Genomic DNA, 60,948 nt, shown 5'->3' on the forward strand with positions numbered 1-60,948 from the left:
GTACCTCGATCCGCTAAGACTCATGAGTCAGAAATAGTGGTATGGGACACCGTGGTTGAGCTGTCGGCCTACACTGGGGCGACGAGCCTCCCCGTAGTGTCTAGTGAGCAACACAGCCTCGTGAGCCGAATACGGTGGTATGGTATACTGTATTCGAGCTGTCGGCCTACACTGATTAGGTAACGAGCCCTTTGTAGTGACCTCGAGCATACTCTGAGACTACGTAGAGGCGACGAGCCTTTCCGTAGTAACTAGAGTACAAACTAGGCCTACACTGATCAGGTGATGAGCCCTTTGTAGCGACCTAGAACCGTAACATCGTATGAGATTTACTAGGACTGATGACCCTAGAATGGATCACTATTTGGGAAATGATATAAAGGAGGTACCTTAGTTTTCCCAATCATGCTGTATGAAAAGGACTAATAAGAACTTGGTAAGCACGCTCATGCACTGCATTACGTGTGCTTTTAGCGTAGCAGGTCAAGCACTGAGGAAGTGTTTCATGCCGCGATCGTGAGATAAAGTCGCTGAGGGAGCACAAGCGAGGGCATGCATCATTATTTCATATCATTCTTGCATTAACAAGAGTACTTAGGACCTGATTGTTGTATTACGTTATCATTACTGCTTGACTGAATTGATAACATGTTAACCTTTGCTTTATTGTTCCACTGAGTTGATCACTCACTCCCACATTACGGGACGGTGTTTTAAACACCAACCAGACCCTGTTGTAGTTTCAGATGATGGCACAGCCTGCGAGGCGGAGCCGGACTTTGAGGATGATGAGGAGGCATTCTCATATATGCAGTATTCAGGCGGGTTTCTATAGACCGTTCTGATCATCGAGGCTTCAAGGCTTATACTTGTAGTGGAACATCACTTTTGATATTTCGTATTTTTAAACAATACTTGTAACTATTTAACCTGGCAATGCGTTCATACTTTGGGGACTTACAATGGTTTATACGTTTTATACACTTATCACAGCCTTCCACTTGCATAAATTCAACTGTCCCTGGAGTATGATTTGCTGATTTAGCTTAATCTCATTCATGTTTTATGCACTAACATGGACAACATCAAATCATCATTATCTATGTCGCATAAGTGATGTGTTGGAACTCGGGAGTTGTGTACCTACTTGACCCCCGATTTTCAGGGCGTTACAGTTGATGACCATTTGATTGATCCATGGCGTGTCTCCCTCCCAAAAACTTTTACGAGACCAAGGATCCAATTCATCCGTCTCCTCTTACTCATCAATCCATCTGATCCTTCTAGATGTTTTGTCCTCCTCTCCTTGCATCACAGCTTCCTCCAGTGGCTTGGCTTCTCTCCTGAGGCAAGAGAGGCTTCTGGTTGGGTCTCTGCAGCTCCACCAGTCTCAGGAACAAGTGAGGGGGAGAGTTCAACCCTTTAGAAACGAGAACAAACTACCTTGGTGATGCTGATGGATTAAAGACAATGGAGATGGAGAGCTATTTGAATTTATAAAATTACCCTCCCCACATACCTCAGGAGACACAAGGGCTGAGCTCTACACAAACCTCCACTAGCTTCCATTCCTAGATAGTATGTGGTTTGACTTACCCTTCGCATTAATAATCCTGACGCCATCAGTTGGTGTGTCTTCTGACAGTAAACACACCTATCGATCTCAACATGAATCTCTGGTGATGAACTGCCATCCCATGACGGTTCACCTCTGCCTCATTATATGCCTTAGATCTACACCCAGGGCTATCCTTAGCATCTCTCCCCTTGCCTCCTCTCCTCCAGGTGACTCGAGGCAAGTTGGCTCCTCTACACCAAGGAGTTCCTCTTCCCCTTCCAGGACCTACTGACAAGGACTTCCGCCAGTGATCACTGTGCAGATCTGAGAGGTTTAGTTTAGCTGCAACCTCCACATCAAAGAAATTATCTGCAAGCTAGATTTGTATAGATTTCATATCTTCCCATTCACTAGCATCTCGAACCTGAACCCTTGCAAATTCCAGATGGTCCGAATCAAGGGATGCCCTATCCACTCTAATACCTGCCAAAGCACTAGCCCAGTGCTTTAATTGTATCCTCTGTACAGTTAGTTAGAGGGATGTGGAAGATGGGGAACCACTGAGATCTATCTTTGAGATTTTCTTCTGACCACCATGGATCAGTCAAATGGATCGGATTCTTTCCCCTTCTTCTGACCACCCTCCATTCTCCCATGTTTAAGCCATAGTTTAGATTGTGTAGGGAAAATATCAGCAGCACAATGCTTAGATAGCAAGTTGGAAGAAGTTGATCGGTGCAACGAGCAAAAAACCATGGGGTTGATGATCTCCGGAGATGTTGTATATATGGCTACTTCATTGGTGGCTGTGTTAGCCGAGTCAAATGGAGTGCAAATTTTGTAAAATAGTTCATCTTTTGCTATTTTCTTGTCTCTCCCCACTTGGTATGTTTATCAGATGGTTTACGATTTAGTGCGCATCCATTACTATTTAATAAATGGCATCACTTAGGGCCTATTTGGATAATGGGAAAAGAAAAAGAAAAAAAAAATGTAATTATTGTCCAATGATGATTTCCCAAGATTTTTATGAGTGGGTCTTATTTGGATAGCAATTGGAAATATCATAAAGCTCTCACAATGGTTACCTTGTATGTTGTAAGTGAGATTTTAACCATGGTGTTTAGATAATGCTCTAAACATTTGATTTTTGAAATCCAATATTTTCTTTTCTATCCTCTAATGTAGTAAAATGTCCCATCATGGAAAAATTATCCATTTTCATTTCATTTCTTTTTCCAATATCCAAATAGGGCCCCATAGATGATGATGATAATAATAATAATAATAAAGAAAGGAAAGTTATGTTATCCAATTAGTCAATAATTCGGGTGGCTGAACCAAAAAGGCCCATTTCAGTACTTTCTTGGAGGGTGTAGACTTTCCCCTCTGTCTTTAGCTTCATCACTTGGGAGGTCCTAGAATTTCACAATACGTTCTCAAAACCCATCATATGTATTTACATTTCGAGGTAGCAGTGAAAACCTTTGAGAAGTAATATTTTCAAATTGCTATGCTTGTGGTCCGTCGTTCTGAAATGGCTTAACCCTTAAGTAGGTGGCTAGCAAATAGATAATTAAGAAAGAAAATTCATACACCCAAAACAAATGAAGAAGAATAAGAAGTCAAATAATATTCTGTAGTTTGGATCACTGAACCATGGGCTCAATTGTAAAAGCTGAAAGACTTCTTTAATAAAATATCATTAATTTAAAAAAAAAAAAAGAGTAAAAACTAAAAGCTGTGACATACCCTACAAACCCTTGATCCAAGCATTATATAATGCCTTAGGGGGCGTTTGGCGCGGGTTATTAGATGGGATTAGGTGGGATAGAACTGCATTTGGTCCCGGGGAATTCCATCTAACAATTGGAGAGGATGAGAAAGGTTGGGATTAGGTGGGATGGAATTGCATTTAGTCCCATGGAATTGCATTTGGTCCATGTAGGATTTCTGTGGATTTTGAAATACACTACACGTGGGCCCCACATTGATGCATGCGTTATCCATGCCGTCCATTTACACTGTTTACACATGACATTCTGGTTATATATGTGTACAAGTGAACAAGAACTATTTTGAATTTGGTCCGTTGATTACAATTCCATGTCCACCAAATATGATTTTGCTTAACCCGGTGTTTTCGCGCGGCAAATTTTTCATCCCAAACATGAGATTGGATTACTACAATACCATGGTATTTCTAGGCATGCAATCATTGTGCAATGATGATGTTAATCCCATCTAATACAATTCAATACCATTCAATTCCATGGACCAAACACGTCGATGCTACCAAACAACTATGGGATTTGAAACCCCCTCAAAGCCTCCCAAATCCATGGTGCCAAACGATCCCTTATTGGTTATGGTAAAGACAGCCAGTTAGTTGCTATGGCCATCATTTCTATGTTACCACTTGTTGATTTGTAAGAGTATCTCAAATAATAATAATAATAATAATAAGCATAAAATAATGGCAAAAAAAGGTGGAGAAGGATTCATATAGCTGACCCCAAGTAGTCGGGATAAGGCTTAGGTGATGATGAGGAAACATAAAATAATGATGCCACTTATTTGTTAGTGTTATGTGTAAGAGAGATGAGAAATTAGTCAATCATCTCCATAGTAGGTTGTTAGATCCATTTGGAATCATTCTCTGAAGCACTTTGGTACTTCAGAGTCAGATGGGTGTTGGAGAGTGCCTCTTTGACGTTATTCAGGATCGACTGCAGGCCCTTTTTTGTTGTGGGGTAGGTACAGGGGAATTGTTCTCATATGCCATTCTCTAGGGGATTTGGAGAGAGAGAGAGAGAGAGAGAGAGAGAGAGAGAGAGAGGAATGCACAGAGGATCACACGAAGGTAGGCAAGTTTTTGTTATCTTTCAGTCCATGGGAGTCGCGGATCCCTGATCATAACATCTGTAATGCATGGATTGTTGTGAATGGGAGATGAGGCTGCATACATAAATCTATATTTACATACAATTCTTTTTAAGTGAGATTTGGATCACCAAGTCATGGCCTTCTGTTTGTAAACCAACAGAACTTGTTTGTCGTGTTTAGCATCCTACCTTATTAACATGGTGTGTATGCACATTCCCACCATCCATTTTCATAGAAGTGGTGGGAAGTTCCATCTATGAGCATTTTCCAGATGAATTGGTATGGATTAGACACTAAAGGGTCTGATAGGTGCATATTCTAGATGCTAACTTCTCTTCTTTTTATATGATTTCCTTCTCAGTTCCCTTTTCCCTCGGGCCTATTTGGCCTCAGGGAAATGAGAATATGAATTTGGTGAATCCATGAACGTGATCAAAGCCAGAAATTGATGGGTTTGGGAAGCATTCATAGTAGCAGGAGCATTATTGCATGCAAACAACTTTTATAGCTTCCGAGCAAGTTTCTCATTTTGAGCAAATCACTTTGGTTTCTTGCCAAGGAAGTCTTAACACGGAAGCTATTTTCCTACTTGGACAACCGACAACTGATAGAGAAATCTAAGGGGAGGAGGATCTCCGCATGGTCTTTATTAATTGAGAGAAGGCTTATGATAAGGTCCCGAGAGAATTAATCCGGTTTGAGAAAGGAATTTTCAGAAGATTTATTGACATGATCAAGTGATCAAGCATGAATAGCAATAATAAATGTGAAGGCTACTAATGGAGAAAGGAGCTCAATCACTCTAGGCTTGCACTAGAAGCTGGCGGTGAGTCCGTGTCTTTTTACATTGGTTATGAATGAGTTGCCGAGGAATTTGCATGAAGAGATCCCATAATGTGTGTTTATTATTATTATTATTTTGCAAATGTTATAGTTTTAATTGACAAGGGAGGGAATAAACACAAAGCTATATTTATGGACCGGTACTTAAGAATTTAAAGGATTTAAAATTAGTCAAACTAGAGTATGTGGAGTGAAATTTTAGTAACAATAAGAGTTGAAACAAGGAAGTTGGTTAGGATTGCTGACCAAGAAGTTTCCCGAAATAACTGCTTTCAATATATTGGGTCAATAATTCATGATAGTGTAGAGATTGAAAAGGATGTTGCCTATAGAATTCAGTGCGTTAGAAGAAATGGAGACATGCCTTAGGAATTCTATATGATTGTTGTGTACCACTCAAATTCAAAGGCAAAGTTTATAGGATAGCTATAAGACTCAAAATGTAGAGTAGTTAAGGAACAACATGTTCATAGGAAGAGTGTAACATCTAAGAAAAATCCGTACAAAGATTCGAGTAACACCTTAGGCAGAAATCATTAAGGATCGAATCCTTTAGAAATTAGGCGAAAATTAATTAAGTACTGAACTGAATTAATTAGTAGATTAGCTTGAACTTCTTTCTATATGAACTGCAAGACCCAAAACTAATAGAATCGCTAACTCTACATTACCTAAAAACCTAGGATCAATCTCAAAACCTAGTTACTCTCGGGAGCGCACTGAAACTCCGTATCGAACCTGGACCGCGCGTCGAAAGTCCGATTACCGTGAAACTATACGGTTATGACTGCCTTACCGGTCTTGACAATCATCACGGGAATCCAGTCCAAATAGTATCCAGAAACGCACAACTAGAGCCCTGAGTAAAGTGTGTGAGAAATACGAATATCTTTAGAAAATGAACTCAAACTTAAGTGATTTGGGTCATTCACTTGCAGGTCAAATTTAAGGTTTCAGACCGTCAGATTCTGACCCAACTATACCCTTGGATCAGGGAAATTTTCCTACACAAATCAGTGTACGCGTGGCCCTGACGAGTAACGATGACCGTTGAACGGATACAGGTTTGCCGCGGTCGATCCACAAATCCGATCGGACCGAAATCTTAACCTGACATAAATCCATTGTCAGGGAACTTTCCCTAGACCGTATATAGGCAATGGGCCTCCAGATGAGCTCCGTTGGCCTGAAACAGACGTCTTTTAGCTATAACCTAAGTATACCATGGCCTTGGGGCCATTGACTTCACTTCTGAGCCTATATGAAACCCTAAACCCACCCCTCTCTCATTCTATATGCATTTCCTAAACCCTAGGAGAGAGAAGAGAGAAAAGAGAAGGACAAAGTGAGGACAAGTAAGAGAGTTGTGGTTTGTCGATGGGATTCATTCTCGCCACTCCACATGCTAAATCACATCTCCCGTGTCACTATACCGATGAATCCGAATCCATTTTTGGGTAAGAAATCCTAACCCTAATCTGTTTTAGGTATCCAAGTAGAAGAATCAACGAAATAGCTATCCTATTTCATGATTCAAGTAGCTGTTGTGTCGTAGACAAAGACGTAGGATTCAAACTGAGTTCGATATGAGTATACCGACGAAATGTGCGGACTATAAATTTTTAGGTTATGGTTTTAAAAACTTTCAATGTCAGTTAATGATTTATAACTGACTTGATTGTTGTCACATGTATTTAGGTGCGACGTTTTTCGTGTATTACACATATATATGAACTATGTTGAATATAATGCATTCCATGTGCTTGTTGAAATGTTTGAATGAATATGGAATCATGATTTGTGCTTGCCATGATTATTGATTAAGAATACATGATTGTTGTATGTGTGGCAATCCCTTGTGAATGGATTTGCTATAATATATGTTCTAACAAATTTATTACATGAATGCTGATATGTGTAGTCTAAGTGTTTGATAAAATGCCTGAATGAAAAAATACTTTTTGAAATGTATTTAATGAGGTTGTTGAGATAGGATTCTCAATTACCTTATCTATAATGATAGTTACCTTCATGTAACCTATCTTACTATTACAGGATTTATGGATGAAATGCCTATGTATGACAACATGTGTACTATGTGTTCGTTAAAATGCTCAAATGAGATTTTTGGTTGAATTGGTTGTCACATGCTGTTTGACTATCACATATGAATGCCTATGATGTTTGAGTATGATTGAGACTAATACGTAGTCTAGGCAATCGTTAACGGTTTACGATCAGTGGCCGAACTAGTTCGCCACCACGAATACGTTCAATGAATCTGAGTCGTACGGTGATTACCGACAGTGGTTAGGCCATGGGGAGTGCGTATGCACTCCATGTCGGTTTATTCAACATGCACTCATAGCAGTCAAGCTTGTTAAGTAACCCAATTGGCCTAATGTATGTTCACCATATATGAACGTTACTGCTTGAATCTAAGGTACCACTTACTAGTGAGAAGCCCGTTTAACCTTGGTACCACGATTCGCTAAGACTCATGAGCTGGGCATAGTGGAATGGGATACCGTGGTTGAGATGTCGGCCTATGCTAGGGTGACGACCCCCCTAGTGACTAGTGAGTAACTCAAACTTGTGAGCCGAATGCGGTGGTATGGGACACCGTATTCGAGCTGTCGGCTTACGTTAAGGTGACGAGCCTTTCCCGTAGTGACCTCGAGTATAAACTATGCCTACACCGAGGTGACGAGCCTCCCGTAGCGACCTGAACTTACCTGTCCAGTGCTTTTAAATCAAGGGTGACGTTGCCCTAGAACTTGCCTATCGTATGTGATTAACTAGGATAGACGACCTATGTGGATCATCGTTTGGGTAAATGATAAAAAGGGAGGTACCTTAGCTTCCTGAACCTGCTGTATGAATAAACCTAATAAAGTATTGGCTAACATGATCATGCACCGCATTGCATGTGCTTTGGGGAGGAAGCGCACGTGTCCGGAGTGGTGCATGCTGCGATCGTGAGATGATGTCGCTGAGGGAGTGCAGGTGAGGGCATGCATCATTATAGCATATCATTCTTGCATTAACAATAGTACTTAGGATATGAGTGTTGTACTGCTTTATCATTACTGCTTGATTGAATTGATAACATGTTAACCTTTGCCTTATAGTACTACTGAGTTGATCACTCACTCCTACTCTGGGACGGCGTTTTAAAACACCAACAAGACTCTGTTGTAGCTACAGATGATGACGATGCTTACGAAGCGGAGCCTGACTTTTATGATGACGAGGAGTTCTCCTACTTACAATTCTCTGTCGGGTCTATGTAGACTAAGAGTTGCATCGCCGGGATTACAGGGATATGGATTAGAAGACCATTACTTTTTACCATTTTGTAAATTTTGAAACTATACATGTATATATTTAGCCTGGTGACATGATCATACTTTGGGAATTTGTAACCATTTATATGCTTTATACATCTATCATAGTCTACCGCTTACCAAATTTAATCATCTCTAGAGTATGATATGCTGATTTAGTATAATCTCATTCATGTTTAATGTGCTAATACAGACAACATTTAATCATCATTATCTATATTGCATAAGTGATGCGACGGATCTCGGGAGTTGGGCCTTTGCTCGACCCTCGAAATTTGGGGCGTTACAAGTTGGTATCAAAGCATGATTTAGATTAAACTGGACCTGAGTTATGGTAACACGATGCACACTGACGTACTTTGACTTAGGTGGGGGTGAGAAAATGTAGAAATGAACGTAGGATTCCCAGTTTCACCGACGGGCGAAACTTACCTCTAAATTTCACCCCGTATGCGTATAAGATCATGTAAAAATGATCCTAATCCCTTTCTAAACTGTCAATCGACGGATTTGGGTGATAATTCAGCGAATCCCATGCTCAAAACATGGCAAAGGCACGATACGTACGAGTTGAAGTCCGAAAGTGCCTCAAATGAATGTGGGGGGCCACACCGTAATTTACAGAGGGACCCAGGGGGGTCTCACATATTTTCAGCACTCCGGGGAGGGGTGGACACTGCCCCCAGGCGGAGCCACCGCCAGATGTCCAGAGTCCGGGCGGTGGCACCGCCCATATCCATAGCTCCCGATCGGCGGCGCGCCGCCCACCGCCTGGTCAGGTGGGCCCGTGCACACATGTGAGACCACCCCACTACCCCTTTAAACCCTTTTTGGGGTTGTTTTGACCCATTGCAAGCCCCCTCCACTCCATGTTCACTCCCCAAAACCCCCAAACCTTCCTTTTTCTCTCAAATCCTTGCATCCATACATTTCAAACCTTAAAATCTTCTTCCTTGTTCATCCTTACCTTCCCATTCCTCAATTTCATCCCTCCACCTTCACTATTTCCACCCCTTTTAGTACAAAAGCCCTCTTTTGTGTCTCACAACCTTTCAAATCTACATACCCATCATGCCTTACAAGTTTTTCCTATGGCTCTTTTTGAGTTTGTCGCCGCCATCTTCTCAATCTCTACCCTCCTTTCTCTCATGGGAAAGAAGAGAGTAGCCCCGGATGAGGCCGGGCCGAGCTGACCACGTCGTACTACGAAGAGGGCAGACGTTGAAGCCAGTACGAGTGTCGAGTGTGAATGAAGGTCCAAGTGGGACCTCGATCCTCAAGTTCCGTTGGAAAGATCGCTACCTCCGAACGTCAATCTTGGTAAGTTCCACAACCGCAAGGTCGTATTTAAGGCACATGTCGATGAGAAGTTGTTTAGGATGTATCCAGTTATCGACTTTCTCCTGGAGAATGGGTGAGGTCCATGTTTGAGGGGAACACTCATGCGAGCGAAGGCACTGTGCGCGCCTTCTACGCCCTCATTCGGAATCCACTTCTGAAGCCTCTCCAGTTTACTATCCCTTCGGGAAGGCAGGAGGTTATAGTTGGTGTGGACGAGATTGCCTGCATTATGGGAGTCGAAAGAGGTGTGGTACACGCCAATGAGAAGAACCTCACTAGTGAGCGAGAGAAGAGACTCCGCACACATTTCCTATGTGGCCAACTCGAGAGTTGGAGACGGGAAAATAGCCTTGCTTCATCCAAGATGACGAACGACTTCCGCCTGCTCCACCACATATGCACGTATAACGTGTACCCTAGGTGGAGTAACCGCACCGAATACACAAGATTCATGGTGGATTTCTTGTTTAGAGTTGGGTAAGGAGAGAGTGTGCCTGCCTACTCTTGTCCTATCTCAGATAATCCGCACTGCGTGGTCTGATAGGGAAAGCTCTTCACTACCTTTTGGTCGATTGATTTGCAAAATTGCCCACCACTACTGTTTTCGACTTCATATGGATAATGTCGCCCCAATCCACATTATCAGTGAAAACACGCTCAACAACATGGGCATTGGCCTTAGGCGACGCCGAGCCCCACTTGATGAGCAGAGCGATGATATGGAAGAAGAGAGTGAAGATGTCGAGGGAAGTAGAGAAGAAGAAGGAAGTGGTGAGGAAGGCAGTGAAGATGAGGGTAGTGATGAAGAGGGGGATCAGGAAGATGAAGAGGAGGCCTAAGAGTCAGATGAGGGACCTCCTCCTGCTACACATGAGCACCGCCGTGAACAGGCCACCATAGAGGCCCGCTTGGCTCAGATTAAGGAGAGCCAAGTCACCCTGAGACAAGAAGTCAAAGAGACCCGGGCCAAGCTTGAAGAGAGTCATGCCTACATGAAATAGAAATTCAAGAAGGTGTCTGGCACCCTGAAGGCTCTCCTGTGTTGCATGCAGGATAATGGTGCCCCTCCTCTATCACTAGATTCGGACGACTAGTCTTATGTCTAGTTGTCTTTTAGTTGCCTTGTTGTTAGTTTTCTTTGTACTAACCTTTGTGGGCTTGGTTGTTATTATGTTTTAGTGTTTAAAGCTTGTTTAGAATAGCTCACATGCATCTTCTATCATGATTTATGTAAGACTATATCTCATTGATTGTGACAATTTTGGTAAATGAAATGCATGAAGTTTCTTTTGGTTTGAAATGTGAATGATCTTTGGATGAGTGTATATTCTTATGCTAAATCTTACACGGGTTATACCCTATGTTGTATATAGGGAATGCCACTTAAGAACACTCGGAGCACGGCACATCTTACACTTGGCGAATCGAGTGACGGGGCACTTTCCCTCAGCGATATCCATACAGACCCTAGTTTGGGCCCGAATCAAGAGATTATGCTGGATTCATAGCCGGCCACTGGCCCTACTAATGGGCCAACATCTTCTGCACCACCGGTTCCAGAGTAGAATCGTGCGTCTACCTCAACGCCTCACATGCCTCAGGCGGCTTTTCCCTTGATAGGCTGGAACAGATGATGCTCCTTATGCAGCAGCAGCAGCAGATCTAGACCACCATCTTGGGGGCCCTTGCCCAGAATATGAGCGTGGCCCCATCTGCACCATCTGTGCACCCTGTTGGGAACATGAGTGCTAGCGGCTTATTTGAGCGATTCTAGCTCTTCCAACCTCCTACTTTTATGGGTACTCACATACTCGAGGAGGCCGAGTACTGGCTTGACTGCATCTCTAAGATGCTAAAGTCGTTGCACTGCACTGAGGCAGAGCAGGTTGAGTTGGTCACCTACATGTTCGAGAAGGAGGCCAGTCTGTGGTGGGATAGCATCCTGCGGACAATTCCCGTAGGACATGTATGGACGTGGGATGCTTTTGAGACCCGCTTCCATGAGAAGTACTTCCCCCTCACGTACTGCAATGAAAAGGAGAGAGTTCCTTCGCCTTCGATAGGGAGGGATAACCGTGGCAGAGTACGAGAATAGATTCATGGAGCTGGCTAGATACGCTCCCTTAATATTAGCAGACAAGCCGATGCGAATGTGACAATTTTCTGAGGGTCTGCGGCCTGAGATAAGCACGAAGATGTGTTGCGCTAGCATTCTCAACTATGTTGAGCTAGTGAACATGTCTCTGCGAGCTGAGCAAGATGGGGACAGACTATCCCGTACATGCGTATCTATGGGTCAAAGGCCTCGGCCAGATTTGCCGAGCAGACTGTTCCCTCGCAAGAGGCCATGAGCAGATTCGCCTCCTAGGCTCATGGCACCATCGACACAGCTGAGATGATCTGATTTGTGGTGCGCCTACTGCAAGAGATCGGGTCATACTGACACTTACTGCTTCACCAGGATGAGGGACAACGGCTTTGCGCCGCCTCAGAAGATTAACCGTCAGTTACCTTAAGCTATCTCGGCTCCACCTCTATGATCAGTACCACCTGCACAGCCATCTTACAGGCCACCAGCACCTCGATTTAGGCAGCCTCAACGGCCCATGGTACCGCAGCCGAATCATCCTCAACAAGCTCGTGTACACTCACTTACAGCTGAGGCATCCGAGACAGCAGTTGCAGCACCACTGGCCTTTGAAGTTATGGCGCATATCCAAGGTATACTAGTCTTCTTATTAGTGCACACCGGGTCCACTATTTCAATCATATCATGTGCAACAGTTAAGCGACTAATGTTGGAGACTACTCCTATGGTTGGGGTGAGACTCCTTATAGCTACAGGGACCTTCTCAGACTCCATCAAGACTTGTAGAGGTTGTTCGATAGACCTAGGGAGTAAAACAGTGCTTGTTGACCCGAAAGTCGCCCCGTAATGTCATTATGATGTCATTCTCGGTATGGATTGGCTCACTGAGATAAAGGCAGAGATTGATTGCGATACTAGAGTGGTGACAACCCATGGACCTGAGGGTATGACCTTTACCAGTTCAGGTCAGTTGGTATTACCGTGTTAGTTGTTATGCCACCTTACTAGAGCATGTTGATAGACCGACACTTGGGAGCACACCTGTAGTCCGAGAGTTCACGGATGTGTTCAAGACGATACCTGGACTACCACCTCGGCGCGAGATCGATTTTACCATCGACCTAGCGCCAGGTGTGACACCCATATCTCTACCGACGTATCACATGCCTTCGTATGAGATGGAGGAATTGAGGAGATAGATTGATGATCTGTTAGATTCAAGTTTCATATGGCCTAACGTGTCTCCTTGGGGAGTACCTATGCTGTTTGTGAAAAAGAAAGATGGATCGCTGCGATTGCGTATTGATTATCCCAGGTTGAACCAAGTGACGGTGAAGAACAAGTATACTTTGCCCAGGATAGATGATCTGTTCGATCAGTTGAAAGGGGTACAGTACTTTTTAAAGATTGACTTACAATCAGGGTATCACCAGTTACGTGTCAGGGATGAAGACATGCAGAAGACAGCATTCAGAACCAGCTTTGGGCGCTACGAGTTCCTTATGATGTCATTTGGACTCACAAATGCACCGGCTGTGTTCATGGACCTGATGAACAGGGTGTTTCGGCCGTATCTGTACCGACTCGTCATCATATTTATAGATGACATCCTGATATACTCCCAGAGTCGGGAAGATCACGAGGAGCACCTGCGAGCAGTCTTTGATACGCTCAAGAAGAACCAGTTGTTTACCTAGTACAAGAAGTGTAACTTCTAGAAAGAAGAAGTCAAGTTCCTGGGACATGTGGTGTCCAAGGAAGGGATAGCGATGAACGTTGCCAAGGTGATCGGTTCAAGGTGACCGCAGTTCAGGATCGGGAGCAGCCCGGTTCGGTTATAGAAGTAAGGAGCTTTCTTGGCCTGTCAGGCTACTACCGTCGATTCATTAGGGATTTTTCCAAGATATCCAAACCGTTGTCTCAGCTGACTTGGAAGGATCTTAAGTTTGCCTGGAATGAGAAGGCAGAAGCAGCTTTTCAGGAACTAAATGATAAGTTGATGTTTGCCCCTATGCTAGTATTGTCAGATCAATGGGTCAAATATATGATGTACACCGATGCATCTCGGGTTGATTTGGGTTGTGTTCTGATGCAGAAGGACAGGGTTATTGCCTATGCATCACATCAATTGAGGAAACAGGAGGAAAACTACCCTATGCACAACCTGGAGTTAGTGGCCGTCATCTTTGCATTGAAGCTCTGGAGATATTACCTCTATGGAGAGGAGTTCGAGCTCTTTTGCAACCATAAGAGCCTCAGATGCATATTCACACAGAGTGACTTGAATATGAGGCAGCGACGATTGATGGAAACCTTGAAAGACTTCAAGTTCGAGGTCTCCTACCATCCTGGTAAGGCCAACCTTAGGGCAGACGCGTTGAGCCGCAAGAAGACGATAGCATTTGCAGCTCCGCTGATGATACAGGAATGGAATATGGTCGAGTTTGTGTGAGACTTTAAGCAAAAGCTTACGGTAGAAGAGCCGTTTGAGTGCATCGCACATATTCATGTACAGCCACTTATCGATGACCGAATCATTGTGGCTCAGAAGGAAGATGAAGGGTTAACAGAGTTGAGAAAGCGAGCTAGTGACGATAAAAACTCAGAATGGAGAGTTGGTACGGACGGGGGTTTACGTTATCGTGGCCGCCTATGCGTCCCAAATCTTCATGACTTGAGAAAGGAAGTTCTCGAAGCTGCTCATAATTCAAAGATGGCGATGCATCCTGGTAGTACGAAGATGTATCGAGATATGAGGCGTTTGTACTGGTGGGATAACATGAAGGCCCACATAGCAGATTATGTGTCCCGTTGTCTCACGTGCCAGCAGGTCAAGGTGGAGCATCACTGACCTCCTGGACAGCTTCAGCCCATGCCCATAGCTGAATGGAAATGAGATTTCATTTCTATGGATTTCATCTCAGGGTTACCGAAGACGAGGAAGGGGCATGGACTCCATTTGGGTGATTGTAGACCGATTGACGAAATCGGCTCATTTCCTCCCGATTAGAATCTCAAACTCCGCAGACGAGTTGGCCAGGTTGTACATCAAGGAGATAGTGCGTCTGCACGGAGTTCCTATGGAGATCGTGTCGGACCGAGACATGCGATTCACATATATCTTCTGGACTCGTATCCAGGAAGCAATGGGTGTGAAACTGAAGTTCAGTACCGCATTTCACCCATAGATAGATGGGCAGACAAAATGGGTAAATCAGGTGTTGGAAGACATGTTGCGGGCATGTGTGCTCGATTTCAAAGATGGTTGGGATGACTGCCTTCCATATGCTGAGTTCGCTTATAACAACAGTTTTCAAGTGAGTATTAGCATGGCTCCCTACGAGGCCTTGTATGGGCGCCCTTGTCGGGCACCGCATTGCTAGACAGAGGTTGACGAGAAAAGTTCGATTGGCCCTGAGTTAGTACAGGCGACCTCAGAGAAGATTGATATTATCAGGCGTCGACTTTTTGCAGCACAGAGCAGACAGAAGAGTTAAGCCGATACGAGATGGCGACCACTAGAGTTTGAGGTTGGGGACCATGTATTTCTGAAAGTTTCCCCAATGAAGGGAGTCCTCCAGTTTGGAAAGAAAGGGAAACTCACGCCGAGATTCATTGACCTATTCCAGATACTAGACCGAGTGGAGGCGGTAGCGTACCGCCTAGCTTTGCCCACTCCACTCGTAGGCGTGCACAATGTATTTCATATATCGATGCTAAAGAAATACGTTCCTGACGCTTCCCACATTATCAAATAGGAGCAGGTACAATTGAGTAAGGATGCCACTTATGTACTACAACCGACGCGTATCCTAAACAGGAAGGAACATGTGCTGCGTGGTAAGGTTATCCCGCTTGTGAAGGTACTATGGACGCATTATACTGACAAAGAGGCTACTTGGGAAACAGAAGCCGAGGTCCGTAAGAACTACCCTTAGATCTTGAGGAGTACGAAAAGGTACTAATTTTGAGGATAATTTTTCTTTAAGGGGGGTAGATTGTAACATCTCGAAAAAATCTGTATAAAGACCCGAGTATCACCTCAGGCAGAAATCATTAAGGACCGAATCCTTTAAAAATTAGGCAAAAATTAATTAAGTACTGAACTGAATTAATTAGTAGATTAGCTTGAACTGTTTTCTATACGAACTGCAAGACCCAAAACTAATAGAATCGCTGACTCTACATTATCTAAAAACCTAGGATCAATCTCAAAACCCAGTTACTCTCGGGAGAGCACTAAAACTCCGTATCGAACCTGGACCGCGGTTTGAAAGTCCAATTACCGGGAAACTATACGGTTATGACCGCCTAACTGGGCTTGACAACCATTACGAGAATCCAGTCCAAATAGTATCCAGAAACTTACAACTAGAGCCCTGAGTAAAGTGTGTGAGAAATGCAAATATCTTTAGAAAATGAACTCAAAGTTAAGTGATTTGGGCCGTTCACTTGCAGGCCAAATTTAAGATTTCAGACCGTCAGATTCTGACCCAACTACACCCTTAGATCAGGGAAATTTCCCTACACATATCAGTGTAGGTGTGGCCCTGATCGAGTAACAATGACCGTTTAACGAAAACAGGTCCACAGCGGTCGATCCACAAATCTGATTGGACTGAAATCTTAACTTGACATAGATCCATTGTCAGGGAACTTTCCCTAGACCGTATGCAGGAAATGGGCCTCCAAATGAGCTCCGTTGGCCCGAAACAGACGTCTTTTGGCTATAACCTAAGTATACCATGGCTCTGGGGCCATTGACTTCACTTCTGAGTTTATATAAGACCTTAAACCCACCCCTCTCTCATTCCATACGAATTTCCTAAACCCTAGGAGAGAGAAGAGAGAAAAGAGAAGGAGAAAGTGAGGAAAAGTGAGAGAGAGTTATGGTTTGTCGCTGGGATTCATTCCCGCTACTCCACGTGCTAAATCACCTCTCCCGTGTCACTACGCCGACGAATCTGAATCTATTTTTGGGTAAGAAATCGTAACTTTAATCTATTTTAGGTATTCAAGTAGAAGAATCGATGAAATAGCTTACCTATTCAGGTAGTCGTTGTGTCGTAGACAAAGACGTAGGATTCAAACTGAGTTCGATACGAGTATACCGACGAAAGGTGCGGACTATAAATGTTTAGGTTATAGTTTTCAAGACTTTCAATGTCAGTTAATGATTTATGACTAACTTGATTGCTGTTACATGTATTTAGGTGCGATGTTTTCTGTGTATTACACATATATATGAACTATGTTAAATATAATGCATTCCATGTGTTTGTTGAAATGTTTGAATGAATATGGAATCACGATTTGTGCTTGTCATGATTATTGATTGAAAATACATGATTGTTGTATATGTGGCAACTCCTTGTGAAAGGATTTACTATAATATATGTTATAACAAATTTATTACATGAATGTTGATATGTGTAGTCTAAGCGTTTGATAAAATGCCCGAATGAGAAAATGCTTGTTGAAATATATTTAATGAGGGTGTTGAGATAGGATTCTCAATTACCTTATCTATAGTGACAGTTACCTTCATGTAACCTATCTTGCTACTACATGATTTATGGATGAAATGCCTATGTACGACAACATGTGTACTATTTGTTCGTTAAAATGCTCAAATGAGATTTTTGGTTGAATTGGTTGTCACATGTTGTCTGACTATCACATATGAATGCCTATGATGTTTGAGTGTGATTGGGACTAATACGTAGTCCAGGCAATTAGTAATGGTTTACGATCAGTGGCCGAACTAGTTCACTACCACGAATACGTTCGATGAATCCGAGTCGTACGGTGATTACCGATAGTGGTTAAGTCACAGGGAATGCGTATGCACTCCATGTCGATTTATTCAACGTGTGCTCGTACCAGTCGAGCTTGTCAAGTAACCCGATTGGTCTAATGTATGTTCACCATATATGGACGCTACTGCTTGAATCTAAGGTACCACTTACCAGTGAAAAGCTCGTTTAACCTTAGTTCCACGATCCGCTAAGACTCATGAGCCGAGCATGGTTGTATGGGACACCGTGGTCGAGCTGTTGGCCTACGCTGGGGTGACGAGCCTCCCCGTAGTGACCAGTGAGCAACCCAAACTCGTGAGCCGAATGTGGTGGTATGAGCCACTGTATTCGAGCTATCGGCATACGCTAAGGTGACGAGCCTTTCCCGTAGTGACCTCGAGTATAAACTACGCCTACACCGAGGTGATGAGCCTCCCATAGAGACCTGAACTTGCCCATCCACCACTTTTAAATCAGGGGCGACGATGCCCTATAACTTGCCTATCATATGTGATTAACTACGATTGACGACCCTATGTGGATTATCGTTTGGTTAATGATAAAAAGGGAGGTACCTTAGCTTCCTAAACCTGCTGTATGAATAAACCTAATAAAGTATTGGCTAAGACGATCATGCACCGCATTGCATGTGCTTTGGCGAGGAAGCGCACGTGTCTAGAGTGGTGCATGCCGCGATCGTGAGATGATGTCACTGAGGGAGTACAGGCGAGGGCATGCATCATTACAACATATCATTCTTGCATTAACAAGAGTACTTAGGATATGAGTATTGTACTACTTTATCATTACTGCTTAATTGAATTGATAACATGTTAACCTTTGCCGTATAGTACCACTGAGTTGATCACTCACTCCCACTCTTCTGCAACGGATGAGAGAGAGTACTTGAGGCAAACGGAATTTCAGGAAAGGCGGTTAGACCAAGAAAGTTTGGAGTGTGCGAAGGAGGAAGAGATGAATGAAAAGGAATATGTTCAAGAAAAACAACATGTTGTGAAACCCGAACACGATGAGAAACAGGATCATAACATCGAAAACCCTTTTGAGTTTTTCCAAATCCCAAGTACAAACATTTGACCGATTTTAGAGATAGTTTGTTACGTTCATGTAAAGCCAGGTAAACATAACAGATACAACAAAAAACACGAAATGTGGAATATGTAGGAGGTAAGCCGGTGAGAACAAAGTAGGAAAATTTACTATTCAGAACTTTGGTTAGCATCCAGTTAATCAAGTAGACTGAATGTAACATTGCTTCCACCCAAAAAAAATGAGGAACACTCATAGCTGTCATCAGGATGTTAGCAGTTTCAATAATATGATGATTTTTTCGTTCAGCCACCCCGTTCTATTATGGAGTATCAGAACAGGTGGTCTGATGAATAATCTCATGACCTTGAAGAAATGTATAAAAATCAGTTGAGAGATATTCCCCCCTAAGTTAGAACGGAAAGTTTGAACCGGAACCCAAAATTGAGTCTTTACCATAGAGTGAAATAACTTAAATTTTTTAAAAACCTGTGACTTCGATTGCAGAAAGTAAATCCAAGTGTAACGTGTGAAATAATTAATGAATATAACATAGTATCGTAACCCAGAGAGAAACATAATTGGTGATGGACCATAAACATCTATATGCACAAGTTCAAACATAGAAGATGATTTTGTAGTACTTAGAGAAAAGGGAATACACTTTCTTTTTGAAAGACAACATGAAGAACAAGAATAATTCAAATCATTTTTATTAAAAGAAATGTTCCCTAACATGCCAGAAGAAATTAACTGAAGTAACCGATCGGAATGTGGATGACCCAGACAAAAGTGCCACAGTTTTCACAATTTATTTGCTGAACAAATATCTGATGAAGATAGAGAAAAGAAACAATGATCCGGAGTGATAGATGGATCAAAGTCCAGCACGTACAGACGACCATGCCGCCTATCCATCCCAAGTACCTTCTCTTTTGCCAGATCTTGCACAAAACAACAGTTGGGAAGAAATATGACTAAGCAGTTATTGGATGTGAGTTGACCAACTCAAATTAAATTGGAGGAGAGGTTAGGGACATGAAACACATCACGAAGGGTGAACTGGCGATAAGCAGAGGAAAGAAAGTCAATGATCCAACGGACTGAATAGGTAGTCTAGTGTCATCCGCAGTAGAAATAGCCTGATTGCCGGTATAAGGACGAATGTCACGAAGATGGGATATAACACCGGTCATATGATTAGAAGCACCCGAATCGAAGAACCATGTAGAAGATGGAGATATACCTGACATACCGGCCACAGAAAGGGCTTGAACGATTTACTAGAGCATTGCAGGAGTCAATGGAGATGAAAGACCTTTAGCAGAAATAGTAGATGCAGAATCACTAATAGACGGCTCGAAAGAAATAGTAGCAGCAGTAGCAGAAAGAGCATGACCACTACCACGACCACGACTACCACGTCCACGGCCGAAAGAAAATGCATAGGCACGTGTACGGCAGTCCTGAATACCATGACCAGTCCGTCGATAATAAACGCATCATTCTTTGTATTAAGCGACAACATGACCCACCTTGTTGCAGCCGCGACAAGTCAAAGGAGTGGAACCACATGTTGGTGTAGTGGTAGACACAGCAAGCACCATATCAGATGATCCCAGAGTTGAGGAAGGAAGAAAGAGAACTTTCAGTCGTTGTTCCTCAGTTAATAAATCATTAATAACTGAATTCAATGAAGGAGTAGGGCTACGGTTCAAGAGAGCAGCCCGACAATGCTCAAATTTCAGACACAGCTTCATAAGAAACTGTCGAACTTGCGCACTCTCGCGCATAGTTTGGAATATCTTAAAGTCATGAGGAAATATTGGATCCATCATAGTCATCTCAGTCCAAATTGTGACAATTTTTGAGTAAAAAGATTGAATACTGTCGTCACCCTGAGTAAGGTTAACGAGATCTTGTTCCATGCGGTATAACGGGGCCGTATTACTCTGTTGATAAATTGTCTGGAGATGGTCCCACATTGCCTTAGCAGTGCGATGAGGTGTGAGGCCAACAGCAATGGTCCGATCGACCGAATCGAGAATCTAGGTAATAATCTGTCCATTGTTCATTTCCTAATCAGTTAATTTGTCGGCATCTGTGGAAGTGGGAATAGTAACAAATCCATCAATTAGTCCCCACAAACCACGACCCTTGAGAAAGTTCTGAAAATGAATGGCCCATAGAGAACAGTTGGTACCATCAAAACTACAATGTGGGGCCTCTGAACAGGATGAGTTCTTGTCCATTGATCTAAAGTAATGTAAAGCACATAAAGAGGTACAACAGGAGAAAGTTTTAGATGTACCGTACAAAAGGACTAAGGGATTGAAATTTCTGGATTTGGCGGAATAACAACAACAAAAGGGATCGGAATAGAGGGGTGCTGGATCTCGATTTGGACGAGCAGAAGGGTCAGGTGCGCTGGATCGGACGAGCTCAGGTGCAGAGGGGCCAGACGAGCAGAGGGGCCGATCGGACGAGTAGATGGGCCGGACGACGCAGGGGCGCAGAGGAGCAGAGGGGTCGAATGAGCAGAGGAGATGGATGAGCAACAAGGAGCAGTCGGACGTCTCAGGGGTGTTCAGACGCAGCAGTGGAGGTGGTCAGACACAGCAGGAATGGCCAGACTGGCTGTGAGATGCTGCAGGGGTGGTTGGATCTGGCAGGAGGTGGTGCCGGTGACGAGGGGGTGGCCGGATTTGGATCAGTAGGGCTCTGATACCATGTAAACAGTGAAGCCAAAAGGTTTTCTGTATTTGAGACAACCCAATGGGGTTGAATATATAGAGATTACATACATCTATACAAGGAAAATAATAAACTTAGAATCCTTTACCTATGAAAACAAACTATATAAGGTATACTAGTTATACAAGGTATGTGAGCTGTCTAACAAGATAACCCTCGGTCATGAAACAAGACTTTTTTAGAAGTTCACATACTATCTCTCCGATTAGGTTTTTAGCATTAGCTTACCCCACAAGAATTTATCAAATTAATGATGATCGAATTAGAAGAATTGGATCAAGTCAAGACACGGAGTTTGGATTCATTGAAAGTTCAGAAGACCATGATAGCCGAGGCTTATATAAAAAAAGTGAAAGAAAAATCATTCGATGAAGGAACACTTATATGGAAAACTATCATTCATATGGTACTAAGAGCCTCATATAGAAAGTGGTCTCCAACTTAAAAATGACCATTTATGGTAAAGGAAGTATTACACGGAGGTTTTTATTTGTTACAAGACCTCGATAGCTAAGAAGGTAGTGATGTTATTAACGACCGTTGTTAAAAAAAGATACGTCCTTAATTTGTGGGAATCTATGCAAAGACAAACCAAAACAGCTGAAACACCGGCAAAATAAATATGCAAAAGAAGGTTCATCAATAACTATAGGCTCGAGTGTAAAAATATCTCTCATTCAAATTGATGAGATAAGCTTCATTACATCCACTATATACTCAAAAGAGAGAGCCTTTGTAAACAATAAACTACCACCATCACCTAACCCACTAAAATGACAAAACTAGCGGTAACACCAAAAGCTAGCAAAATTCCTTGCTAGGGACAGAAGAAAGTAAGGGTGACGTATTTTTCTTTGGTGGATTATCCAAATTTCGACTGGCTCAAAAGAAGGGAAGCCCATGATAGTTGGCGGGACAAGTGACAAGCAATCCTTTAAGCTTTGACCTCCGCACATAAAAGGTGTTGTTCTTCCACAACGTCATTTTACAGCCAATTTAATGTGTCAACGTACAATAGGCAAGACCTTCGGTAAGAAACAATAAAAGATAAAGTTTAGAGAGGCAAGTATGAGCTTTTGCCAACGAAGTCCAACTTATAGTAGTTATCGACTCTTATACTTGCAAGTAATGACAGAAATCATGACAAGCGATTTCCAACAAAGAAGGTTGTGCATGACTATTGTAGATCGATAGGGTGTCACGTGTTGCATGCTCGTACATAAGGCAAAAGAAAGGTACTCATGAAGCATGAAGAGAATGTGGGGATCACAAACACTTGTCTCCAGAAGATGCGTATCACGCTAGGATATTTAGAGACGTATGTACAACCGAAACTCTAGAGGTGGTCATACTCTCAACGACACATGGTAAACAAGTTAAGAGTTGGGCACTGGATGACTCGAGTTGTTCGACTTGTTTAGACCCGACTTGACCCGAACTGAGTGGGTGAGTCGATCCGAACCGAGTAGACTTCGTCCAATCCAAACTCAAAACGAGTTGAGTTCGGGTCACCCAGTAACTCGACTCGACTCAACCTGAAATCTGACTTGGTACTAACTTGAATCAATCTGAAACTCGACTAGTACATATATAAAACAAAACCTAGATTTGGCGTTTCAAATCTGAGATGCTGTGTAGTTGATGGAGAGGCTGCCATTTCGGCACGTGCACCTAGTTTTTGAGCTGTGATTTCAGCCCGCGGATACCCATCGCACCCGACCCGACTCGATGTTGACTCGACCTGACTCAGTACCTGTTACCGGGTCAGACTCGTCCCGAGTTAGTTCAGGCCAGACCCGGACTAGGATCAGGTCAAGCATGCTGGACTCAGTACCGACTCAGGTCGAGTTCGGGTCAGGTATATTTCAAAATCGGGTTGAGTCGGGTTAGCCCTAACTCGGTCCGACTCGAATTAATGCCCAGCTTTAAAACAAGTACAAGCTACATATACATAAAACATCAGAGAGCATGCGTAACCTAGTATAAGACTAAGGCATCATACATAGTGACACATGGCCAAATCTAATTGGCCATACGTAACTATATATTCATAAGCAGTAGGCTAAGAGAAGAAAGCCATTTGAAAATGGAAATATGACGATACACATCATCGTAATGATAAGTTGGTCCCATCTCATACTAGAATCATATCAAGCTAAGGCCGTTAATTGATCAGAACATCAATCCCGAAAGCTAAGGAACCATGTGCAAGGCCACCATCTCACCCAAGTCCATAAACCAGCATATAACAAAGAGCTTCAGACCGTCGTCAATTCAATCAAACACAACTCTTTTCAACTCAACATTAAATATTAATCTTTCATCCCTCATGGAGGCTTATCTTAGCTTAGCATAGTTTTAGCCTCTCCACTTTTGTCTAGCACCATGCTCTAGTAAATTCGGATCAATTAGTGTAGCTTAGTTCTCTACTTTTGTCCAATGCATCATTATAGCAAGTTAGATTTAGTTTAGTTAAATGTCCACTATCTTGTCATCGGATCTCCCAAATCCCCAAGTCCTTAGTGATTCCTACGTGTCATGTCTTCCTGACCAAACCATGACCGTCTCACAGCCATCCAAGTTTCCTCAATTGTCCAAGTATAGAAGACCGTTCAATCCACGATTGTTCAGCCTTTGTTTCATGTTTTTTTTCTTTAAATTATTTTTATTGACAAACGTGACGAAGCTATTATCGTGTGATAAAAGTCAGTCTTTAACGGAAAAAAATAAAATAAAATCCATCTAAAGAACTAACATTCACCTTCATAAATTGTCTGATTTTATCATTTGGTGGTTTAGTAGTCAAGCCAATCTTCACAGATTTGGTCCTAATTTGGCTATTTTGACACTTTGGTTCATAAGGAGTATACTTCGATTCAAGTTAAATATGACTTTGGCACACCCAACACATACATACTCGCACATGCACAATTAAAATCAGGTCATTCACTATACATGTGGCAGTGTGTCCGAATTGAATACTAACACGTAGTCTTTTTGGACATGTGGATTATCCCCAGTTTCTAAGCGTCAAGATGGAAATTCACATTTACCATAGGGACTTAGCCATTTGATCAATTATATAAATGAATGGTTTTAACCAAAGGTCCAATAATAAATATGAATAGTTAGTCTATTAAAGTCCATTTAGAATGAACATAAAAGTAGGCCAATGCCTGTGAAGTTAGAAAACTCCAATCAACATTAGTTTTTCTTGGATGCTTATGAAAAGTAGTGACTCCATGGATATTACAAATTAATAATTCGATCATCCAAACCATGTGCCCAAGGGCAAATTATAATATGAATGTACTTAGAGGATTACGATTACTAGTCTAAATTTGAAGATGAATAACCTCTACTTTATGACGTGGATTATCCCCATTTTCTAAGAGTCAAGATGGAAATTCACATTTACCAGAGGGACTTGGCCATTTGATCAATGTATATAAATGAATGGTTTTAACCAAAGGTCCCATAATAAATATGAATAGTTAGTCTATTGAAAGTGCATTTTGAACGAACATAAAAAGTAGGCCAATGCCCATGAAGTTAGCAAACTCCAATGTACATTGGTTTTTCATGGATGCTTATGAAAAGGGGTGACTTTGTGGATAGTACAAATTAATAATTCAATCATCCACATCATGCGCAGAAGGGCATATTATAATATGAATATACTTAAGATAACTAGTCTAAACTTGATGATGGATCGCCCCTCCTGACAGTCAAGGAAAAGATTAATAATCTAGCTATTTTGACACCTAGGGTCACAAGGTATTCCGTTCGATTCAAGTTATAACTTTTGCACACCCGACAGATGCATACTTGCACGTGCATAATTAAAATCAGGTAATTCGCTATACATGTGGCTGCGTGTCCAAATTGAATACCAACACCTGATCCTTTTGGACATGGATTATCCCCATTTCACTACAAGAAATATGGAGATTCCCGGCACATCTTTGCAATGAAAATATGAATTTGCCGGTACTTTAGTGCGCTTGCCCTAACGGAGGGAATGACTACCGCCGAATCCCATTTCTTATTTCTTATTTCTTATTTCCTACTTTCCCAAAAAAATTCCCCCTTTTTTTTCTCTCTCTCATTAGCTTTTTTAGGGTATAAGCTCCATTTTCTTTGTAAAAAGTCGATTCAACCCTTATTCTCAGCTCCATTCCTCTTTATTTCTCCAATCAATATCTGCAACAAAACCTCAAATGGAGGGAGGTTTTTCATCGCGATTCTTCGAAGGACGATCTATCAACCTCTTATTTCCAACGATGGGTTTTCTAGTGCTTCTGGCTGGAAATCTCCAAAACCCCGAGTTCTACGGTGCAAATCCAACCGATGGATCCTCTCTACTTGGATCTCCAATGATCTCGAAGCTGAATGCGCTTAGTTTCTGACCCATCAGGTCCGTTGTGGAGGATCACATGACGTTGCAGCAGAAGAAGTTGATGGAGAGCTCAAACAACATTGAACTACAACCGAGAGTGATTGATTTTAGATCAGGGAAGCTCAAGTTTTTAAAATTCGAACCTATCAATGACGATGCCAAGATAATCGATCGAAACACTACTTTTGGTTTTCCAACAGATGAGATGCTGAAGATCCCTCTAGCCCCCGATTCTCTCTCTCTCTCTCTCTCTCTCTCAAATTAGATTTTAGGGTTTTCGGGTCGGAAGTTTAGGGCTAGGGTTTATGGAGATGATGACAATGGAGAGCTTGATCCACCTCGTGAACAGGATCCAGACTGCCTGTACAGTCCTCGGCGACTATGGTTGTGACAATGCCCTGCCGACTCTTGGGAAGCCCTTCCTCCGTCGTTGTCACCGGTGGACAGGTTTGTCTCTCAATATGTTTCCATGTACTTCATCTTCTTCATTTTTATACATTTATTTGGTTTATAATTTGATTTTATTTCATTTGATTGTAGAATTTGGAAAAATGATCAGTTTTGAAGAGCATCATGAGGTGGGATTTTCTTCCTAGGGGATCTGGTTGGAGTTCTATATTTTATATTCTTTTACTTTTATTTTTATTTTTATTTTGAATTTTTTCAATGGTGGATCTTGTGGTTTCTTTGTAGGGATTGCCAGATGTCGATCATTGGTTCTACAGCTGCACATGATGGATGAAGTATAGCCAGAGTATGCCGAGTTTCTACAGTTATACAAGTGCAACTTACTTCAATGGTAACAAGTTGACGAGGAGGGCTTGCATCTTTAAATTGAAAAACAATCCTTCATTTTGACAACCAGAGTACTTTTTGCTGCACTGAATTGGTTTTGTGTTTGTGATGAGTGTTAAAGATGGTGCATCGTTTGTATATTTTAATTTATCCACTTATTCATCTATAGATAATGACACTGGAGGTTAGCTTAAATGGCTATATCTTTTAGACGAATGTTGTTCCTGTGTCCAGGTGGGGAATGGTGCAATACCTGCTTTGATTAGCTCACATAACTTATTTAGATTAATTCTTGCTTCTTACAACTGCCCCATGTACCTACTAAAAAGCTCAAATTATTCATCTCTAAGATTCTTGAAACATCAATTTTTGTTTCCTAGTGATCTTCTTCTTTCCTAGAAATGAATACACTTCTTCCGTTCTTTTTTTATATCTTCTAATTTGATATTAACATAGGGATTTATTTCAGGTTAAGTACAATGACAACCAAAATGCAAGCAAGCAAGCAAGATTCCCAACTTTCAAGTATAGAAGTGGCAGAACAACAGATTCTGTTATTCTCCACCTCGCATTTTCTTTATTAAATCTCTTTTAGGATATCATTTCTGATAAAGAATTCAATTTGTCAAACACATCTTTTCAATGTTATATCATATTGTTATTGATTTTTCCTTTGGGAGTTCCATGACTTGCTGCCCAAAACATCTACACTGAACACTTGACACGCCATCAACTCCCTTAGCCTCATCAATGATAGGTTGGAGCAGGTTCCTACCAACGTTTGTGGGATGCACACGTGTAATTATGTACTCAATCTTCTGTTACCTTTCTTTAAAAGAAAAAACGAAAAACAAAAAACAAAATAAAAGAGGAATTTTTCTTTCTTCTAGGTTTTCCTCGTCCAATCAAAGTTTTGGATCCGTGATTTTTGCTGGTATGAAGTGTCCAGCCCATTTGAGGCAACTCATAAAAGTTTCTTGAGCTTCTTTGGAACTTCTTGGAGTTTTAACTATGCCTTCTTTTTGAGATTTCTAGGGCATGGAAATGTAGAAAGGAAAAATTCTGGAAAATACATGCAGTTCTAGGGCATGGTCCATGCATGACAAAAGTCCATAGAACCTATGGTTTGTTTTCTTTTTAGACTCTCTAGTCATTTTGATGATTTGATATCCTTTATTTAGATCCTCAAGCATCCCAAACAGATCTACTTCTTAATCCAAAGAGTTCTTCTCCAATGGCCCTTTTTATGATTTTCTAGAGGGATGCTTCTGTCACAGCAGAAATGGTTATATTTGAAGCTGCAAGAGCAATAACAGAGCTGAGTGGTGCGGCCAATCTGTCACTGTTAGTATTGGGTAGTATAGATGCTGAATATTTTTTTGATTTCTTTGTTTTTTCAATAGTACTATTGATGTGTGTTCTAAAGTAACCACGGTTTTCAAATACGATACCTGGATCTAAAGAAAATGGGATTCAAACCTGAATTCCTTGATCATGTTTGGATCTGGGTATGCTGTTTGGAACTGATTGTTGTTTGGAAGACCATACGGTTATTTCAAATTCAAATGCATGTTTTGCTGCATTTAAGTAGTTGTAACTTGGATGTAGATGAAAGAAGGTATATAGGGAATACTAAATGCCAAACCTACATATACACCTACCAGCACATATTCAGATTACATATTAATTATTGTTCTGGTAATTATCTTTGTGGGTGTGCACTTGTGCAATGTCTAAAATTTGATGGAGTACTTGAACTGAACATTATTTGGGAAATATGGTTGTATGCTTTACTAGATATGAGCAATCATAAATCTGAACCAGATGGGTTCAAGCCAGATGCATGATAAACCTAGCATGTTGCTATCCTTGTAGGCCCTTAGTGAGATTTTTATTTTTTATTTTTTTACATGTATTCTTAATTAGTAACATTATTTGGTATGATTGAATTTTGTTTAGTTCATCATAGGAGTTTTCAGAAAAAAACTTAGGAAAAGTCTAGATGTTTATTTAAATTCTTTATGTTTTTCATTCCCCGTGTTTGGTTCATACATCAAGATTTTTAGAGAAACTTAGGAAAAGTCAAACTTTCTGTTTAAATTCTTTTTGTTTTCTAATTTTCAGCCAAAAGCTAGAGTAAAAGTCAACCGTTCATTTCCGATCTCCAAATTTTAACAGCATCCTTTATTTTTTCTTTTTTCCCTCTCTAGAATGCAGGGGGAGGTATGTAAAGCAGTCATCTGTTTGGAGATTGCTACAAACAAGTACCATTTACATTTTCATCTAGGGTGGTTGATCCGTAATTACCCTAGTTTTCTAGGCCTTTTTTATTTTCAATTTTGATTTAGGATGTTTGATTGGTTCGGATCGGTGTAGGTTGCAGGTTTTGTTTGACCGACAGAGTGCGATAAAGCTGAGTGGCATGTCGGAGAAGGCTTACAACAGATCTTTCAATGCAATGCAGAACCTCATTGGCCTCAAGTGAGTTTTTCCTTTCTGTCTTTTTTGATTTTTGATTTTTTTTTTTTTTGGGTCTTATTGGCTGCGTTTGGTTGAACTAAAATCATGATATTTTATAACTAATCATGATATTTGGAGAAACCAAACTTAGCCTTCATCCTTTTGTATAATGCGTGAATATGTTGAATTTGCATTTTAATATAGGAGAGGTTTCCGTGCATATGGTGTGCACTGAGAGCCAGTGCACAGCGCACACACATCGCCTAACATCCAATGATAGTGGACTGGAATATTGACATGTATTTCAAATTGGGTTTTTGAAAAAGAAAGATGCTTCGATTTGTTTTCTATAATGCAATGAAGTTGTGCCCTTTAAGAACTACTGATGGTGTTGTAGGACGACACTGGATATTCGTGAATTGGGAATTCAGTTCGGTTGTGTTAGGCTCATCTGTTTTGTGCAGAAGGGGCTATCTCTATAAGACATCTATCCTCTTTCTCATTGAGTGTCTTTTAAATATTTCTTTTGAATTGTTTTTATTTACGGAGTAATGCTTTTCCATCAGCCTAGTATTAAGCAAATGTAGTTGATTTGGTGATGTTCTTTTATTTCTTTTTCATTTTTTTGAGTAATTGATTGATTTTTTTATGTAAGAAACGCTTGTTGCAGGTGTTTTCATTGAGAAATGCTAGGACGGTTGAATGTGTGATTTGGGCACATGCCCTTGAGATTTGTGCCAGTCACCAAGTGGGGAACATTCTGATCATATCCTGGCCTAAAGTCATGTTGGTCCACTTATTTGGTTAGTGGTTAACCACATGCATGTGGTGAATATGGACCATCTGAAAGAAAATGACTGGTAGTCTAGATTCCATGGCCCACCAATGAGTCGACCAGCATTATTTTGTGCCTGGAATGTTATTGGTGGGATCAACCTGATGAAGGATGTCACATAATAAATGTGTCATGTTGGCACATGTGTGATGATTCACCACTTGGATATCTCCTTGTTTTATTTATTTATTATTATAATTTTTTTTTTGGTGTTCTCATTGTCTATGTGAGGGAGTTCACCCTTATATAAGATGTGAACAAACATAAATCACTCATGCTTGCCTGTCAACCTGCTTGGATGTATGCAATTTTGTGTAATCTTTCTTCTATATGTAATTGAATAATAATGTTGATTTTCAGCTATAAGGACCGATTTCTTGCTGCTTTGCCAGCACCTCGTCGAGCAAGTGCTGACTTCAGTCGGCCTGTTTTCACAGCCACTGCATTCTACTTGTGTGCAAAAAGACACAAGGTAGCTAATCATTGAAATCCTTTCTTCTCTTTCCATTTCAACCTGCCTGATTTTTTAAAATGTTTCTTACGCTTCAGTGTTTACTTGTTTTGCAGCTTAAAGTAGACAAGATTAAGCTTATTGAGCTCTGTGGCACATCAGAATCTGAATTTACTAGTGTAAGACATGCTCCTGTTAGCATTTTCTTTATTTCTACTTTGTAGCATTTTTTTTATTGGACTTCCGAATCATGGTTGCAGGTTTCAACTTCTAGGCCTATGCTTTGATGTTTTCGGTATTGCAAAGGAAAAGAAAGACCCAAAAGCTGTGAAAGGGCGCACTGAGGTACATGTTTTTATTGACATTTTACCAGGCCAATCTCCCTGTTCTTCCACTGCACTTCCAACCTGTTCCTGTAAACTCATTTTCTTTACAAATGAATGGTTTGCATACCTTTGAGATAGGTTTCTAATTTGTGGATTGGTAATCAGAACTATTAGATGCATTACCTAGCAAAAGGAAGTATGAGGATGATGGTGATGTATCTGAGGACTCGATTGACGATGAAGATGGACTTGAGGTGGGCATGCCCCTATAAGATTGCTATGTTATATTATCCCTAGATGGATGATGCATTTATTCATGCTAGTTTGAAAGATCTGATATATATGCATGTGCATTTATGCACAAACATATCCCTGGCCCTCTCTCACATTATGTACCATCACACACTAAACAATATCTGCATTTGTGCATCAAAGAATGTGACTATAGAGTTAATTTGCATGGGATCTCACCTAACATGTGCCTTAGATAAGCAGAATTGTGACCAACATTATCACATTGAAGGTGGTGCAACCCATCCTTTATAAACTATGAAACTTCTGTAGAAGACAAGGAATTGAATTGCCTCCTTGAAACTAATGCTTAGGTTGTGGTAACAGTGAATGCTGAAAAGTTTCTTAGAAGATGAATTGTGACGGTTTGCAAAGTACTAATGCTATATTAGGCTTTTAGTGGGTGATTTTCAAACTTCATTCATGTTTAGATTGCAAATCAAATTTCTCCATGGAATTTGTTTTTCAGTATGACAAGAATCTTAATGCTTCTTCGTGGAATCAAACTTCATTCATGTTTTTCAGAAAATGGGATAGAAATGCTATGCTCTTCTGCTGCTCATATTCATGGTTTTGTTGATTGGAGGCTTTTCGTCAGTTTCAGCTACAACTACTACTACAGGAAGTAAGTGTATTAAAACTAGAAAAAAGAATTGGTACACTTTTATACTATTTCAATTCCAAAAATGGAATTCGGGTGTTTGCATTTAAGAGGGTTGGTGTTGATAGTACCTCTTTTTTTTAGCATTTCAGCTGAAATCTCTCATTTTTTGTAGGATTTGTAGGTGGGGTTTTCTCCAATGCATTGTCTGCACTCTGGAAATGGCTTTGGTCATTACAAACTGGTACAAAAACAGGTAAAAATCTTGCATTTTCAGCTTTTTTATGGTAATGATATTTACACCCATGTTTTTTTAATGCATACACCCCATTGTCTAGTTGTGCTTCTTGAATCATACAAAAAAGCAGAAATGTGGGGTTTATGAATAAAAAAGGGAGGGTATTTCTGTTTCTGCTGGAGTGTTTTTGATCTGTTTGGTTGCCACATTTTTTCACTAAAAATTTCAGTTTTTTAGGGTAATGATATTTACACCCCCATCTTTTTTTTTTCCAGTGTTTTTTATGCATTTATTGGTTCGATTTGTGTTATGGTTGGCGTTGTTTGTCTGCCAATGTTGAGTGCTGAATTCTTAACATCTCCACTTGTACCAACTGACTCCTTTCAACTTGTATCAACTCCCATATTTCCATGTTTTCTTGTTTATAGGTTGAAGTATGTTGAACAAGATTTGGCAAAGAAAAGGGGCAAGAGCATTGATGCTACAGATCATATTGAGAATGATTTACAAAGTGCAGAGGATGAATTGTACGTCATTCCAGAGCATCTGAAGGTGAGCTTGGTGGTATTACATCTCATTGTTTTTATTAAATTGAGAGTTGTTGTATATGCTAATAGATTCTCAACTTTCTAAATTTGTTCCTTTACTACTATTATTGTGATAATTATGTAGAAGATTCTTAGATTCTTAACACATCTTAGACACCATCCCATTTCATCCATGTCACCTAAAGCAGATCATAGAATTGTAATTAATGAACCAGATTCACCACTGATATTGGTCACGTGTACACTTGAATGTCACATGTGAAGGGTGCATATGGATGGACGGGCGTGGATAAAACACATGCATCAATGTAGTGCCAATAGATGTAATGGAATTCAAGTTACAACATTTGTTGCCTTGATAGTTTTTGACTTTTTAAGGATATAGGATCAAATGATTGATTATTTTCCATGCATTAATTTGTTGAATGCTACTTTTTGATTCTTTTTTTTTTTTTTTCCTTGTGTGCAGGATTTTAATCAAGTGTGCCTGAATTTAGGCCTACAAGCACTTCACCCTTTTGATGCCACTTGTGCTATGAGTAGACCATATAGAGGATTTGTTTTTATTTATTTATTTATTTGAGACCATTTTTAATTTATTGCAATAAATATTATATATATTTTTATTACGAAGTAATATAAATTTCATTTAATATGCAGTTTTAATTGTATTGCATCATTTTTTATCTTTCAAATATTAAAAATATGCAGGTTTTCAATTGAATTATATATAATAAATAAATATTATTGGCCTATTGGAGCCTTTGAAATCCGTACACGACTTTTAGCGGCGCTTTTTTGTGAAAAAGTATTCAGAAACTGTGCTGTCACCGGCACTTGGATACACTTTTGCGGCGCTTTTGACGCTTATACAGGCGCTTCTGTCAGAAAATACTATAGCCACAAAGCGTCGGTAAATGCAGAATGAGCGCGGCAAAAGGGTATAGAATAGCTCAGACAAGCGCCGCTAAAAGTATACTAGCGCCGGTAGAGCTTTTACCGACACCCCATTTATCGGTGCTTGCATAGCGCCAGGAAAATAAAACACCGGCGCTTTTAGAGCTTTTAGGCGCTTAAAAGCGCCGGTAATTGTCCTTCTTCTTGTAGTGTTTTCTAAGAGCCAAGATGGAAATTCACACTTACCAGAGAGACTTAGCCATTTGATCAATGTATATAAATGAATGGTTTTAACCAAAGGTCCAATAATAAATATGAATATTTAGTCTATTGAAAATCTATTTTGAATGAACATAAAAAGTAGGTCAATTCCTATGAAGTTAGCAAACCCCAATCAACATTAGTTTTTCATGGATGCTTATGAAAAGTGGCGACTTTATGATAGTATGGATTAAAAAATTTGTGAAATTTTGAAATTTAAAATTCAAACTCAAATTGACACTCAAGGTTAATCCACTCTCCCTACAATTAAGGCAAACTACTCTATTTCGAACTGAAATTCAAAGATGATTGTTGGGCTATTATTTCGAATTCAAAATTTAAATTGAAATTTAAAGATAATAACACATCTTAAGTGGAGTTGGTAGGCCCACTCTACTTGCTCGAACGGTTTAGCCTGCCAGTTGACTCATGGACTAGACTTACTCTACTAACTCTAATGATTTAGCCTACTAGTTGACTCTAACATTTGCCAATTGATTGTACTCAGATATTTTAAGATAACTAGTGCAAATTTGAAGATAGACAGCCCCTCTTTGCAATCAAGCAAAAGATTGTTAAAGAAACTGTCTCCTTTTCATTAATTGCATTCCACATAATTCAAATTCAAAATTCAAATTTAAATTCAGATTCAAACTTTGATTGTTGGACTACTATTTTTAATTTAGAATTCGAACTAAAGTTCCAAGATAACCATAGATCTTAAGTGGAGTTATGACGCCCACTCTGCTGACTCAAATGGTTTGGCCCACCAGTTGATGACGCATAAAATAGACCCACTTGACTAACCTAAATGGTTTGGTCCCCACTGTTTAAGCCACGGACCATAACAGAGTAAAACATCAATGTGCCTAGGGCCACATGCGCTTCCTCCTCGTTTGCTTGCAGCCACGAACCCACACCAATCTACATACTGCTAACAGCAGAGACCACTGTATGAGAAAGATATTGTAAGTGCATACCACTGCAAGCAAGAACATTGGCCATCAAAGATGAGATATTTTGATTCCATTTAGAGATTCACGAGTTACATCTTCATTAATAAAAGATTGGAGGACTTGACTTACTCTGACAAGGGTGGTAGATAATACATTAACCTGTTCAAATTAAGGTTCAGAGCATAGATGTATTATGAACTAAAATTCACACTTGATTATCTGACTAACTGATAAGCAGACTTCTGTTGGACGGCTCAAAATTAAAAACATCCAATGGTCAAGTTCCAACAATTGTCCAAGAATGAGAAGTTTGAATTGATCGACCAAGCTGATTCTGGGAAGGTGGATTCCACAATTTACTGGATTTAATTTGAGTTAATACATGACATGTTATAAAGCATGAGTATCTGCATATGGAGCATCATGGGCTAGTTGAGCATGATATAAACCTCCAAAGATTAAAATGAGAATTTTATATTTTCAAATTTTTAAAAATTTAAAAAGGGCATAAATGGCTTTTTTTAAAAACCTCAATATTCTTTATTTTTGTGATAATGCTTTGACACAGGCAAATATCATCCCACATTACGTTGGCACCCAAAATGCTAGACTCCGCTATAATATATTTAGAAAAATAGATAAAGGGCATTTTGGTCATTTTTACGGGTCAGATTGCCACTATGATGTTTTTTCTCAATAAAACCCCCAATGTTTTCTGTCTGTTTGGTTCCACCATATTTCATGAAATATCATTAAAATTGCAAATTAGATTGGTAAATGGAGACACTTCATGATATTTCGTGCAACCAAACACACCCTTAGAAAGGACCACAAGCAAAATCTACAGGGCCCACTCAATGATTGAATCCACAGCTGACCCAGTCTGCCTTTTCATGCTAGAATAGAATAGAAGTACATGAGAAATCCTTAATAAGATATACTAGCTAATGGAAAAATAATAATAATTTTAACTTGCAATCCACACCTCATAGTCCCCTAATGAATGGCTAAGACAGGGTTACTTTTGGGCCATGCTCAAATGGATGGCTAAGGTCAGTGTGACCTTGGATCAAGCTCATAGTCGACGAACCCACAAAACCAGTAAATTTTCTTTACATAGATGCCATGTGGCATGTAATGAAATCAAGGTAAGAAACATGCTCCATTCACTTACAAATCACAATAAGAAACATCTTCAAGGCAAGAAATAAATTGTAATTCCATATGGATTTTGTGACCTTTTGATGCAAACTGTCATCTGCATTTGTTGAGGGATTCCATCTCCCTGAAAAACTGACCTTTCATATCCACAAAGTGAGAACTGGTCAAAGGGCATATATATGTAAAGAACTGTGAATTGATAATTACAATACAGACTGTTCGAAGCAATGAAATATTCTGTTGCAAAAACAATGGAAATGTCAAGGCAGGGGCAACATTCCCCTTAAAAAGATTCACCCGACACCTTTCACGTAAAGGTATGTTTGGATACGTGGTTTCCATTTGGATTCCATGATCACTGTTGGAATAGGATGACAAAAATGAGGTGCCCGTTTGGATAGCAACCAGAAAGTAGAATCCTCAAATTCGTTAGACAACGGTCAGAGAATAGAAAGTGGATTCCATGATCTCCTTATTTCTTGTGCCAGAGAATTCCATTTCCATAGGGATTCCCAGTATCCAAACACACTCTATAAGTGTCAGCCCAATTCATTTCCCTTTGTTCTCACATGGAAGAAACAATTAGATCGAAGATACAAAATGCCATGAATTTTGCCAAATACAAAAGAAAACCTCCACAATTCACAGAAGAAACTAGACAGATTGTGCTGCTAGAATATGACCCTTCTTTACACAATTAATAACATGTATCCGAAAATCAAGCAAAAAAAACAGTTACAGGATCATCGTCAATAACGACAACTGTGAGGCTCCATTGCAAAAGGGAAAAGCATCAAGGGCCTATTTGGTTTTCCAATTAAATGGTGAATGGGTATAAATGGGTAATGATTTCTTGTAATTGTGTGGTGACATCACTTACATTTGACTGCAATGATGATTTTGCTACGTTGTTTGTTTCACCCAGAAATCACTGTAAAAATGGTAATTTTATAATGTGAAAATGTAATGATTACAATCTCCTTTACATATCTCCTTTTTATGAGCTGTAATTCCTTATTAAAAAAAACAATTGAAAATGATAATGATGGCTCATTTACTTTGCATTACATAGGAAATTGGAAAACCAAACAGCCCCAAGCTATGAAAATAGAAATATATATACCTTCTAAGAGACCCTATACTTAAAATGTATAGAATGTGTAACTGCTCACATGGGTACAACAAACCCACAATAGAGAATGTTTATGATCTGCATGTGGCCCACATATGAGTTTTCATCTCAACTTTGTACCTACGGCTTCGAGCATGAATAACGGCACATAGATATTTCATTTTGATTCTCATTATTCAGTGAGATGATGGATCTAGGAAATCTCACCAAAATAACCTTCAACACACCAATGGATGCTCTTCGCAAAGAAGGGTGGGTGAACAGAGAAGGACAAATTAATACCAGTGATGGTTAATCATGTATGGTTATATTAATAAATTGATACAAATAAGGGAAAATGGTGCAATAGAATTCTTTGATTCCATTGTGGCTAGTGGGGCCCAATCTCTAAGTGCAACAAAGTGAATAACACCCATCTTGGAATGGCTCAACTTGGCAATATATCTAGACATTCTTGTTCATATCATGCGCCCCAGTTAAATAAAACATGAAGTGCATGCACCCGTCTAAACATTTCTCGGCCATTATCAGGAGAACTTATAGGTCGACCCAGTAGCCATTTTGCCCCATGTGTGAGAAATGCATGTCTTCTAAAACAGGCTTAATTTACTAAGACGTTGATCAACATACATAAAAATCACAACGGTGGTACTAGGCAGATGTGGGGCCCACTTGATGTATTCACACTATCCAACCCACCTATCAGATTCATCACCTCTGAAAACCCATGGCATCTAAAACTCAGCCCAATCCAAAACCAAGGTTGGCTGCAAAAAACAGAACAAGCTGGGAGGGGGGCACTCAGCCTAGAATTTCTAAAACAGCTCAAATCTTGGCCTGACTCTTTATATGGACAGTTTGAAGGGTCTGAATGTCCTTGATTATATATACACAACATGGTGGGTCCCCCATGTTATTCAATGGTGGAGATTCCCCATCAATATGCTACCTAATGTGGCCCATGTGAGTTTTGGATAAGGCGGATTTTTCAGCTCTGGATGTTTTATGAGGTGAAGCATCTATGAACACATCTTCCCAGTAGTACTGTAAGCTTAAGGTGGGACAGTTACCACTGATGCGAACATCAATCTGCAAGAGCTCACGTCCCATTAATGATCCCTCTAACGGCTGTGCTCACCAATGAGTGGATACCAATAAGGAACAGATGAGTAGCAAGGCTCTTAGCCACTATAGAATCAGAACATCTTGTGGATTGTCTATTTGCATTGATAGCTGTATCAATCCCTAAATATATTATAGGTGTTTATTAAAACATCATCTGTGATCACAGGCGGCCACAACAAACCGCCACTGTAGATGGAAATGAGGGGCGTTTTTAAGTGGCCAGTGTACAGTAAAGCCACCGCCGCTGGTTTTAATTGGAAAAAAACCTAAAATCATTTTTACCCCCCAAATCGACTGCGCTTTTCTCTCCCGCGCGCATCCTCTCCCAAAACCCTTCTCCCCTCTTCTCTCCTCCCTTCAATGACCAACCGGCTTCCATTTCCATTGCTGGTTGAAGACGCTCACTACACCAAAAACCTCATTTGGGAACGTCCATCTCTACACTTGCCATTTTGAGAAAATGTCGATCATCCCCAACATCTTCGGTCGCCGGACCAACGTTTTCGATCCGTTCTCGCTCGACGTGTGGGACCCATTTGATGGCTTCCCTTTCTCCTCCAACGTCCCATCTCTGCCATCCTCCTCTTGCCCGCGCTCGGAGATCTCGTCCTTCGTAGGGGCACAGATTGACTGGAAAGAAAACCCAGCCGCACACGTGTTCAAGGCCGATCTGCCGGGCCTGAAGAAGGAAGAGGTGAAGGTTGAGGTCGAGGACGGGTGAGTGCTGTAGATCAGCGGCGAGAGGAGCCGCGAGCAGGAGGAGAAGACAGACACGTGGCACCGCGTCGAGAGGTCAAGTGGCAAGTTCTTGAGGCGATTCAGTTTGCCGGAGAATGCGAAGGTGGAGGGAGTGAAGGCAGTAATGGAGAATGGAGTGCTGACTGAGGTAAAGAAGCCTGATGTGAAATCCATTGAAGTTTCTAGTTGAGGGTTATTTTGGGGATTTTAGGGGTTTTTGTGATGAAGGGCGTGTTTTTGATGGAGCGGATGTGGATACTTTTGTGTTTCGTTATGGGTGCCTGTAGTGGGAATGGTTGGTTGTGGGTTTTGTAAATGGATGTCGTTAGGTTCTGATTTCTACTTCACTGAGTTTTCGTTGTAACTGTACCTCGTTTGGGAATGACTACGTCTCTCTATCTCTCTCACTCCCTCACTCTAGATCTCCCAAGTTGCGGGTAATCTGAATATAAAATCCCAAACTAGGGTTAATCTCCCTCAAGTCTTGTGCTGAAGAACTCAAAAGCAAAGCAGCAGCCGCACTCGCATTCTTCTCTCCATCTCTCTAACGTGCGCAGGTGTGTAACTTTTCTTCAAGAACATCACGCACTGACTTTATGTTGCATCCACACTTGTATTTTTTTTTTATACAGAAATTATACAAAATTTCTCGTCGAAGATTGATTTTTTGACCTCTATAGGGCCCACCATGATGTGTACATGAGATCCAAACCCGTCTGTGATGTGCCCTCTGAAAAAGAAAAAAAGAAAAAAAAAGGATCCTACCCGTCCACCAGATGTGCCCTCTGAAGTTATGCCATCGGTTCAAAAATCACCTGATCCGAGACTCAGGTGGGCCACACCATAGGGAACAATTTGGAGGGGACTCTCAACCAATAAAACCTTCCAGACTGTTTTTGGAGCCCACCTTGTTGTGCATGTACCATACAAGCCATTCATCAGATTCCCCCCCTGCTATGTGATTTTAGAGGTTTTGGGCATGAATTTTACTATGTTCCCTTTGTGTGGCCCATCTGAGTTTTGGATCGACGTGTTTTTTGGGCTCACAGGTGAAACCAATTCGGTGCACATGATGCCTTAATCTCCCTCTTTATCATGTCTTAATGTTTCTCTTTCTTCTTCTTCTTCTTCTTCTTCTTCTTCTTCTTCATCTTTTTTTTTTTCGTCTTAACTCTTCCTTAGTATTAGCTAGAAAAAACAATGCAGGGGAGTTGTTTGTTAAAATGCCAAAGAGATGTGATTTTGTGGAGAATTTAGGATCCACTTAATGCATGACACGGATCTTGTGTAAGTGTGCCACAACTCACCTCTTAAATATTCCAAGGTATAATTTTTTTGGATTCTTATTCAAGAATAAGACTGATAAGAGTGGTTGAAATTCTTATTTTGGTATAATCTTTTTGTGTTAGTAGTTATCATATGGTTGAAGTCGTGATTGGAGCTTGGCTGGTGGCTGTGTTAGTAATTGTATGTAGTTGGTGCTTGGCTGGTGGATTATTTGAAGGGTGCTCTTTGGAGGCCAAGCTATTTGATATAGCTCCTGCTAGTGGCTGAAGTTGCAGCGGCTTCAGCATTAGCTTCTGCTGGGAGTAGTCCCTCGGAGTTTTAACATATTGAAGCAAGACATGGAACTTTGAAGGACTTTGTTAGCCCTCTTGAGAGGCTATGCATGATGGCCTTCTTAAATGGTAACCCTCTTGAGAGGCTATGCATGCCAATCGTTGATCATACCCAATCATTAAGTGCTGAAGACCGAAATTCACAAATAAAAAAATTGAGCTGAACTATGATGGAACTGTGAAGCATTTTGGACTCAATATCCAGAGTCCAATCGAAGGAGTTGCAATGTAATTGCTATCCTAGGTATGGTTTTGGATTCTTCTGATGTAGAGTGGGTTGCAGATAGTTTTAACATATGGTTAGCTACAGATTCTTTCATGTTTATCTCGATGTTTTCACTTCTTATTGTACATTCATCATCTCCAAGTTTTACTTCCCATCGATATTCAATCATCTTATTATGGCTTAATTGATTGAAACTCAACAGCATCTGCTTTCTTTTTCTTCCTAATTTCTCTAATAATCAATGTGTTAAATTAGTATTATAATGCAATTTACTTCAAGTTATCTTGTGCTTGAATATTTTACAGGTTGGAGAGGAAGCTGAAAAATACATATGATCAGATACATTTCAGCAGGTTTGCATACTTACCGCCATCAATACATTGTTGGCACGCTGCACGTGTATTGACCTGTATATGGGCTGTTTTTTTTTTTTTTTCCTCCCCCAATATGAAGACTTGGTAAAATTTAATATTGTAGATGTTTTAAAACCCAGATTGGACTGTTGTCAGAGTCCGTCAGACCATGTGGACGAAAACCTGAAACTAAAATGGTCTGGGTCACCTTAAAACCTTGTATGCTATTTGATAATGTTTTAAATAAATAAATATAAGTAACTACATCTGTCGAAGCTCAAAACCACAACTTTCTTGAAAATCAATTACTCTTAACCATTATGCTAACAACAGATTGGCTATTAGTTCTCTCTGCCTTGAATAATTTTGAGTGAAATAGATTAGGCATATTAGTCATCATGTGCTGCTGGAGTATCAAATAACTTCCTCGTGCACTGTTTGGTATGATTTGCTTCACCAACATTTCTAATTGGTACCGTGATGTGTATGATGTGTGAATAAAATGCATGTGTCTGATTTTTGTTTTTGGATATGTATAAGCCTAGAAGAATGTCAGCTGAAATCGGGTTGGTCGACAAGGCACAAGATATGTGTCGGGAAAGCTAGAGGTTTGGCATATCTACATGAAGAATCAAGATTGAAAATTGTTCACAGAGACATCGAAACTACCAATGTACTGTTGGATAAGGATCTCAATCCTAAGATACCTGACTTTGGTTTGGCAAAGCTTGTAGGATGGCCTTTGATGGTTGCTGTGTCGATTGCAAATTCCCAGACAATGACTTCCCACTAAGTGAGTTCATGCAACTCGTGTCCCTTCCTAGCATGAGCTTCATGCTTTGTTTTCCCCACCATTCATCAAAATCATGAGCTTCCTTTAAAATGTTATAAATAGTTCTCTGTTCATGCATCAAGTGACATCAACGAATACTCGTTTAGATATGTTTTGTTTTAGTTTTGAAAATATATCATCAAGTGGGTACTTTTGTAATCCAGTTATCTTGGCCATATTACATTCTAAATCTAATAATGCCTTGTAATGTTTACATAATTAATATTTTGCATTTCTCAATCCCTCAAATGTTTCTCTTAATTAAAACAACAGTGGAATGTGCACATTCTACGTATAATAGATTCTGCACCTGTTGGCCATAGGAAATTTTTTAATGGAATGTGCACCTTCTACATATAGAAGTTAATACTAAGTGCTTCAGAAGCCAGTCAGGTGCCAAATCCTAATGATGATTGTCCAATTGATACGTAGTCCAACAAAAAAGAATGTAAGGAAAAAAATGTCTTGATGGATATTCGTTTTATCTATTCACTTTGGTTTTGAATAGAACTATGTTGTTGATAAAAAGAACACAAGCAATCAGTCACTGAGTGCTCATAGGTATTGCTTTATTCCTGGATATAGACATTTATTAAGCTGGTAGATTCGCTATATCTGTAGGCTTTCTAGGCTATAAAAACATGGTGAAGGTTCTCTTCAAGGTAAAAAATTAAATATAGAATTCAGCACAAGATGGCCATTTTTTTGCAGCGCGCAGAGCAAGGCAAGGATAGGCTTTGCATTGAGAAGAATTTGGGGGGAGCGCTTGAAATTGAAAAGGTTACAGGAAAAGTGCTATTTGTAATGGGCCAAAAGCATTGCAGAAGAAGCCAAGAAAGGTGGCTTGGATCAACAAGAACTAGATTGGGACAGCTATGAGAAGATGAAAGCAGAAATAGTTTGCCAACAGCTTCAGTGGGCAGCTGATAAGGCAAAGGCCAGGGAATTTAAGAAAAAGGCTGAAAAGAAATCAGAGGAAGAGAAAGAGGACTTGGCTATTTTTAAGGTTTTAAAACTCAAAGCGAAATTAACCAAGGTAAAACCATCAAAATCTCATGCCATCTGTGCATATCACATACCATTGCAGCCCAAAATGGGAATCACATATCTCTAAAACTTCAATGTTTTGATTCTCCCTTGTCTTGCAGACATGTTCATCTCTATGTTCTGGCAATGTTCCAGAGGGAACTTTTTTTCATTTCTCTGTATGTAGCCATGTTTTCATATTTCATACAGCAACAGTCTGGCAAGTATTTCCTTTTGTGACATCTACAGTATTGAATTAAATTATTGTAACTAAATAGGTTTTCTCTACACTTTATTCTTGTTTGAACTAACATGGTACGATACAATCATTCAGGATTTTATATACAATGTATAAACATGCAGCATATTAAACTTTCTAAGATTGTCCAAGAATATTGGTATTTTGACACCTCATGCCTATGTTCGACAATTGTTCCTCTACCTTACCTACATAAGTAGTCTTAGAAAGGTTAAAAATTAAAAATTTACTTCTGCATAAGTCCTAGGTGACTGTGCACTTATTGAGCATTCAATCTTTATTTATTTATCCTTTTATTTATTGAGTTCATGCCATAATCTGATTCATTTTATTTTTAATTTTATCATTTTCCCTTTTGGGTTTTGAAAGAACGATTAATCCCCTTAATTGTTACTGGTTACAAATTCAGCTGAGTTGACTCATTATGTTTTCCAATCACTTCATTGAGCTTTCTAATGCCACTATGATTAGCTCTTAAAAAGTATTGACACTCTAATTATTATTATATTTTCTATCATTATTGTTGTTGCTTCTTGGCACAAACATGCAATACTCTCTCTGTCTCTTTTGATAAGCATATTCTCGTTTATCGCTATCTTATTTCTCTCTTCCATGTTTAACACACTGATAGCATACTGCTTGGTATTGTCTTCAGGTTAAGGGACTGGTAGATATTTTCTGAGCTAAAATTGTAGACATTTCAGAGCATTCACTAACTAATGCTTGGTTTTGTCTTCAGGTTAAGGGACTGGTGGATATTTTCAGAGCTAAAATTGTAGATATTTCAGTACATTCAATAACTATTGAAGTAACCCTAGTCTTATTATTATTTTTTTCTGGCTTGATCGAATCTTATGTAAATGCGGGTTGATCAATCATGATCCCTGCTCTCTTTTCTAGATCCTTTCATAATGCTAAAATGTTCATTTCTGTAATTCTAACCATTCAAGTAACTGGGGATCCTGGGAAGATGGTTGCAGTCCAGAGAAATCTAACCAAATTTGGAATTAAGGAAATAGCCAGAACTGGAAAGGTTGACTTAATTATCTTTTTGCAGGAATGCAACTTGCAGCTGGAAGCACTGAACATAATTTCCCTTCATGTGCCAAACTGGCAGGTGTGCAAGATCTTGGCTTTTTATTTGATAGGCCACAGAGGGGAAGTGACCTGGCCTAAAGTCGGGCTGGTCCACTTATCAGTAGGGCTATAGGTGTATATTGAATGTGGACCATTGGTTTTAACCTAACATTTTCTTGTACGCATGTTGCGTACCTGACAAGTGGAGCTGCCTGATTTTTGGGTGTGGACATTCACTGAGGGCCCATCTGATTAACAGCTAGATCTCGCACATGAGTGCTTGTGTTTGGCTCATACATATGCATGACTCATTGCCTCATCACTTAATGTTTATGTAAAAACATTTTAATTTAATTATATATATTCAAAGCTAAAAAAACACACCACATCATGATTGAAATATGAAAATAAAATTTGCATGATTAAAGCATTCTAGAGGAACAAGACCTTTGGAATTTTAGTTTTTTATTTGATTTTTCATCCACACAGCGACCTTTGGAATTCATATTGATTTTGTTGCTTCTTTCTTGATTGGTGGAAACAAAACAATTTCATTTCTCGAGGTTGCTTATTCCACTTGCAGGCACACATGTGCCGATACGGAATGCGCGTGAGAGATATGTCTGGATCAATGTTTAAAGTATTGTCCGAAGTTGGTATGTATTGTTCAATATGTATGGCTTTTCATGATCTTGAAGTTCAGTCACCAAAGTTCAATATGTATGTATGTCTTGTTGTTCTATGCTTAATATGTTTAGTGTTGAACATGGGTAGGTCTGGATGATGTGTCATATATCATGGTGGTATTAGTATGGGTGTTGGAAGATTTGAGCTTCAAGAGTCCAAAGGAAGAGTAATGTATTTTCTGATATGTATTTTCTCTTGCTGTTTTTATCCTCTCTCTCTCTCTCTCTGATTGTCAAAATCTTCTCTCTCTCTCTCTCTCTAGCTAATAATGTGATGCATTTTTTGTTCTGTTGTTTAGAGAGATACATGGTAACATTTAGTGGAATATTCACCTACAAGCCATATTATTGTGCTACAGGATTGATGCATTTTTTATTTTTTATTTTGCTGTTTCCTGTTTCTTTTCACTTTGGTTTTTGTTCTGTTTTGTAGTCTGTGAGGGAGTAAAGGTACGCATATGACCCGATTTCTAAATGTTTTGGTAAACTAGATGTTTTTGCTGGTAGCAAACAAAAAAAGAAAAAAAAGAAAAAAGCAACACTTCCTAAACTGTTAAAGAAGTTCATCATGCCGCACATGAAAATTTTGGTGCTTGATATAGGGAAAAGATATAATCAGTCCATTTATTTGCAAAATGATCTGTTGTGGGCACAATCACTAAGCAGCTGGTAGATAGTTATATTTGTTGCTTTTCTCAAAGATGTCCATTATATCTTTTAGCAAACATGTTTGCAAGTGCTAGCCAATGGAACAAAGTGACAAGAGTGAGAGAGGCAATGAGAAACAGAGTTCAGAAACCAGAGCCAGGTAACAGCCTCATCGAGCTACATCCAACAATTTAGCTTGAATCAGAATTTTCAAGGACTGTTGTGGATGCATTTCTTTCTTGTGGAGCAGATTTTCTATGTTGTTAGACTCCCCTCTTCTCTTTCTGTACTTTTCTCTCCCAACTTTTCTTCTTTTTTTTTTTTCATTTTCCTTCTCCACCTGATTTGAAAATAGAAAGGGAATTCATATTTATTACTCTCCTTCCACTGATAGACAATTCACTTTCTAGGATAAAATGGTAAATTCAATAGAGCTATTGCATCGATTAGTTTTTTTTTTTTGGCACCATTTAAAAATTGGCAGTGACTCATCCACCTTACATATCAGATTGATTTACAGCTATACACACCATCCAGATTGTGGATTCTCATTGTTGATGGAGCATTTCTAAAATCAGACATTTCTAAATCACACTGATCAAGCAATCCTAACCATCCAATTAATGGATATCATATGGATAGATGGTTAAAAATAAAAGTAAATGGTCCAAATTTGGAAGTACAAATCTGATGGTTAATGTTATCTTCTCAGTGAAGATTTTTTATTATGCACTTGTGCTCCATCCATAGATTTGGATGGTCTGGATTGCCATACAAGCATGCCATGTGTATGTCTAAAGTCTCACCACCATTTTATAATGGTGCAAAACTAACACTTGACTCCCCTTGCTCAAGACCTGACAGATGACTTTTTTTTTTCTTTTTAAATTTATGGGCAGTGAAAATTGTAATGATGGAGAAATTCCAAGTATCGCATGGTAGCTTATGCTGAAATGAAAAATGCGATAGTGCCCATATCTGATGATCAGGATTCCTCTGTTGTGAAAAATGAGATAGTGCCCATATCCGTGAAATGTTCTATTGAGGGTAGGCTGAACAGCAGGACAATTTGTTGCGTTTACCAATGATTGCTAGGTTGAACAAATTCTTTAAGATTCTTGTTCAATGACCTTTATGGATATTGATCCCAAAAACATTTTAGTGCACTATTTCTAGTCTATATCCATTATATTATGAACTTACGTTTTGTCTTTTGCTCTAATATAATAAGATGCCAATTTTAGATTTCTTCTCTCCCTCTCTATGCTTGAAAGAATGGGATTTTGGTTCAAATGCATAAGATGGACATTGAAATCATTGGTCTTCTTTGATTTTTTTTTTCTTTACCATTTCTTCTGTAAAGTGCTTCTAAGTTGTTTGAACTGATGCAGGTAAGAAGTTCTGGAATGTGTTTCATCTGCAGCCTATGCGTGATCAGAAGGTACAATTCCAAAAAAAATATCATCTAATTTCACATTATTTCCATTGCTTTATGATTATACAATTCCAAAAAAAATGAGAACCAGAGGTTAACAGTACACAGACTGCTGAAATTGATGTTTTACCAATAGATCACTACTATGATGCCTTGGGAGGGCCTGAATTGGATACTCTCAGGGCACATGGACTTTTGTTTTTTTTTTTTGCTGCTACTGTTGTTGTGCTCCATTTGCTTCATTCAGCTGATAGGATATCATCTCTATAATTATAAATGCTGTTTCAAAGCAAGTGTGGAGTGCTACTAATTTGGAGAGATCTGACATAAATAAAGTCTTCTATCGGTACGAGAGCATAATCAAGTTCTCAAATCTGCACTTGATTGAGAAAGATCTTAATGGCATTAGTGCTAACATGGAATGCATATGCAAAGTTAGTTATTTATGTGCAAAAAAAAGGAAAAAAAAAGAAAAAGGAGAATGTGGTCCCGACCCAATTGAGGAAGTTATGCCCAAAGTGTAGTTAGCATAGTGTCCCAGTGGGAATCAGAAGTTTAACTGTTAATGGTATCATCTCTCCTTGATAGGGGCAATAGTAATGGACTGAAGACAACTAAATCTGCTAAGGCATCTAGAAGACAGTCCATCAATTTATTATTATTATTATTTTTTCATTTTCTTCAGATACTGAATCTGCTAAGGCATCTAGAAGACAACTGAAAGAGACAATCTACTCAGTGCTGTTTGATATGAATGTTCCTGCTGTTTGTAGAAGAACTGCAGGCATGACAGCTGAGACCACTTCTCATCACATTGTTGCTGAAGTGTGCAACATTCGCAGGAAGAGAAATAACTCTTCTTAAAAAAAGGTGAAAGAGCGTGCTTCTTTCTCCCAAAGCAATTTATAACCTCTTGACAAGAGTGCAGGATCTCATCCATGCTCCGGTCGAGTCCTTTCAAGTGCGCACATCTTATCAAGGTGAATGTGGCCAACAATGCCTGTATCCGCTTCTGAACTTTCAGGTATTTGTTGATGCCTTTGGTATTCAATGGAGAAGTCAAAAGCAACATCCTTTAAAGTGACTTTTTTCAAACGATTCTGAACTAAATATGTTGCATTCTCCTTGCAATGCATTTTCCCACAGAAGCACTCATTCAAATATAGAATAACTCTCCGATCAATAATATCATTCTTGAAGTTAACTTTGCACAAAAGTATTTCCTTCTTCGATTACCATGAAGAGTTGTTGCTCTGAGAAGAATCAAGAACTGCTTTATATGCAGGATTTGATACTGCAGTCGCAGCTAATACACCAACCAGTTCACCAGCAAGAGAACTTCCAGGACTATTTTCGTCCACCTGTCCATACTCAAATTGGATTATAGAATTGCTGCAGAGGTTTCTCACTGTCCCATCATAACAGATAACGACATCTCTAAGTGTGGCCACTAGATTTTTAAACAAAGTTCCTGGTTCAGTAAGTCTCTGGAAGAACGGATCAACACTTCCCTGGATGATATGGAATGGACCAACTCTTCATAGGGGGTCAGACCTTGAAAAAAGCTCTTAACTAACCCAAATGCCTCAGAAGGATAGTCAACACCATTAACAGAATACTTATTTTGGAAGTGGAAACTCATATCCTCAACCAAACGCCTTGAATAAAACTTCGCTCGTTCATAAAGTTGAAGCCCCAAAAAGCCAAGTTGTTGAACAACCTTACTAATAGCTGAATCATTTTTAGAATCTATCAAATTACCCAAAGCAGATAACTTTAGAATACGAGTCACGATAGGCAGTTTTACAGTTTTCAGGTAGCTTTCCACTTGCAACTCTACAAGTTCATTGTAATTTGATCTCAAGTGAAGCAGCAAAGGTGATATGTCCTGAATCTTCTTCTTTATATCTTCAGTAACAGCCTTGGGAATGTCAAAATCATTCAAGCCAACACTATATCCTTCTAAAAAGAGAATCTCCATCAGCAATGGCTGCAACATATTAAAGAACTTAACAGCCTCTTCTGTTCCCTTCTTGTCAAGAACAGAAGTAACAATCTCTGTGAATGATGACTGTAGTAAATCTCTATTGAAATCAATCCTCACCATTTCACTTTTACTGATCAAATGCCTCTCCCCAAAGCAGTCAAAAAATGCAGGTAAAGCACTCTGTACTATTTGCAAAACAGTCCACAGAGGACCTGTACGGTGAGCCTTAAGCAAAGCAGGTTCTGGTAAAACTGGTGAAACACACATAGCCAATTGTTGCGCAGTCGCTTTGTTCAAGAAAAAAGTCCTAAACATGAGTTTAAGTGACAATAAAGAATCATGCACCAGTTGTAAATTCAGACTACCACTATGAGAACTACGGATTTGCTTTTCAACACTAAACAGCTCCAAAACTTCTGCCTTTGCTGCTAGAGACTGGATAAAATATATGAACACAATCCCCATCAAAATCTGCACCTAGGGGAGCACAAATAAGAGGATTGATCTTAACAGTATGGTCGTCATGCACATAGACAGAAAATGCTTGTAATGAATGTTTATGAGTACTAGGTGGCCTATTAATGAAAACAATGTCTCCGTCCATAATCCGCCTATTTATGATTTGACCAACTTTCAAATCTGATTTAGTTTACTTTGATTCTCTTTTTTCCAATTCGGTTTTGAAAAATTTGAATATTAGAGAAGTGCTACTGTGATTTGTCTAGATGTATTTAAGTGACTATTTTGTGTGTTCTCTACACCATAATGAAGGACCACAGCTGGTCACAGAAAGTTGTGAGGTGCATTGGACACAGAAAGCTGAAGGAGATCTAATAGTCCAATCCTCCTGAGCTTTCACAAAGACCATTTTTCCTGGAGAGTTGAAGAGCTGATTGGGAGCCTCTCCGCATTTATGTATTTTGTTATATAGGACACGAAGATGGAGCAGGAATTCTAACAGGTTCACTTGCAGGATTGTCCATTTTAGCTTTAGCAGTCTAAGATAACTTGTTTTCCATTCTAACCTAGAATTTGTAAAACGGACCTGCTATCTGGTGGAACATATGTATACATCAAATGTGTTATGAATCAAGTTTTCTTAACTATCTATTCTTGTCTACACGTGAGGAGCACATGATCAGCACTCTACAGCTCCAAGCAGTCTAATCTCAATGCTGTGCCACTTACCGAATCAGCTATGCTTCTCAGCCCATTGCAGGGAAACTTCCCAGGGAGGAATTTAGGCTCATTGCAAGAAAAGGGCCTACATCACACATAGTGGACACGTGACCATGGTCAGTGAGGTTGGTGTTGTAGACATTTGCCAGAAGATGTGGCTAGGAAAGGAAGACATTTATAGTTTGTTTTGAAAACTTTAACTAGACCATTAATTGTTTTGTTGATATTGTGCTAATTGTTGTCTTGATGAATGTTAGATTATTGGGTAATTCAAATTTTTGTCATTCATTCATAGGTTTTTGATAGTTATGCAGATAGAAATTTGATAGTTAGATGGAGATTTAATTGTAGGATTGCAATTATAGAAAAGGATTAGTCAGAATCAACAGGAATTTGTGTGAAAGGATTGGTAAAGAATTAGTAGGAATTTCTCGAATCTATTAGTAGCACTCGTCAAGCTTTTAGCGGCGTTTCTAACGAAATTTACATGCGTTGTTATCACTTTTCCCAGCGTTTTTGTCTCTTTTCACCGGCGTTTGAATAATTTTAGCGGCGCTTCGTGGAGTTTTTGCGGCAGTCACAGAAGCGCCGGTGAAGACAGTAAGCGCCGGTAAAGTCCATTGCTTGCGGCGGCCGTTAAAAACGCCGATAAAAAGGGACGACCGCTGCTAAAGGTATAGCGGGGCTCTTATAGTAGCCCGTGCCAGACCGCCGGTAATTCTTCTGCCGGCGGTTTTTAGACTTTTAGGGGCGGTTTTCGCCGCCAATAATGGTCAATTTTCTTGTAATATATACTTCCTTGACAATCCCTTCTTTTGCAAGAGCATCCATCAATACATTAGTTGCTGCAGTTGGTGAGAATTCCCAACCGCCATCTCATCTAAAAACATACAACTCCAGCATTTCCATTCACCTGCATCACATACATAAAAACATGTGAACAGAAAAAATCTGGTGAAATCAATTTACAAACTCTTGCAAAATCAACAATACTCTAGACTAAATGATTTTTAATATTGAAAATAAATGTTTAGAGTAGAAAATCCAATTCATCCTTATATATATATATATATATATATATATATATATATATATATGGGAAAAGGTATTATGCGCTCGACCTCACGATAAGCTCCCGTGAGGTCGAGCTGTGTGGGCCCCACCATGCATTTGATGGGTCCCCTCTAAATTATGGGATATCCCAAAAATCAGCCGTATACGGAACTCAGGTGGGCCATACCATCTAAAATCATGTGAAGACATGCCAAAAACATATAAAATCACTTGGTGGGGCCCACTTGAGTCTTGAATGCTGCTGGAACTTGGTCTGAACCCTCATCCAAGTGGGACACACATAATAGATGGGCTGGATTTGCAAACCACATCTCGGTGGGCCCAAAAAATGATTATGAATATTTTAGTGGTGCACGGCCCCTCATCACTTTTGTATGTGGTGTGGCCCACACAAGTCACGGATTGACTTGATTTTTGAGACCTAGGCCCACGATGGAATGGTGCATCTGACTGATGGGGTAGATGTTCGAAATGCATCACGGTGGGGCCCACACAACTCGACCTCATGGGACAGTCTTGTCAGGTCAAGCGCATAGTACCTTTTACATACATATATATATATATATATATATATATATATATATATATATATATATATATATATATATAAAGGAAAATTTATAAAATAGACAACCAACATGCATGAATGAATGTATAGAATTATAGTAGAGAGGGAACTCTACCTTCTATGTGAATCACTGGAATTTCCACATAAACAAGGACTACGAACAAAAATATATAAGCCAATCTACACATCCACAACAATGACTCTTAGGAGATGAAATAAAGATATAAGAGCAAGAGAAGAACACACTAATTTACATGGAAAACCCACGAGGCCGCCAAGGAACTCTATTACGCAAGAATGGGATTACAAGCTTTCTTCTCAAACCAACACTTGCTTGAGGATCGCCGTAAGCTTGTTAGTTGAGCTGGTAGAAACGTGCGTGGTGTGAGAGTGATCCAGGGTTCATCCCCTGGTTGTCTTACCAGTGTAAACCTTACCACCTTGAAAGTATCCAAGGCTACCAAAAAAGAACAAAAACACTTGCTTGAGGATCACCTTATCATGCATACAAGAAACCCCCTCTTTCATTCAAGAAAGGAAAACAAGATCTCTCACTTCCTATGAGGAACTCTCTAGCTGGCATATAGGTTCTATGCCTTCTCTACTCTTCTCTCTACAACATCTCATTCGATCTCTTGTAAAAGTGGGGAAAATAAAGGATAAATAAGAGACATGCACTCACTCCCACACACATGTGTGAACACTAGTGAAGACCAAGGTGTTCCAAAATGGTAACGGTGGCTGTAACAGCCACCACCGTTACCGTTATGATATGGGCCGTAATGGCCATTATGGCCCTTTTTTATTTTTTGAAAAAACCGTTATGAGGCCGCTGCAGGGCCTTTACGGCCTATTTTTTCCGTAATGGCCATTACAGCCATTTCGACCTATTTTTTCTGTAATGGCCGTTACGGGGCCTTTACGGCCTATTTTTTCCGTAATGGCTGTTACAGCCATTTCGACCTGTAATGCGTAGCCATAACCGATTTTGAATACCTTGGTCAAGACACCACTCTACACAATAAAGTGGGCCACACACACATGAGGATAGACCACATTTCAAATAAATTCAAAGGTCCCCATTGAACCCTACGTTAGTATCATTTTTTGTCCAGCATGACTGTTGGACCTAGGCCCATCCACAATAGTATTGTGAGATTAATGGTTATAACTGTCCATCCATTTATACATGTTATTCCCATGAGCTCCAAAAAAAAAACAAAAAAGACTCAAAACAGAACGAAGGCAGTGATGTTTGCGTTGGAAGCATTGGATCTAAAAAAACACAAGTGGAATTATCACATACAGCAGCTCTATGTAAACCTTCACATACAACCATAATTTTCCACTCGAACATGTCATGTCGGTAGAATATCACATCCATGCTAAAAGTGAGCCACACCATAATGGTCACCTGTTATAAACTTATATCAAGAACAGATCATCTACATGCAAGGTACCACAACTTGTGGTACCATAGAATCATTCCCCCAAATATGCCACTTTGTAGGCCATCGATACCATGAAAATGGTGGGCCCAATAACAAAGATCACCTGGCACAAAATCAACCTGTTCCAATCATCAGGTGAGAAGTGACTGCTGGAGTCAATGGACAGCCACAGTCAGATTCTGCATACAGGTGTGGCCCACCTAGTTGCATCTTCATGGTGATAATCTTATTAAAAAATGAGGCTGATCCGCCCATTTGGTGGGCCACGCCCGTACACTAAGTCATACTATCTCCCTAACAAGTGACTTTTGCAAAATATCCTATCCGTGTGAAAGGTGGGCCACAGAATCATGATCGACTGTTACTAAAATCAAGGTTGATCCACAATATCATGTGTCCATTAATTTCTAAGTCGTGTCCTAGACGACGAGTGCACCAGCTTGATTTTCATAGCAGGTGATTCTCGGATGCAGATTGCCCTCGACAGCCTATCACAGGAACTCCCAGCGACAGGAACCTAGGTGGGGCTCACCTTCATGTTTGTGAGAAATCCACACCGTCCATTCGTTTTGCCAGATCATGTTAACATATGGGTCCAAAAATGAGACAGATGGGAAACTTCAAGTGGTCCACACAAAAGGAAAATGTGGGTAGGGAAATGCCTACCATTCAAAACTTCCCTGTGTCCATGTGATGTTTATATGCCATCCATACCGTTCACAACATCATTCCTACTGTGATGAACTGAAAACACAAAAATATTAGCCTGATCCAAAACTTCTATGGCCAGACGAATGTTTCAACAGTGGATGATCCATCCTCACTGTTTCCTGTCGTGCTGCCCACTTGAATTTTCGATCTGCCTCATTTTTTGACCCGTGTCCTAACACGATCTAGGAGAACGGATGGACGGGTGAATCTCTCAAGAGAAACATGGTGGGCCCCACCTAACCTTTCTCAGACAATCCACATTGTGGCCCACCTTTCTCACAAATCTAATATTCTACACATGCGACACATAGAAATGATATGTGTAAAAAAGATCACGTACAGCCTCTGTATGTGACTATTTTTAAAATCAACAAAATAATTAACAAAATAATAATCTAGACCAATGATAATTGTCACATATCTACACAAATCTTTCATAAACTGACGAATTAGATTCAAACTTCAACATAACACAGGACTGATTCTTCACCAAAAATAAAAATAAAAATCATTTTGTAAGTACAAGAATCAGATTAAAGCAAAAAAGAAACGAAATGAGGAGGAAAATAATAAATACCCCTTAATATTTGAAAGGGGAAGAATCAGATCTGAAAAGCAAAGACTCCTTCCTCTTTGAGGGCGATGGTACAACGCAATGACCTAAATCCGTATCCCTGAATGCTATATATAGACGTATGTATATCATGTCCACGAACGCGAGTAACATCTAGCACTAAACTCTATGAGGCGTACCGCGATATCTGTGTGACATTTACTCCGTTCATCAGTTTCTCCGAAGTCTGAGGCGCTCGGTTTGGGACTCAGACCAGAACCTACTTATGAGGTGGACCAAGAGGTGTCTCATTACCACACGATTGGTGACGGTTACTCAACTGCCCACGTCCGCACGACCATACAACGACTGGGTAGCTGAATCTCATGCGGGATGTGGCAAATGCCTCAAGATGCGCCGAGTTATGCAGACATGTCCATCTCAGGTGAGGGGGTATAAATAGCATCTTGCGGGAAGGAAACAGGTACACAATGTCTTGCACTTTCCCTCTGCAACTCTACTTAGACCCAGATTCCCTTGACCTGACTTAGGCATCGGAGAGTCCCCTGTTTCAGCCAAGGTCTCCTTTGCTCACAACCGTTGTGCAGGTTTAGGACTCTGAAGCGGCTCGGAGTTCAAGTATCTGAACGGAGGGTAATCCAAATTTTGTCAGCAACATTTTTGGCTCCGTCTGTGGGAAACTGATACAAAAAGTCAGTTTCCTATCTTCCGTTACAATGGCAAGAGGAAAGAAGAATTCCGCGGCTGTGGAGCCAGAGTCGAACGACCAGAGTCGGTCTTGCTCATTACTTCACGCCGAGTCAGCTCCAAGATCATCCCAGCACTCTCGCAATTAGGCGAGCAAGTATCGAGCTATGCAAAGCGAGATACAAGCCATACGCGATGAAATTAATCAAATCAAATAGCGACAGGAGCAACAGCCGCATCCCATTCAGGAAATGGTCGGACCGATGGTGGAAGTCCAGTCCGCGCCGCAGAGTATGAGACCCGAAGGATCACAACATCAATCCGTTCGGGTTCCAGCTTTAGTTTAGAATCCTCCTCTAACTCAAAACCAAGTTCCGGCTCGAAATACAACGACCCGGGCTCCAACGAATGCTTCAGTCACCTCGGTCTGGCACCGACGGATCTCCGTCACGAGCTAGAGAGGAGGAGGGTAGGAAGGACTCCTGAAGTAGAGGCTCAACAGGAGATAATAGCTGAAAACAGAGATTCGTGGGAGGCGTGGTTCGCAGAACTTAACAATCGGGTTCTGATACTACAGCAGAATCAACAGCTTTCGTCTGTTCCTACTGTCATTCAGGCAATGATGGAAGAGACCAAACCTCCCTTCACCTCTGCAATCATGAGCGAGGTGATGCCGCAGAGATTCTGGATACCTCCCGTCATCCAGTACTCCAGGTCTGGAGACCCGTCTGAACACGTGGAGGCCTATCGCTCGTGGATGCAAATCCAGACAGCCACAGACGCGATAATGTGTAGGGGATTCTCAATCACCCTTACCGGATCCGATCGGAGTTGTTAAATGCAACTCAAGCCCAATTCGGTTGGTTCCTTCACGGAGCTCAGAAGATTATTCCTTACCCAATTCATAAGTGGTAAGAAGAGTCGGAAACCGAATACTCATTTGTTCACCATCAAGCAAGGGCCTAAAGAGTCATTGAAGGGCTTCATCGCCTGTTTCAACAAGGAAGCATTGCAGGTGGAAGACTAGGATGACAAAATGGCGCTCTCTGCTATGTTCAGCGGTTTGAAAGAGAGGAAGTTTACCTTCTCCATTGGGAAGAATCCGCTGAAGACATTAGCTAAGCTCGTCACCAGAGCTCAAAAATACACTAACGCTGAAGAATTCTCCAACTCTCGCAAAAATGTTCAAGTGGCAGAGCTGACTACCAAAGGGAAGAGGTTGAGGAACGAAGAACCTCAATCATCCAGTAAAAAATCATATGACCGTGTTCCTCATGATCATTGGCCGAGCAGGAAGCCAAAGGGCAAGTTCCGTTCCTATACTCCACTCAACATATCTACAGAGCAAATATTGCTGGACATTAGGGGTCAAAAGCTTCTAAATTGGCCCGTTTGTATGAAGGCCGACCCGGAACACCGGGACAAGCGCAAGTATTACCAGTTCCATCGAGACCACGGTCACAATACGACTGACTGCGTGGATCTCAAAGATGAGATCGAGACCCTCATCCGTAAGGGTCATCTGCGTGGATACACCAAGGAGGAGAGAACTGCTCGAAGAGAAGAGCAGCCGAGCAAAGCTACAAAAGAACCGATCGAAATCCGTACCATCTTTGATGGTTCGTCTGGTGGAGGAGACTCAAACAGGGCTCGTAAAGCCCACTACCGGAAGTCTGACCCGAAGCACTACGTCCACATGACCGAGAGGCCGAGGAAAGAACTTCGAGTCAGCCCTTGAAGCCTGACCTTCATAGAAGATGATGCGCGCGGAATTCAACATCCGCATGACGATGCCTTAGTGGTGACTATAACCATAGCCAACCACAAGGTGTACCGCATCCTGGTCGATACCGAGAGCTCAGCTGATATAATCTACTTGGAAGCTTTTGAAAGAATGAGGATTCTAAGGTCACGCCTCAGACCTGTGAAAACCCATTTGCATGGCTTTGCCGGAGAAAGGGTGATCTCCAAAAGAGCCATCTCCCTCCCTGTGACCGTGGGAGAAGGATGGCATCAAATCACCCTCCTGGTGGACTTCCTCATCGTTAATATGCCATCAATGCACAACGTCATCCTGGCAGACCCTCCCTCAATGCAATGAGGGCAGTTGTGTCCACTTACCATCTAATGATGAAGTTTCTTGCTGAGGGCGGAATAAGCTACCTCTGAGGTGATCAGCGCGAGGCTCGGAAATGTTATGCAATAGTAGTGAAGAAATGGTCGGTGAAGCAGGCCCTCACCATCAATGTCCTCGATCTCAGGGGACCTACAGAGGATTCATCAGTGGAAGACTTGGAGGTCGTGCCACTCAACGAAGCAGATCTGAGCAAAACTATTCAGCGCGAAATGTCATTGAATTCTGAGCAACAGTTTGAGATGTTAGCCTTCTTGCGGCAACACAGAGATGTCTTCGCATGTTCACACGAGGACATGCCGGGAATCTCTCCTGACGTCATGATCCACCGGCTAAATGTAGATCCAGATCATAGACTAGTGAAATAGAAGAGGAGACCGTTCAACGTCAAGCGATATGTAGTCATAGCTGACTAAGTCTTCAAACTTCTCAGCGTTAGCTTCATCGAGGAGGTGCATTATCTAGATTGGATCGCAAACGTGGTCCCCATTAAGAAAGCGAATGGGAAGTGGCAAGTCTATGTGGATTACTCGGACCTGAACAAGGCCTGTCGGAAGGATAGTTTCCCCTTGCCTCGAATCGATCAGCTGGTAGACAGCACAGCTCGGCACGAACTGCTCTCCTTCCTAGACACCTATTCCGGGTGCAACTAGATCACGATGCATCCCCTAGACAAGCAAAAGACTACCTTCGTCACTGACAAGGGACTCTACTGTTACCGGGTTATGCCGTTCGGCCTGAAAAACACTGGGGCTACATATTAGAGATTGGTGAATCAAATGTTCGCCAAGCAAATTGGACGTACCATGGAGGTTTATGTCGATGACATGCTCGTCAAGAGCATCAAGGCATCCAATCATTTAGCGTATCTTGGAGAGACTTTCTCCATCCTCCAAGAATACCGTATGAAGCTGAATCCCGCGAAGTGTGCCTTTAGAGTCGGCTCCGGCAAATTCCTTGGGTTTCAGGTCAGTCAGCGGGGCATTAAAGCAAATCCTGACAAGATCAAGGTGCTCCTCGATATGAGCTCGCCTCAAACTACAAAAGAGATACAATGCCTCGCCGGACAAGTAGTAGCACTTGGGCAATTCATATCCAGAGCCACTGACAAATGCTTCCCCTTCTTTTAGCAATTGAAGGGTCATAAGAAGGCCAAGTGGACATTGGAATGTGAGCAAGCATTCCATCAGTTGAAACAGTATTTGGGCTCGCTGCCCCTACTGTCCAAGCATGAAGAAAGTGGGTCCTTATTCCTGCACCTGGCAGTTTAGGATTCAGCCGTCAGCTCCGCACTGATCAGGAAGGTGGGGGACAAGCAACACCCTGTGTATTATGTGAGTAAAGCAATGACACCTGCCGAGACGAGGTACCTGCCTCTGGTGCTCTACCTGGTTGTTTCAGCTCGGAGGTTACGCCCGTACTTCCAGGCTCACTCTATCATTGTCTTGACCGACTCTCCCCTCAGGCAAGTGCGTTAGAGGCATGAAGTGTCAGGTCAGCTAACTAAGTGGGTGATTGAACTCGTGGAGTTTGATATTTAGTTCCAACCAAGGACCGCGATTAAGGGTCAAGCAGTGGTCGATTTTATTGCAGAGTTCACTACTCCAGATGTAGAGGGGACGAGTGTCGAAGCAGAAGCAACTCCTTTGCCCGCTCCTCCAACTAAACAAGATACAGAGTCAGAACCGAGATGGACCCTCTTCATGGACAGGTCATCCAACGCCAAGCGTGCTAGAGCAGGGGTAGTCCTAGTCGCGCCTGACTCTACACCTATCCAGTACGCAATCAGATTATGGTTCAAGGCCTCTAACAATGAGGCGGAATACAAAGCCCTGTTAGCTAGGCTCAAATTGGCGGCCAATCTGGGGGTCCAGTCCCTTGAGGTGCAGTGCGACTCTTAGTTGGTGGTGAATTACATCTCCACCGAATATGAGGCCAAGGAGACCAGGATGGTAGCTTATTTGGCCGAGGCCAGAAAGTTGATAGAGAAGTTTCGGAGTTGCACTATTAATCAAATACCAAGAACAGAGAATTCCTGCGCCGACGCCCTCGCAAGGCTAGCCTCGGCCACGGAGGGAAAGATTCCTCGGGTCATCCCTGTGGAGTTCATAGAACATCCAAGCATTGACCGAACGGAGCAGGAAGCGGTCAACCCAGTGAATGTCACACCGAGCTGGATGGACCCGATTTACAATTACCTCACATCTGGTGAGGTCCCTTCGGACAGGTTAGAAGCAAGGCGTCTGAGGGTAAGAGCTGCACGGTACATAGTCTTGGACGGGATCTTGTACAAGAAAGGGCATTCACAGCCCTACCTCAGGTGTCTCTGATCCGATGAGGCAGACTACGTGATTCGAAAAATTCATGAAGGCATCCACGGAAATCACTCTGGTGGTCGGGCCCTAGCTCTGAAAATACTCTACCAAGGATATTTCTGGCTGACCATCAGGGAGGACTCGAAAAACTATGTTCAGAGGTGCGATAAGTGTCAGCGATATGCGACCGTGCCAAGGCAACCTACGGAAGAGATGACCCCCATGAGCGGGCCGTGGCCTTTCTCCCAATGAGGGATCGACATCATCGAACCTCTGCCCACTGGGAAAGGTAAGGTCAAGTTCGCTATTGTTACAGTCGACTACTTCACCAAGTGAGCCGAGGCCGAGCCTGTCGCAAAAATCATGGAGCGGAAGGCGATTGACTTTATTTGGAAGAATATCATTTGTCGGTTCGAAATCCTGCGCACTATCGTATCTGCTAATGGCAGGCAATTAAATAACGACAAGTTTCGAGGCATGTGTCGGGGGCTCGGCATTTCGAACCTGTATTTCTCGCCTCGGCACCCGCAATCTAATGGACAAGTGGAGGCAGTTAACAAAGTCATCAAGCACCATCTCAAAATAAAATTAGAGAAAGCGAAGGGCAACTAGGCCGATGAGCTCCCATTTGTCCTCTGGGCTTACAGGACTATGGCTCAGTCGTCTACTAGGCGGTTCGGAGGCGATGGTGCTAGTCGAGATTGGCCTCCTTACAGCTTGGGTCTGGAACTATTAGGAAGATCAGAACGCCGAGCAGATTGCAACTAATTTGGACCTACTCGAGGAAGCCAGAGATGTCTCCAAACTTCGAGTTGCTGCTCGGCATCAACAGGTGGCACGATTCTACAACTCAAAGGTCAAGACTCGGCAATTCCGTCTAGGAGACTTGGTCCTTCACAGAGTTTTCCAAAGCACTGCATAGCCAGGGGCTGGGGTACTCGGCCCAATTGGGAGGGGCCCTACTGCGTGGTCCGATTGACCAAGCCTGGCTCTTACCACTTGGAGGATCTCAAAGGGCGTCAGCACCCCCACCCCTAGAACACTAAGAACTTGAAAATCTACCACCCCTAATGTATTGGTTGCTGAAAGCCCTCAATAAGTGTACACCTCGAAGCGACTAGCCTCTTAAGCTTTCAATAAAATCTATGTTTCTATATATCTACTTGAACAACTTGTCGACAAATAGAAAAAGTTGCCTCTCACAAGCAGGGGCCAACTCAGCGGACT

The 60,948-nt window shown here is 40.9% G+C and overlaps 3 protein-coding genes, 1 long non-coding RNA gene and 2 pseudogenes across 15 annotated transcripts; 4 read left to right on the top strand and 2 right to left on the bottom strand.

The window, feature by feature from the left end:
• The first annotated feature begins 26,240 nt into the window (after positions 1 to 26,240).
• On the top strand, positions 26,241 to 32,321 carry LOC131248997 (origin of replication complex subunit 6-like). 10 transcript variants are annotated; one of them, XM_058249538.1, is made up of 12 exons: positions 26,241 to 26,512; positions 26,606 to 27,984; positions 28,119 to 28,204; positions 29,071 to 29,124; positions 29,237 to 29,341; positions 29,718 to 29,798; positions 30,516 to 30,627; positions 30,723 to 30,804; positions 30,881 to 30,943; positions 31,098 to 31,186; positions 31,749 to 31,848; positions 32,000 to 32,321. In XM_058249538.1, exons 2-11 carry the CDS (start codon positions 27,982 to 27,984, stop codon positions 31,758 to 31,760), a joined length of 687 nt encoding a protein of 228 aa, XP_058105521.1. In that variant the 5' UTR covers positions 26,241 to 26,512; positions 26,606 to 27,981; the 3' UTR covers positions 31,761 to 31,848; positions 32,000 to 32,321. The 10 variants fall into 10 exon arrangements, 1 of the variants encoding a protein (XP_058105521.1); XR_009172584.1 differs by lacking the exon at positions 30,516 to 30,627 and having other exon boundaries at positions 26,606 to 28,204; positions 29,718 to 29,949; positions 30,632 to 30,785; positions 30,867 to 30,951; XR_009172583.1 differs by lacking the exons at positions 30,516 to 30,627; positions 31,749 to 31,848 and having other exon boundaries at positions 26,606 to 28,204; positions 29,718 to 29,949; positions 30,632 to 30,785; positions 30,867 to 30,951.
• Positions 32,322 to 34,294: 1,973 nt separating this feature from the next.
• Positions 34,295 to 37,001, bottom strand: LOC131248998 (uncharacterized). Its single transcript, XR_009172590.1, has 2 exons — positions 35,710 to 37,001; positions 34,295 to 34,718 (listed from the first exon to the last, which is right to left on the bottom strand). It is a non-coding gene; the product is annotated as an uncharacterized LOC131248998 (long non-coding RNA).
• A 1,467-nt stretch (positions 37,002 to 38,468) lies between these two features.
• On the top strand, positions 38,469 to 39,231 carry LOC131248999 (18.1 kDa class I heat shock protein-like; annotated as a pseudogene).
• A 2,387-nt stretch (positions 39,232 to 41,618) lies between these two features.
• On the top strand, positions 41,619 to 45,319 carry LOC131249000 (uncharacterized). Of its 3 annotated transcripts, none has more exons than XR_009172591.1 (3): positions 41,619 to 41,871; positions 42,622 to 44,312; positions 44,856 to 45,312. XR_009172591.1 is itself a non-coding variant. In XM_058249540.1 (3 exons), the coding sequence occupies exons 1-3, from the start codon at positions 44,073 to 44,075 to the stop codon at positions 45,127 to 45,129; spliced, it is 396 nt and encodes a 131-aa protein (XP_058105523.1). In that variant the 5' UTR covers positions 41,881 to 44,072; the 3' UTR covers positions 45,130 to 45,319. The 3 variants fall into 3 exon arrangements, 1 of the variants encoding a protein (XP_058105523.1); XR_009172592.1 differs by lacking the exon at positions 41,619 to 41,871 and having other exon boundaries at positions 41,881 to 42,946; positions 43,059 to 44,312; positions 44,856 to 45,317; XM_058249540.1 differs by lacking the exon at positions 41,619 to 41,871 and having other exon boundaries at positions 41,881 to 44,312; positions 44,856 to 44,928; positions 45,047 to 45,319.
• Positions 45,320 to 47,660: 2,341 nt separating this feature from the next.
• LOC131249687 (DNA-directed RNA polymerase V subunit 1-like) lies at positions 47,661 to 49,896 on the bottom strand (annotated as a pseudogene).
• Positions 49,897 to 56,308: 6,412 nt separating this feature from the next.
• Positions 56,309 to 57,010, top strand: LOC131249688 (uncharacterized). The gene has a single exon (XM_058250464.1). It carries the CDS (start codon positions 56,309 to 56,311, stop codon positions 57,008 to 57,010), a length of 702 nt encoding a protein of 233 aa, XP_058106447.1.
• Positions 57,011 to 60,948: the final 3,938 nt, after the last annotated feature.

Source organism: Magnolia sinica, chromosome 6 (assembly GCF_029962835.1).
Source record: "Magnolia sinica isolate HGM2019 chromosome 6, MsV1, whole genome shotgun sequence".
Classification (NCBI taxonomy): domain Eukaryota; kingdom Viridiplantae; phylum Streptophyta; class Magnoliopsida; order Magnoliales; family Magnoliaceae; genus Magnolia; species Magnolia sinica.

Coding starts and splice junctions, on each gene's coding strand:
- LOC131248997 (XM_058249538.1), top strand. Junction 29,125..29,236: donor TTGGAGATTGCTACAAACAA/GTACCATTTACA, acceptor GGATCGGTGTAG/GTTGCAGGTTTTGTTTGACC. Junction 30,805..30,880: donor TGTAAGACATGCTCCTGTTA/GCATTTTCTTTA, acceptor TTCAACTTCTAG/GCCTATGCTTTGATGTTTTC.
- LOC131249000 (XM_058249540.1), top strand. CDS start 44,073: ATGATCCCTGCTCTCTTTTCTAGATCCTTTCATAATGCTAAAATGTTC. Junction 44,313..44,855: donor TTCATGTGCCAAACTGGCAG/GTGTGCAAGATC, acceptor TTCCACTTGCAG/GCACACATGTGCCGATACGG. Junction 44,929..45,046: donor TAAAGTATTGTCCGAAGTTG/GTATGTATTGTT, acceptor GAACATGGGTAG/GTCTGGATGATGTGTCATAT.
- LOC131249688 (XM_058250464.1), top strand. CDS start 56,309: ATGGCGCTCTCTGCTATGTTCAGCGGTTTGAAAGAGAGGAAGTTTACC.